Below are 71,756 nucleotides of genomic sequence, written 5' to 3'. Positions count from 1 at the left end.
AGCTCGCTCGCGCGGCACAAATACGAACACTCAGGTGAGTTTCATCAACTATTAACTAATTTACTACCTATTTTTCCTTTACGTAATAAAAATATCACAAGATTATTTCAAATAAATCGACCATTTGTAGGCGGAATTCAGAACTAAATCAGCTACCAATAAATGTTGAGATTTATTTTAAACTCATTGTATTCGATTTATTTCGTCTTCTTAGTTTTTCATTGTGCAACTGTCGCGACCCAAGATTATTAATAAAGACGAGAAATATTAGCTCTTCAGTATTTGTAACTAATAAATTGGTTTGGGTATTGAAAGGGAGCCTATTCCTGCCAACAAACTATTCTACAGTTTGGTGGAAAGTGTAATGTAAAAAAACTGTTTCATTTTTATTGAATAAATAATTTAAAATGTTATTTGTATTTTTTGTTGCGTAGGTCAGCGGCCGTACAAGTGCGTGGAGTGCCCAAAAGCGTTCAAGCACAAGCACCACCTGACGGAGCACAAGCGGCTGCACACGGGCGAGAAGCCGTTCCAGTGCTGCAAGTGCCTCAAGAAGTTCTCGCACTCCGGCTCCTACTCGCAGCACATGAACCACCGCTTCGCCATCTGCAAGCCCTACCGGGACTAACCCTCCCACCTCTCAACCACGCTGCCGCGTGATGTCATACTCGCATTCTACTGCATAATACTCATAATACTCAAGTATTCGTCGCCCGGTATTTTCGTTTCCAAGTTAATTAATATTGCTCAACGTCATATTTTTATACGGTAGAGTACGAATTCCCTATTTATATTGTATAGTGCCAAATATACCAAAGGAATGTGCCATGCTAATGCCAAAAATTTTATCGCGTTAACATTTTATCTCTTTAAAATTATACCTATAGTTTTATGTGCCAAATACCAAAGGCCGGTACCTGTAGCATAATACTCGATAAATGTAATGTTGTTCTCTTTATATTTATTATTGCCATATATAAATATGTAATAAGCTAGATGTTCTGTTTAAAGTTTATTTGTAGGATCGCGACGCGAACGCAGGCCCGCGGCCCACGCCGCGCTGCCCATGTGATGACAATATTCTAGAGTTATAACACTGATATTCATTATTTTCCTTCTATCTACCACTACCATGTATATAAATGAACAATATACGTACAACAGAGTACCTACGTGTCGCACAGACCGTCGGCCGACAGCCGACGACGAAGGCATCAAGGCCGGGGCGTCTAATAGGCCAAAAGCCCATCCTGTTACGAAAATAAATTTTATAAACAATAGTTTAAGGTTCTCGTAATACTTTAGATAGATTCAATCTTAAATAAGTCTTAAGCATTCCATAATACTCCTATGGGATCTCTGCTGTGTTTAAAAAACTTTTTCGATTAGTCCAAAGATTAGCTTGTAACGTGTAAATAATTCGTGTTGTAAATATTGTAAGAGTTATCTGTACATATGCTCGCTTGCTCTCTCAGTCCGTGTGGCTTCTCCTGCCGCATCCGACACAATGATATGGTGACAATAATAAACGATTTCGATTATTAAACCCAATAGGATTAAATATGATATAATTAAACTCTACCTATAGATCATAAAGTCCGATAAGATTTCACAACGATTTTACTCAGTAAACTAGTTGAATGTTCTGTCTTCACTACCTCCGTAGCACAGTTTACTTTCATTTAATACTGCGATAAAATGTATTTGGATAATAATTTAATGTAGCTATTAATGACATTTACATTTAAACCAAACCGCCATTTCGAAATGTACTTAATTAAGTTTTATTTCACTTATTAAGTGCTTTAAGACCAGAATTCTAAAAACGATCACCCAACAGCAGTATAATAGAACAGAAAGTTCCTAAGCAAAAAACATTAAATTAGAGATATTTAGATACCTAATAATTATTTCTATATGTTCTAATATAGTAAGTAGACTCAATTTTTCAGAAAGGTTTCAAAGCAACGAATTACAATCATAAATAACAAACAGTATATAGTTACTTTATCCTTTAGTATTTACCTACATTAGAAATTATCACAGTATTCGAACACCATCAAAATTCATGAAACATTGGAGCCACAACATTGTTATTAAAAACAGTATTTTCAGGAAATGTCATAAAAACATCTTTATCATTTTATCGGTAATCATGATAACATAATCAAATATCAGTAATGACAAGTATATTTTCGAATATCTTGAGCAAAATGTACCGGTTTTGATAGATTTTTATTGTTCTTCAAAATTAAAAGATAAAGCCTGTTTGACACATTTCATATTTTATCATGCCTAGTTATAATTTAGTTTTATGTAATTATAATTTGACGTTGGACGTGTGAGGTCCGGATCACCTGGTGGGCTAGGGAAACCAAAGATTAATTATGTGTTAGCTCGATGCGGACTTGTACCATATAGCATCCCATCACATTTAGTTTTACTTAGTTTTAGTTTTGTGCCAAAAATATTTAAGACTTAAACTAATTTTATACCTAAAGTTGTAAGTGAAATTTTTATTTTTACATGGAATGGCATATGTACTGTGGCAATGTTTAGTTACTTGAGCAATCATTATTGCGACAAAAGTATTTCTTCCTTTGTGAGTCCACGATAGGTTTAGTGGTAATGATAAGCCAATGTGAATTCCTATTGCCATATTGTGTTTGTTGTATTGTATGTATGGATGTGTGGGAGCGAGGCTGGTTGCTGATTTGTTAATGATAAGTACCTACTTTAGATTGTTAAACTTACCCATAGATTAACATGTGTTAAAATATTACCTATATAAATTATAGTAATTCATTTTACTTGATATTATAATGTATATTGAATTTATGAATATTAAAATTATATATATTGACAATTCAGTGCAAAAAATCTGTTTTATTGTTTATTTTAATCATCTTCCCCTACACAAACAAGTCTCATCGTCAATCATTTAAGAGTTGGACTCTTGTTGTTGGATCAACTTCCATGAGTGCCGACCTTCTGCCTTCCTGATATGACATGACATTCATTCTTTCCTTTATTTGGGTCATATACGCACTCTTTGGTCTCCCCCTTTGACAAACAAGTCTACTAGAAGTTATATGGTTAAGATAAACAATAGATTGTAGACATTCTGAACAGGGCAATTATCCAATACTTAAACCTATAGGAAAAACAAGGCCTACAGTAGATACTGGTGCTAAATTGGATATTTGCAAATAATTTTAACACAAAATGAAAGTACCTAGCAAAAATAAGGATTATGTAATCAATCCCTTACAGCAGTCACACTAATCCAGTAGGTAATATTATATGCATATTTTTTATGAATTTTATGTAAGTCAATGTTTTTAATTAGGTATGACAAAAGGTCTATAAACAAAAGCCTGATGGTAATTATAGTAAGCAATTAAGAACAAAAAAACTGAAGGAAGGTCCTTATCCTTATCCATTTCTCATGGGTACTTTTACAGTGGTAGAATAAAATAAAGACTTTTTTTCCCTATCCATGCCTGAAATATGATGAATTGATGAACTATGGTCAAACTATTTAATTTAATGGCAAATATCTACATGTTTCCATGACATAAGGGATTTTTTGGATGCCTAGCCACAATGTAACAAAACAATTATATTAGAAGTATTAGAACACCTACCAAAACTGGTATAAAACAAAAACAAGAGCGTGTCGGGCCACGCTCAGTGTAGGGTTCCGTAGTTTTTCGTATTTTTCTCAGAAACTACTGCAACTATCAAGTTCAAAACAATTTTCCTAGAAAGTCTTTATAAAGTTCCACTTTTGTGATTTTTTTCATATTTTTTAAACATATGGTTCAAAAGTTAAGAGGGGGGGGGGACGCAATTTTTTTTTCTTTAGGAGTGATTATTTCCGAAAATATTAACACGTTCGACGCCGGCAGCGTTTCACTAAGCCCTTTAGCTATGCCGGGCGTAATTATCGTAGTCACATATTTGTGTCACTGGCATAGGAATAACATGGTCACAAGGTATGTGTCAACTGGCATAGTTCAGAGGTAAATTACTAAAATGCGATTATTTTTATTTCGCGGCGTCAGTCATCTCTTTGACGTGCAGTGGGATGATGCTAATGCTCGAAAAATACGGAAAAATAGTTTAAAACTCACAAAATGGAAGAAAACCGTAAGTAATTACTTTATCACTCAGTGTTTCTCAAACTTTAGCACTAATGAACTCAACATAGATTATTATACACATAGATATCTTCACTAATAGCATTCAATGTGATCTCTATTGTTTCCCATAAAAAATGTTGCAATGTTTTTTTGTATGCATTTTCGTAAGTTGTAATTTGGCTTACTAACTTCCTCAGTATTTATTAAATTTTCATGGCACCTATTAAACCAATTGGTCTCGCCAATATTTTATATCCGCTTTTAAGGACAAAAGATAACTAGCAAAAGCAACTGGCAAAAGGGTAGGGTTATTTTTTGAAACAATTTTGTTCCGCCAATAAGTCGACGGAGCCCCGCTACGCGGGCCTCCTATTTCCGCTCTAAGGTACAAAAGGAAACTAACGAACCTACACGAGGAAAAGGGGTTATTTTTAAAACAATTTAGTTCCACCAATAAGTAGACGGAGCCCCGTTACTCGGGGCTCCTATTTCCGCTCTAAGGAATCAAAGGAAACTAACAACCTAGCTAAGGAATGGGGGTTACTTTTTGTTTGGAAGTCATAAATAATATTTTATGTGTCAAAATGTTTCTGTGTACTTATATGTTTGTCTGAAATATAATATACTTTAAGAGTTTTGGACATTAAATCTATATGCAGACCAATCAGTAGGGCTTCAAAATATATGCCTAATAATATTTCTGAATAATTATTGTTATACTTTTCAATTTTATACTCATCAACTTTATGACTTTTGAGATTATGATATCCAATATTATGGTTTGTTATTGTTAGAGCCATTAAACATTATTCGTAACAAAAATTATGACTAGTGATGTTTATGACCACAAAATATATGAATAACAACTTCTGACTAACGAAATTATGAACAATAAGTTTATGGGAAAGAAATATTATCGTCACGATTTAGTATAAAAGAGCCCATTAGGGTATAATACTGCCATTTAATCCAGAGGCAGCACTACTGAATCAGGTTTTCTCGTAGACATGACATGATGTGTGATGAAACTGATGAATAAATAAATGAGCATAACAAAACCAACCAAGCTTAATTATTATTCCATTTTTTAAACTGTGAATATCTGATGATTTTAGGGGACCGTAGTCAACTGGGAACCCTTATAGTTCCGTCATGTCTGTCAATTAATTAATAACATAACACCGCTGACAGACATCAAATCAAATTGACATAATTTTTAAGAAAAAAAAACCGCCTTCCTTTGGGGTTCTGGTGATAAATACTTTCAAATGTTGGATTATGTCATCTGTATATTGTATTGTATATCTGTATATTGTATTATGTCATATTCATCTGTATATTTTTTAATGTTTGTTATTCGATATCTCTGTCATTTCTGAACCAATTTTGAAATCTGGATGATTCTGAAGTACCTACTTACAGATGAGAATGATTATCAGAACGGAACTCTAACTAGGGGCGGCTCACTCTTCATCAGCAGTTCCACTGCACCAAATGTCACTGTTCTGGACGTAAGTGCATGCTGTTCTTATAAAAATACCAAAGTCACTATAAGTGTGCCGTTCAGATTTGAGGAGTTCCGTTCTGACCATCATCAGCAGTTCCACTGCACCAAATGTCACAGTTCTGAATGTAAGTGCATGCTGTTCTTATAAAAATACCAAAGTCACTATAAGTGTGCCGTTCAGATTTGAGGAGTTCCATTCTGACCATCATCAGGAGTTCCACTGCACCAAATGTCACTGTCACTGTTCCGTATGTAAATGCATGCTGTTCCTTTAAAAACACAAAAATCACCACATGTATGCCTTTCAGATTTGAGGAGTTCCCTCGATTTCTCCAGGATCCCATCATCAGAACTGGGTTCTGAGAAAAATGGGACCAATCTGTATGCATATACATTCAATAAAAAACAATTTTTCAAAATCGGTCCAGTAACGACGGAGATATCGAGGAACAAACATTTAAAAAAAAACAGACGAATTGAAAACCCCTTCCTTTGAGATTTGGAAGGCGGTTAAAAACGGCACGGAGTCAAAAAAATACTAAAGAAATATGCTACTTCCCGGGTTAGCTTACCGGGGTATAAAAATTAGTACTAAATTGTTAACTTATTTCATATTGGCTGTGAAATCTACATATTACTTAAGTTCCTATGAAAATTTTGAGAACCACTGAAATCTGTCTTAAAAATGACACATATTTGTGCCACCCGGCACTGTATAAAGGTAATCTTGTGCAATATCAAAAACTTACAAATTTTGAAACCAAATCGTATTTAGATTTAATTTTGAATAGGTAACATAACTTGTACGTTCAATCATTTTTTATTAAATTTGAAATTTGGCAACAAAAAGGCTTATAAATTAAAACACACATATGTGTCCCTGGCATAGGAGTAAGGATTTTTTGATCACAGACGCTGTGTCACCGGCGTCGAACGTGTTAATATTATCAAAAAACCATCTTAGTAAACCCTTATTCATTTTTAAATACCTATCGAACAATATATCACACGTTGGGGTTGGAATGAAAAAAAATATCAGCCCCCACTTTACATGTAGGGGGGGTACCCTAATAATAGTTATTTGTTATACAAGGGGGCAAAGTTGTATTTTAACGCCGAGTGTGGAATTGAAAAACGAGCAAGTGAAAGGATTCTATAGTTGAACCACGAGCGAAGCGAGTGTTTCGAGAATAGAATCCTGAACTTGCGAGTTTTTTAACACACGAGAAGTAAAATAAATTTGCACCCGAGTGTAACACAAAACTTTTCCCCTCACTATAGCGAGGACACTACAACGCAAAAAATACGTTTATCACTGCTTCCAGTAGTTCCACAGGTGGTAAATCATCTTTATTACTAGATTCACCTACTTTTATCTATTTTGAAGCAGTTAATTTGATTTTATTCAAGGTCAAATTACTTTACCCACTAGTGGATAAAATGCGTTTTTACCCTCTGGTATTAAAGGACAAAACACGTGTTTCCGAGCTAGTGAGGGGAAAAACATTTTTTTCCACTTTTTATTTTTGTACTTTGTTGGCGTGATTGATATACATATTGGTACCAAATTTCAGCTTTCTAGTGCTTACAGTTACTGAGATTATCCGCGGACGGACGACGGACAGACAGACATGGCGAAACTATAAGGGTTCCTAGTTGACTACGGAACCCTAACAAGTTTATTTATATTACCTGCTATAATTTTACTACACGATTACAAGCATAACATTTGATAGAGAGTACTTACATACAGACACAAAGTGATCGAATAAGGGTTCCGTTTTTCCTGTTGGAGGTCCGAAGTACATAGCTGATTTTGTCAAAACTCTAAAACAATTTTGCAATAAAAAGCTAGCGCGCTTCTTTTCGCAAACTGACATATTAATTTAAATTTGACAAGTAAAATAAGCGTTCCGTTTCTCAGGATTTATGTTTTCGTTATTCTCCTTGTGATAAATAATACTTCATAAAATAATTGAAAATTGTAACTAAAAAATTGTAGGTATACGAAAGATTAATTGCATTTATTTTTTGCTTAATCATGAAAAATTCTGATATCTGATAGACCAATAGGAAATGGCATACTGCGGGTGATTTTGGAACGCTACTTCCTAAGCCACGCTGTTTAAGTTACATTTAAAACCTTTAGTTATACTTCCGTGTTTAAGGCTCCCCACAGACAGTCTTAAAAATTCATAATTAACCGACTTCAAAAAAGGAGGAGGTTCTCAATTCGACTGAATGTTTTTTTTTTTTTTTTTTTGTATGTATGTTCCTCGATATCTCCGAGAATTGTGGACCGATTTTCAAATTTTTTTTTTTGATCGAACGGGTATAACCCCGAGATGGTCCCATTGGCACCAAGTCAGGGTCTGATGATGGGATCCTGGAGAAATCGAGGGAACTCTTCAAATGTTATAGGCACATGTAATGTTTTTAGTGTATTTTTCAAAGGTAAACCAGTATTTACGCCTGATGGTAATAATTTTATGTGGCTGAGCTGATGATGGAAGGTCAACTCCTCAATGGTTAGGAGTTAAAGGATAATTCTTTCACTAGTGTACATGTATTCGGACTGATACGTATAATATCAATAGGAACCACTAAAAATCAACAAATAAATAAACTTTTTAACAAAAAATAAAACCGCCTTCAAAAATAAGCGCGTTACAAAACACGGAGAAACTAAAAAGCAAAAAATAATAAACCTTTGAATTCAGATTTCTTATCGTATTGCAATAATCTAAACATCCAAATTATAAACAAATCAATTATTTTTGGAGTCGGTGCCAGCCTGCGTATGGTTGGGTGGGGCAAACAGGCAATAGCAAGGCGACGAACAGGTCTGGTACCGACTGCAAAAATAATTGATTTGTTTATAATTTGGATGTTTAGATTATTGCAATACGATAAGAAATCTGAATTCAAAGGTTTATTATTTTTTGCTTTTTAGTTTCTCCGTGTTTTGTAACGCGCTTATTTTTGAAGGCGGTTTTTCTTAAAAAAACTTGTATGCAATCTGACAGTTCAGATCTGTCAGTGTCTTGTCAGTGTCAGTTTGAACTGTCAGATTGCATACAAGTTTTTTTTAAGATTATGAATTTTTAAGACTGTCTGTGGGGAGCCTAAAACTGAGCATAATGTGACTTAGGAGTATTTTTCTACTTACGTAAAATGCAGTAAGTAAAATAATACGTACATTACGATATAAGTGCGAAAAATAGAAAATTGTCATGAGTTACGAATTACCAATTTCCATAAGTTTGACATAATTGCATAATGTGCTATTATAGTAATTAACGCACTAATGCGGTATGTAGCGGCATATTAGCATACTTTAGTACTAAAAGAATGTCGACATGAATCCAGAGGCATAAAAAAACGTCATTCGTTATATGTGTGCATATTTCATTCTTTAAGCTAGGAACATACTACGCGGACGTCCGTCGTAAAACGACCGCGACCGCGACCTATCAGTGTGCACGGAACAAAACATCCAGAGAGCCAGATTTCGATCGGACGTCCGTGCGCTCAAGGCCACGTCCGCGTCCGTCGACCGATAGTTTGCACGGTTATGTGTATTTCCATTGTCCAGATTCCCGTCCGCGGTCGATTTACGACGGACGTCCGCGTAGTGTGTTCCTAGCTTTATTCATCTTGAGTTTGAGTCTTGCCATGAGCGACGAGTAGCGATAGCCGAGACAGTGATTTTAACAGATCGCTGATACAAATGTTTTGTTAAAGCTAGGTCGATGTCGATACTACAATGTTGCCACTTTTTAATGTCTATTATTTTTGCATTTATCTCACTCACACTGGTGTTTAGTGTGATTTTATACATTTGTAGCCTATGTATGAATTCATACTAAATATTAATCAATAATTATATAAACATGTTCTTTACGCCATTTTGACGTTAATGGTTTTGGTTAGAATTTACCACAGATGGCGCTTCAAAATGGCATCAAATAATTCCACTAGAGGACTCTCTTTCTCATTTATAAAGCCAGACCAGTGTGCGTAGCCGAATGCACAAACGCTCCCGAAACTCACGATAGTATAATTATGTCTTTCGTAACTATCTGTCTCTATCGGTCTATGCCAATCAATCAATCAATCAAAAATATTTATTTGTATAAATAAGGTGTACATAATAGATGGGCAATACATTTTCATTTTCAATCCTTATTTTACCACAGTTTGGCGTTCAAATATTTAATAATAATAATAATAATCCCGCGGGGGCAGCTTGTGACGAGCTGACGGTGAGTGACGACACCGCGGACCCCTATTCCAGAGGGCACTTCCATCTAGCCCTCGCCTCTGCGCTTGCCTTAACCGGCCGGCCAGAGTGGATTCGCAAGAGCGGGACCTATGCTCCAGGTTGGAAGTGTAAAATGTCATAACGCCGGCGGCCTGCTGAATGGAACACCAGGAACCAAGCTACCGCAGACTCACCTCTCGACAACCTTTTAGCCACTCTCAAGTGTTGCTCTGTTGTCGCACCGTGCGTGCGGCCGTTTTGCAGGGCCCACTCAATGAGTTGGCGAGTCACCGCCTGCCTTTTACAATTGTGAGACTAATTGTCACGGCAGGTGTCCGATAGTCTCCTCCCATAGCCCTTTAACCAGTTCATCCAACTTTCAAAACAATAACCTATGACCTTAGCTCCCATCGCAGCACAAAAGTGCTGCACTGCAATAGTCTTTGCACCTGGCGGGGACCATCTCCGGTTGTATCATATTGTGCGCTCGGGGATGGTATCCGCCACGTGTATCCCTTGCCTTTAGATTAAAATGTCTAAAAGGGCCTCTGTGCTGTTGGCTTCGGCCCCACGCATGCCTCCCAAAGGTCCGGGACCCCATGGTCCCGAGATATGGAAAAGACAGACAAATAATAATAATAATAAAATACTTTATTGCACACAACAGAAGAAAAAAAGAAACATAATTCAGAACAGATACAACGTGGTAGGTAACAATACAACATTTAATTCTTATAACTAACTTAGCTTTTATACATTATATGTACAAGCATGCGCTCTTAGGTATAATTTAAATGGCACAAATCAATTAAATGTCTAGCACTAATATCTAAAAATTATCAAAATAAATTAAATATAAATGATTTTGCAATTATATTCAAATTAATTAATTTAATAATACATTTTAAATACACTATAATCAATGGCCAATTCCCTAATTATAAATCACACTTTTCTAAAAACTCATTAACAGAATAATACGTACATACATTCCATTAAATGTCTATACAATTTTCTTTTAAATAAATTAAATGGGAGTTCCTTAAAATGATCAGTGAGACAATTAAATATTTGTATTGCCATTCCATAAACATTCTTCTTAAATCAAAATCAAAATCAAAATAATTTATTCAGCAAATAGGCCACAGGGGCACTTTTACACGTCACATGTACATAGGTATTTAAAAAAATATTTAAAATTGAGTTGAAATTACAATTGATACTATTATATACTAATTCTAAGTTCTAACTAAAGTTAACTCTATACTTAGGAAGAGATATATTTGTCAGCGGCATAAAAAGTTTGTTAGGGTTCCGTAGTCAACTAGGAACCCTTATAGTTTCGCCATGTCTGTCTGTCCGTCCGTCCGTCCATCCGTCCGTCCGCGGATAATCTCAGTACCCGTTAGCACCAGAAAGCTGAAATTTGGTACCAATATGTATATCAATCACGCCAACAAAGTGCAAAAATAAAAAATGGAAAAAAATGTTTTATTAGGGTACCCCCTCTACATGTAAAGTGGGGGCTGATATTTTTTTTCATTCCAACCTCAACGTGTTATTGTTGGATAGGTATTTAAAAATTAATACGGGTTTACTGTGATCGTTTTTTGATAATATTAATATTTTCGGAAATAATCGCTCCTAAAGGAAAAAAAAGTGCGTCCCCCCCCTCTAACTTTTGAACCATATGTTTAAAAAATATGAAAAAAATCACAAAAGTAGAACTTTATAAAGACTTTCTAGGAAACTAGCCAAATATTGTTGACAGATATTTCCTTGTGGTATCACCAATTGTCTATGGTTAAAAAAAAGGCTAAAAGTCTGCTGTCAATTTATGTCACTTATTCAAATTGTTCGCGGGTCATTAAGGGTAAATCTTAAATATTATAACAATGACGATACCAAGCGAGGTCCGCAATTTGCTGTTTAAGCTAATAAATAATTACAACCAAGAGCGAAGTCGACGTGAAGCGGCATATAATGAAAAACTGCAATGTTTACAAGTCGTAAACTGTAAAGTTCTCACTGATGAACGTGGAAGCTGGCGTGCGTGAGAACTTGATTAACGACTATTGAAAAGAAAGCTGAAGCACATTTTATATAATATTTTATATTATTCTAGTATAATAAATATGTTAATGTTATTTTGAAGTATATTATGACAGGATAGTTTTTCTCTACTTAAATTATTACTATGGCAACGAGGCCATAGATGAATCCTAGAACATAATCAAGAAGGTATGTCAGGTATACCATACTTCACACCCTCGGAAGTTTAAAGAATTTCAGGATAAATTCTTAAGTCCCATTCTGTAACTCAATTCCTGAAGTCTGGGTCCAAACAAAGGCTTCGTAAATATGTCAGCGAGTTGGGTTTCGCCAGGAACTTGTTCAACGCTGAAGTCTTCATTGTTCACACATTCCCTAACAAAGAAGTGTTTTAATTTAATGTGCTTGGTGCGCTTGTGATATTCATATTTAGGATTATGCGCTAGGTAGACAGCTGATTTGTTATCCAATCTCAGAACTGGCTTTTCCGTTTTAGTCAGATCGCTGAACAATCGATTTAGCCATAATATTTCTTGGGCTGCTTCGCTTGCTGCTATTACTTCAGCCTCTGTCGATGAAATGGAAACAGTAGTTTGCTTTTGGCTTCGCCAGCTTATTGCGGCGCCAGAGAACAAGCAAACCATACCAGATGTTGATCGTCCAGTATTCTGGTCTCCTCCGTGATCTGCGTCGCTATAGCAGACCAAGTGCGGCGGTGTCTGTTTTGTAAAGATTAGGGCCTTTTCTTGGGTCCCTTTTAGATATCTCAATATGCGCTTAACAAGCATCATATCTTCCTTAGTAGGTGCTTCCAAATGTCTTGAGGCTACTCCAACAGCGTAGGAGATATCAGGCCTCGTACCTACAGATAAATAGGCTAAAGCGCCTACGGCTTGCCTATAAGGAAAGTTTGATTTAATGTTGTCGTCTGCTCCCGCAATATCTTTTATCATCGGTGATGGTGCTGACTTGCAGTTAGACATACCATATTTTTCTAGTACTTTCTTGATGTACGATTTTTGAGATAGAGATATGGAGTCTTTTTGCACGTTGATTTCCATTCCGAGGAAGTAAGACGCTGGTTTGGTGGTTATTTGGAATCTGGCTCTTAACTCATTCAAGAACTCGTCTCCTGCTTTTGTAGAGTTATGCGCTACAAGTCCATCGTCCACGTATAGAGCTATCACAACCTTGGACTGTCCTCTGGTTCGCATAAACAGGCATGGATCCGCCTCGCTCTGCTTGAATCCGGTTTGCAGTAAATAGTCTGCTATGCAGGTATTCCAGCAGCGTGGCGCTTGCTTTAATCCATACAAACTTCGTTTCAATTTACAAACTCTTTTGGTACCATCACGATATCCTTCGGGTTGTTTCATAAAGATTTCTTCCTTGACTTCTCCGTTTAGGAAGGCGGTCGTGACGTCAAACTGTGTCAGTTTCAGATTTTCATGAGTAGCGATGGCAAGCAGTGAACGTACAGTGCTCAGACGAACCACTGGGCTGAACGTTCTGTCGTAGTCCACTCCAGGTATCTGGGAATAGCCTTTGATGACCATTCTGGCCTTGTACCTTTCGACGGAACCATCAGGGTTCATTTTTACCTTGTACACCCATTTGCATGGTAGGGCTTTACGTCCTTTGGGTAGCTCGACCAGATCCCATGTTTGGTTGTCCTTCAATGAGCGAATTTCACTTTTCATTGCTTCTTGCCATTTCTTGCTGTCTGGGCATTCCATTGCCTCTTTGAAAGTTTCAGGTTCTTTCGGTTTATGAAGATTTTCAACTTCTTCAGCTGCAGCCAAAATGAAATCGTCATACCTTTTTGGAACTGCAATGGTAGACCTGTTTCTCAAAGTTCGAGTTGGAGTTGAAGTTGAAGCATGAACATCAATCGTCTCAGTTAGATCTTCTGCGTCAGCAGGATTAGAAGGTTCGTTATCATCGACAAAGTTGTGAGAACCGGAAAGAGACTCGTACTCACTTTCATAGTTTTGTGGTTCCTGTTGTTGAACACTATCAGTGCTGTTGACCGAGTTTGGTTGCAACGTATTGTCGAGATATTCATCTTCGGAGTCACTACTGGTGTTAAGCGGTGTCTCATCTCCATCTTCATCGTCGTCAAGTTGTATTGTCACTTGTTTATGTGGTAATTTTGACGGTTTTGAAGGTTCTGGAGGTTTAGTGGAGCAGTCATCGTTGAAAAGGTCGGTGATGTCGTTTTTGTTTGTTTTGTCGTAAAACATGGATTTCATCACGCGGACGTCCTTCGATACAACCACTTTATTTTTAGATGGCAGAAGAATCTTGAATGCTTTTGATGTTTCAGAGTAGCCAACAAACATGCCAGGAATTGCTTTTGGTGCGAATTTGTGACCATTTGTGCCTTTAATGAGAACAAAAGTTTTAGAGCCAAATACATACAGGTGGTGAATGATAGGTTTTCTACCAACCCATAGTTCGAATGGTGTTTTGTTTTCGATAGCACTGTTTAAGCTTCTGTTCGACAGATAGTTTGCTGTTATGATTGCTTCACCCCAGAAATTTAATGGTGCTTTTGCGTCAATCATCAGGGCTCTTGCTTTTTCGATCAAAGTGCGATTTTTTCTCTTTGCTAATCCGTTTTGGTGAGCTGTGTGAGGTGCACTTAGTCTTCTCTGTATCCCACTACGTTTGAGATAAGCGTCGAAGTCCCTGTTGATATATTCTGTGCCATTATCGGATTGTAGTACCTTGAGTTTGTTCCCAGTGTGCGTTTCCGCTAACTCTTTGAACTCTTTAAATTTGTCCAAGACTTCGCTTTTGGATTTCATTAAGTACACTCGACAGTATCGGGAATAGTCATCGATGAATGTGACAAAGTACTTGTTCCCGTTTATTGTGGGCGTTCGGATAGGTCCACAAACATCTGAGTGAACAATTTGTAAGCGTTCAGTCGTTCTCTGAGTTGTTTTCTCACGAGGAGCCGGTACTCTATGCATTTTCGCTTGAATGCATGCTTCACATTCCGGTAATGTTTCTTTAGGGTTAAAGTGCAAGCCAATGATATTTTGATTTTCAAGTGCTAATTTCAAGTCTTTGGTGTTCATATGTCCCAATTTCTTGTGCCAATCTTCGATGCTTGATGATTCAGTTTTTTGTTTAGTAGTTGGAGGTGTTTCATCGTCATCTGTGGTCAGGTTGTAGCACTCGTGCTTGCTTGGTTTTATGTAGTAGAGACCGTTTTCTTTGAAGGCAGTAAGTACAATTTTCTCTTTTGGATTGTTTACTGTGGCCTTGTTCTTAGTAAATAGAACTGAACATCCAGCGTCTGTTATTTTGCTCACAGACAGTAGGTTGGTGCAAAGACTGGGTACATACAGCGTGTCTTTCAGGTGCGTGAGTGCATCACCGCTTCCATTTTTAGTTGTGAAAGAGACTGTACCTTTCCCTTCGATCTCTGCGGTAAAGTCTTCAGTTGCGAAGTTCAGTTGTCTGGATGTTTTCTCAATATTTTTGAATAGGTCTCTTTGAAAAGTCATATGAGAGGTACAGCCGCTGTCCACAATCCATGTACTGTTTTCAGGCTTCTTGTTTCGTGTTAGAAGACACTGGGTAGCAATATGGTTACGATGAGAGTCAATGTTTTGTTTCTGCTTTGGCTTCTCATTATTTTTCTTCCAGCAGCTTGTACAAATCTTATGTGCTTTGCGTTTGAAGATATTGCCTCTTCGTTTGCAAATACGACATGATGCGTATAACGCTTCTTCTTGATATGATGTTTCAGGTTCATCGTCATTGGTCACGATTTTATTATGACGGGCTTCAAACTCTTCTAAGATTTTGGTTTTAAGCACTTCAGGCTTTGGAAGAGTATCGCGCGTTTCAATAGCGACTCTGAAGTTCTCGTATTCTGGAGAGAGACTGTACAACATCATGATCGTTAACAAATCATCGTTTATACTAACGTCCATGTCAGCCAGCTTGTCAACTGTATCCATAAATTTGTTCAAGTGTGTTCGTACATCTTGGTTTTCTAATTTAGTTAGGATTAATTGCTTGAGAAGGGTCGCTTTACGAGCAGGTCCCTTGCTGGCGTAAGTGTCCTTCAATTTGTCCCATAATGCCTTGGCAGTGCTGCAGTTTTTTATTTGCTTGAGTTCGGACGGAGCTATGATAAGGATAAGCTCGGATTTTGCAAGTCTGTCCTTTTCTTTCTCTTCAGCAGACGCATCGTCGGTCAGGGCGTTTTCTACATATTTAAATAGTTTGTGACGTACTAGAACGGCTTCGGCTTGTATAATCCAAGTGTCGTAGTTATCTTTTGTAAGTGGATCTATTTTCGTATTAGACATTTCGACTTACAGTTTCACCTCTGCTACCATGTAAAGTTCTCACTGATGAACGTGGAAGCTGGCGTGCGTGAGAACTTGATTAACGACTATTGAAAAGAAAGCTGAAGCACATTTTATATAATATTTTATATTATTCTAGTATAATAAATATGTTAATGTTATTTTGAAGTATATTATGACAGGATAGTTTTTCTCTACTTAAATTATTACTATGGCAACGAGGCCATAGATGAATCCTAGAACATAATCAAGAAGGTATGTCAGGTATACCATACTTCACATAAACAATATAGTAGGTTGGTGCTCTATTAATATTTTGATACTTTAATTACTAGTACATTACTACTACTTTAGTTACATTTGCCTATAACTTTGATTAAGTATGTGAATATAATAAAACTTAAATCTCATAAACAGGAAAAGAGTGTAAAGACAAGGAGAAACTCGAAGCTCTGGAAAGCATTAATAAAATAAAAATATTGGAACGTAACGACTTACTTACGAAAACCAAAATTTAGAAGAAATCAGTGAAGTGACTGGTCAGTAGTAATTTGATATAAAAATATAAAAAATAAAATAAATAATATAATTTAGCCTATATACGTTCCACTGCTGGGCACAGGCCTCCTCTCATGTCTGAGAGGGCTCGGGCTATATAGTCTCCACGCTAGCCCAATGCGGGTTGGAGACTTCACATAAATCTTTGAATTTCTTCGCTGATGTATGCAGGTTTCCTCACGATGTTTTCCTTCACCGTAAAGCTAGTGGTATATATTAAATGATATTTCGTACGTAAGTTCCGAAAAACTCATTGGTACGAGCCAGGATTTGAACCCGCGACCTACGGATTGAAAATCGGGCGTCATATCCACTAATATCATATCATTAATACGTCAAATGCTAACAGATTTTGTCAAATTTCTGTACATATATTAGCAATTTCTATTGATTTTCAATATAAGTGTGCACAGAAATCAAAAATATTTTCTAGTATCAAAACTATATCTCCTACTATACCAAGTGTGACCAGCCCTAGATTTTTTGAATTTCCCGCCAAAAGTTGGGGCAATATTTCATTAGCCACACTCTATTAGAACTTGATAGGTTCAGTAGTTTTTTAGAAAAATACGAAAAACTACGGAACCCTACACTGAGCGTGGCGCGACACGCTCTTGGCCGGTTTTCCTATAATCTTTTCGCTTTGATTTGATGTCATAGTAATTGTTCTAAAGCAAGACAGGTTTTTCCGAACAAAAATACAGATTTCGTATATGTACATAGCGGGTAATGTCAATATGTTTTTCTTTTTGAACAATCAATTAAGATAAGAAAAATACACCTCCTCGAGCCATGCCAGTATGAAAACAATAAACCCGAACAGCTCGTATGTGATGTTGTCAACGTCATTTTTTTGACGTAATTCCTAAAATTGACGTTTCTATTTGCAACTTGCACCACTCTTTCATTCAATATTTTGCACAATTTTGGGCTAAAATATAACTATTGGCCCTAAAATATGCTATTAGGAATAGTTCAGTTACAATAATCTCATTGTTTTAATCTAGAATGGGTGGCAAAACCAAGCAGACTCAGCGGACGAAGAATAATGTTCGGGTACGTAAATACTGAATATTATTTAGATTTATTTTCAGCAGCATAATAATTGTTCATTTTACATACAGGTTATTGTTTATATTAAATACCTTATTGATAAACCTAGAGCCACAAAGATGTAGATTTCAAAGGCTTCTATTAGTTGGCAAAAGTTACTACATATTTTTTATTGGCACCAATAAGATTTGTTATCAAGAAACATGGTCAATTTCGTCTGCACATTCTTTTTTTTATTGATATTAATTAAGCTCCTGTACTCCTGTGATAGTGAGTGCAATGGGTTACTTGTTGTATTTGCATTTATGATTTTAAAGTCTTTAAAAAGTCTCTTCAGTAAAGTTGTATATATAAGAATTGCATAATTGTTAGTAAAAATTAGAGATGGGCCGAATATGGACTTTGCCGAATACGAATATTCGGCCGAAGATTTGTTTCAGCTCTTACCGAACCGAACATTTGGCCGAATATTCGGTTACGCCATATTCAGAAAGCATATATTAAGATTAAAACTATTAAATGATTGATAATGGTTACATTATGTTACTAGAACTACATTTGCTCTTATGATTTAGTGGATAATTAAAACTTAATTAAAACAACTCTGAACTCTTCTCAACTCTTAAACTATGGGTTTTTCTATTTTTTAAATAAACAATTGTATTTATGTTTTGAGGCAAAGGTAATTATTTCTTTTTAGTAGTTCCTTAGAAAGCTACTACAATAGGAGCTTATTATCTAATGGAATTCGTAAGATCTTCATTAGTTATTTACTTTGTTTATTCGGTAAATATTCGGCAATGAAACCAAATTATTCGGCCGAATACGAACATTGAAAAACTTGCCGAATATGCCGAATACCGAATATTTACCGAATATTCGGCCCATCTCTAGTAAAAATAATACTTTCTTACCTAGACCATGTTTTATAACCACTGTTGATTTCAAGGGTGCATTCCTGAGCTTAAAGTGACTTTATAAAATGCAGCAGTAGATAAACAAATTCTATCATTATAATCTCCAATGTGCACATATGACAATATTCTACATCAATTTGTTGAAATATTGCTTTAAATGCCTCAACAGCCATCAAGTAGTGGCCGCAGCGCAGAGCTCCTAAACAATGCAGTCCGCATGGACCCCGGTCTCATGAGCAGCAGCTCCGGCAAGGTGCTCCCGGTGCTGTTCCCCACACTGGCTGCTCCACTGGACCCCGCACTCAACCCGGACTTTACCCTGTGTCTGAAGAAACTGAATAAGAAGGATCCTATTACTAAGACCAAGGTGAGCTTTTTATAATAAGAGTTTTTAATGATTCATGGTTATTTTCATTAGACTTCTATATTGATCGGGATAGAGACCGTGATCACCTGATTTTAGTTGAGCTCCTGATATTTTGATGCAGTTACAGGCATCATGATCACGGAATCGGAAATTATTAGGCTGCATGGTAAAAATTGTAGAAATGGATTATAAGTAGTAAATGATTTTAAATGCATCCAAAATCCCAACTAATAACTTAAAAAAAAAAGTAATAATAATTAGAATTTAATCTGTTTATTTCTAAGAAACGTACATGCATTTATTACATACTTAACTGCTAATCTTAAATTGAAAAGATGCACATAGAACGGGAGACACTATTTTTTGTTACATATGATTGCTCAACCGCTACTGCTTTCTCAGGCTCTACAGGAGCTGTGCGACCTGGTCAGGAAAGCTGACGTTGAAGACGTGGTAGCAGCCCTGGGAAGCTGGGCGCACTACTACAAGCAACTCACGACGGACACGGATCATAAAGTGCGAGAGTCCGCTCAGGTAATGTTGTTCTTGTTTTGTGAGCTATAGAACCCGCAAGTTCCTCCTTGAAACTGCATTTGCTTGAAGCTGAAATGAAATGTATGATTAAGCCATTTTGAAAAGTAACTTTATAAATTCCAATTGGTTAAGAAAACCATCCTAAGGGCCTCGACAAGTTAGCTACTCTCGCGAATAATATGGAATTATCATAGAGAGACGTATTTTCTTGTCTAAGGTGTAGCGATTGTGACCTTGGCTAAGCCCACAACCTGTAAAGTTTGAAGGGTGATAATTCCTCTCTATTCCATACAAAATCGGTTTTATTCCTATTTTAAAGTTGTGTCTTGTTTAACACGTGAACAGGTGGCCCATGGCGTGATTGCTGGCGCTTGTGGGCGGCGCCTGGCGCCACAGCTGAAGGCGCTGCTGCCGCCGTGGCTGCAGGCGCAGTACGACGAGTACGCCCCGGCCGCCGCGGCCGCCCGGGCGTCTCTCACAGTAAGCACTAGCCTAGAAAATACACCACAAATAATACGCGGGGAATAATGGCTTTTAGCGTCTTGCATGCATCATGATCACGGAAAACTGACGAAGGTGGCTGGATGTCGAAGTTGCATAGACAGCGCGCGATCTACCCTCCTTCGCGCGCGTCGGCTGCGTTCACTTTCAGCGTTACCACTGGTCGCATTCACACTCGATGGTCTGTCCAAACACACTCACAGTGTCACTACTGCATCGAAATATCGGGAGGTCGACAAAAATCAAAAAGGTAATCACGGGAAATTCTTAATCTTCATACTGACAAAAAGCAACTTGGATATATTCAACCCTATTGTTACCTTAGTTAGTTTAAAAAAATCTCTTAAGGCATGCTTTTAAAGAACAAAATAAGATTAACAGTTCAAGGTCGTACCTTGAACGGATTCGTCTAATGCGTCGTCTGATAATGCCTTAGTTTATAAATAAAACTTAAAAAGTACTCTTGTTTAGATGATTCAGGTATTTTGTATCATTTCACTGTCAGGTTTCGCTCTTTACCAACTTTTTCTACCAACTTAAAATACCAATATAATTTGTTCTGCAGTCAACCTTCCCAGAAAACAAGCTGCCAGATGTGATATCCTTCTGCATGTCTGAAGTGATCGCCCATCTCCTGGAGAACCTCGTCGGTAACGCTGAAGCTGCCCTCAGCAAGAAGTAAGTTTCATCTCTGGACAATATATTTATTCAGATTAATTCCATTTTGTTGGGTGGTTACCATTCCTTAACTTTCGTTTGAAAAGCATTTTTTTTTGCTATTTTTCCTCTCAGAATTTAAAAAAATTACTGGTTTGGGTAAGACTTGAAATCCCGGCCTCAGAATGAATAGCATCAATTGCAGACGTGTTGCCTGTTTTTTTTCTACTCTTCATAGTTTTAGACCACCACATACATAGCTTGATTATTTACATTGCTACCGTCATTAAATCTACCCCTGCAGCTGACGTTACGAAGCTTCATGTTACCTATATCAACTTTAATCATTTCTCTATTCGCCTGTTTTTATACTTTTAATTATATTTTAGGATCCTTACACCCGAAGAGAAGGAACTGCAATGGGCCAGACTGGTGACGGCCAGCCTGCAAGGCTTGGAGTTTTTCGTGCAGCATCTGCCTTCGCAGCACGATGAGTGGCTGTGGGGGGAACTGACGCCGCTCCTAGCTGCCAGCTCCTTCTGGAAGATGGCCTCCAACAAGTCGCAACAAGTCAGGTAAGCTCTCTGCTTTGCCTAAAGGTTGACTGATAGAGAATACCTTTGCGATAAAGGTGAAAAAAGGTCACGAGTAAAAAAATGACACCAAGGGCATCCATCTCGTCTTTTGCCGCTACACGGTTCTTGTTACCAAAAAATATGAATTCCTCGATATATTTTTTATGGCAATTGATTCCCTTACTGTTCATGATTAGCAGCTTCTTAAGAACCAGCTCAGGTCAGCGGTTTAAATATGCTACAAAAAGCAATATTTTAAAGCTGATTTTTTACTTAATTTTTTTGTAATGATTGATCCTGTATTTGTTTCTCAGAGCATCTTGGTTCGGCGCCCTCGGCCGCATAATCGCCCGCTATGGTGACACGTTCGGGGCCGCTCACGGCTCTAAAACAGCAAAACTATTGTTAGGAGCGCCGTCTACCCTGGCCCAACAGTGGTGCTGCCTTCTAGTTTTACTACGACATGTTAAGGTAATATTAATTTCTTACCATTGAATATGAATGCTTTGTCTCTAGTCTACAGAACCACTTTGTGTGGTCCTGCTGACTGCGCCAAGTACGACCAAATATTGGCATTTGATAATGTCTTCATTAATTTACATTAATATTAAATTTAAAAACACTCCCTCATTTTAGAGGTATTTTTCAAAATAATACAAAGTTAGCTTAGACGGAATAAAAAATATGACTATACATAGACTAAGAACAGATATCTTAGCGTTATTTTCATTAATATTATGAATACATAATTATGTATTATTTGTCTAGGGCGACACGTGGCTAGACAAAAAGGATCTTCTGATCAAGAGGATAATCGACGTCTTAGAAAACGGTATGTCATCAAACATTCATATTTTTTTATTTAACACTTTCGCTACCAAGAACCCGACTGTCGGGCACACCGCTCGTAGAAGCGTAGCCGATTACATGGGTTTCCCCGTATGTAGCGAAAATGTCGTAGCGCCGCGTAGAGCCCGGTTTCGAAAGTGTTAATATCTTCCGTAGTCTTATTGCAACTTTTGGAACTCAAATTGTCGTCTAATTTATTTGAATACTGAATGTATGTACCTATACACTTTTTAAAGGCAACAGTTCCAATTCCAGGCATCCATTGGCGACGGTGACTACTTGTCAGGCGGGCCGTATGCCTGTTTGCCACCGACCTGGTTTAATGAAGACCCGTTTGCGTTCGCAGGAGGCTGGGGCGACGCCAAACACCTGTCGAGCATGCTGCTGCCGCTGTTGGCGTTCTTGCCTCAACACATGCTCACTAAACACTTATATGAGACCTTCTTCAATGCTGTATTTAAAGGGTAACTAAATATTATTTACAATGCTTACAAAATCCTTGTGGTTTTTATAACAATTACAGTTTATTTGTGTCTTTCAGATGCTTTTCCAATAATTATATCCGAATTATCCGAAATTCTAACAAATTATTTGATAGAATGGTCCTTATTGCAAGTATTGCTTATGAAATGAACCATAAGAACCCTTCTGTATGGTAAGCCACATTTGTGGTGGCTGATAGTACTATCTAATTTAAAATACGGAATGAATATTTTGTTAAATTAGTGTAATTCTGGGCTAATATCTTACGAGATTGACTGCCCATTTTAAAACAATATTATTTAATATAAATAGACTGGTAGTCTCTCTCACTTAATTGTATTTTGCTAACATCTGTTCCTTCCCTCGCTTATACAAATTTTCCATTGTTTCCCCTAGACTAGAGAAGAAAAGTGTAATATCGTCAAAAAGCGAGCGACAGTCCTGGATCGCGAGCCTCTCCGAGTGCCTTCGCTACCTCTCCCTGCAGCAAGCTGATTTCATGGTGGAGGTCGCTACAGCAGTAAGATTCTATTTTTTTACAAGTTTTTATTCAACTTGTTAGTTTGGATCAAAACGTAGAAGTTAAATTTGACCGACTTCCCGGTTTCTGATTGAGCTGAAATTTTGCACACATATGCAAATCTCGTGACAATGCAATATTATGGTATCATGGAGCTGATCTGATGATGGAGCAGAAAGGTGGGCATAGGAACTCTGTTATGAAACGTCGTATCCCCATCGAGTAAGGGGTTTTTAGAAACGTATTGGAGAACAGTAGACTGTTGAAAGGAAGGCACAGTCGGCGATATTTTTTTTGCAAAAAAACCTATTTTATCGTAGACTCGTTTTTCTCCAGTCAACTCAGAATCATCAAGAGATTTAAAAAATCCAACACAGTTTTGTTTCGTTGTTTTATTATAGAGTTCCTGGCGATTTTCCTTCTCAGATCGATCATACATTTGAATTCGGGAAGTAGGTGAAATTCAACTTCAACAACTTTCTCTATTCCAGTTCGTTTAAAAAAACATCCTATTTCAATCTTCAGATATGCATTTCAACAGTGTATTGTGACTGTTGTTCTTTTATTCACAGGTACATAGGACGTGGTTGGAGAAAATCCTAGCAGGGCATGATGGACAGACTACAAACAATTTGGTCCGGTACTCGGGTGGTAACATGGCGTCGCTGGTCAAATACTGGCTGAGGCAGTCGCTTGAGGTACCGATACTTATTATTATTATTGTAGCCAATTTTTGAAGAGCTTAAACCACTTTAAAACTACGGAATTTAAGGCTACACACACTGATACTACACAGTTACTATATTTTAGATGTTTTTGTTAACTTTAAACGTCTTTTTACAGGCTAAAGAAGGCGCTGACAAATACGACCAGCTGGCCAGGAACTTCTGGCAAAACATCGCTTCAACTGTCGTCGCTCAGATCGACAAGCTCTCCACCGACCACAACGATATAACCTCCCTGCTCGACGCACACATATTATTACTACAAACACTCAAAACTGCTCAAGATACTAAGAAACCAAAAAGCATTAAATTCAACGATGAGAAGCAAGCAGAGAATGATGATATTGAAGAAATTAACCAGCAAAGTAACGCATCTGTGGAAGAACGATACAAACATAACTTAAACAATGTCGTTGAGAAAATTTGTGCTCAGTACTTCGAGTTTGCTAGCAGAAAGCAAGTAGCTAACACCGTCTTCAGTCCGCTACTTACTCTTCTTATTGAGTTTGATGATAAGAATCTCTTCTTAGCGTTGTCAAGACATTTTGATTCAGATTCCATCTACGGGCTATACGATAAAACTTTAAGAGGATGGTTAGCCGGGGATACGATGCGATCCAAAGCTGTAGCGGATATTGTTTTCCTTCTAATGAAACATTTGTCTGAACAAGAACAAGACGCTTTGCTGGATTCTTTCAAACAGGTCAGTTTTATCGGTCCTAAGCTTGTGCCTTGTGGTACTCCAAATATTTTTTCGCATTTTTGTATAAAGTTGTGTTAAAACAAGTAATGTATTGAATTAGTTAAGTATTTAAAATTATATTACGTCTGTTATAACACCAATTTAACCATATTTATTAAGAAAAGCTTAAACTTTGCGATGGTGTACAGTGTTGAAAGCCTTTCTTAAATCTGTGACATTTTAGTTCTGTTTTTTAATAGGTATATTATGTTTTGCCTTCATTTTCTCACTGTAAAGTAACTTATTCACTAAATTGCTAGTTAAAAATTAAACAACGTCCATTAAAACCATCAATTTGACTGTTTCAAATTAAAAAGCGCACCTTAAATGATGCTTCACGGTATCAAAAGCCTTTCTTAAATCTAGTTCTCTTCCAGTTCCCCCCGTCCGTAGTGGAGTGGTGCATCTCGCTGTCCCTCTCGCACCCGCACTGCCGCCTACCTGCCGTGAGGAGATGGCTGCGAGGAACTTTGGTCGAAGAAAGTCTGGTGGCTGTTTGTAAGCGGATGGTCAATGAAGATGATAGCAAGAGTAGAAGCTTGTTGCTGATGTGTTTGGCGACTGACGACGATGGCGGTGAGTCTGTCCTTTTCTTACATGTGGTAGATGTGTAGCTATCTATCTCTCTCTAACGTCGATTGAAGGCACCCTGGTGGCTGTGTGTAAGAGGATGCCAATGAAGTCGTTAGCAAGAGTAGGAGCTTGTTGTTCATGTGTTTGGCGACCGATGACGAATGCGGTGAGTAAATGGCAAAGAAAATCGCCTGACAAGGATTGGTTTAGAAAGTCTCAGACAGAATCATTTCCGTAAAAATTAAAATTTTGAAAAAACCCCCGACTGCGACATAGTTGACCGATTTTCATGAAACATGGCTAAGAACACTCCCGACTAACTCAGCTTTCAGACAAAAAAAACTAAATCTAAATCGGTTCATGCGTTCGGGAGCTACGGTGCCACAGACAGACACACACACACAGACAAACAGACAGACAGACAGACAGACAGACAGACAGACACGTCAAACTTATAACACCCCTCCGTTTTTGCGTCGGGGGTTAAAAATCTACGCTCTGCCAGACCTCCTCCTCTGAACTCTGATCATGTCTGCGATCGCTGTGGTAGAAGATGCCGCTTTGGTATAGGTCTATTTAGCCACCGAAGACGATGCTATCAACTTCCCCACAACACATGATTTACTAGACGCTGCAACAATCATCTGCAATATATGACGTAGCCAATGACGATCTGTACTGCTTCTGATCTGCTATAAAAAAGGTTCCAAGGACTTATGCCTTTTATTAAGATCTTGTCTTGTATTGATTTAGACTAACACGATTTGCACTCATAATTTTAGAACAAAACGGGACTTAATCGCGTAAACACTTACATTCATATTAGGCCCGACGTTTCGAACATCACATTATGTTCGTGGTCACGGGTAGACTGGCGAGGAATTGCATCAACATCTTCTAGCCGCGCGAGTTTCTCGAACTACCCGCACTTGTTCTTGATTATTCACTTTTGCGCTAGGGTTGTCACTTTGCCTACACACAACACTCACGACATCAGCCGGTGTGTCCCTCGGTGTTTTTTCACGCTTACATTTGCTAATCACTGGATTCCACGAAGAAGAAATTCCCTGTCCCTCATTTTGGTTGAAATTTCGATGCTTCCTAATTTCAATCGCTTCACGTACTTTTCTGCTGTAGAACAGACGTTCCGTTGATAGAATTTTGGGACTATGGAGCTCGATCCAGTGGTTTGGTCCCGACTGTAGCAGATGTTCAGCTACCGCAGACTTATTAATTTGGCGGTTTTGGCCGTTTTGTTCTAAAATTATCTTGTCTTGTGTATTTTTTGTGAAAATCTTTAATCCTCAATTTAGACATCCGTTTTGTTTTTCAGAAATAATGATATCCCAGTCATCCGTGTCAAAGACCATGGAGCTGGTGTGTGCGGCGCTGGGCCCCGCGGCGCCGGCGCTGGAGCGGCTGGCGGGCGCGGCGGCGGCGCTGGCGAGCGAGCTGAGCGGCCGCGACTGTACGCAGCTGGCGCTCGCGCTGTTCACTCTGCAGCTGACTGTACAGGTAACATGGAGCCGTGTGGAGCACAACGGCGCTGGAGCGGCTGGCGGGCGCGGCGGCGGCGCTGGCGAGCGAGCTGAGCGGCCGCGACTGTACGCAGCTGGCGCTCGCGCTGTTCACTCTGCAGCTGACTGTACAGGTAACATGGAGCCGTGTGGAGCACAACGGCGCTGGAGCGGCTGGCGGGCGCGGCGGCGGCGCTGGCGAGCGAGCTGAGCGGCCGCGACTGTACGCAGCTGGCGCTCGCGCTGTTCACTCTGCAGCTGACTGTACAGGTAACATGGAGCCGTGTGGAGCACAACGGCGCTGGAGCGGCTGGCGGGCGCGGCGGCGGCGCTGGCGAGCGAGCTGAGCGGCCGCGACTGTACGCAGCTGGCGCTCGCGCTGTTCACTCTGCAGCTGACTGTACAGGTAACATGGAGCCGTGTGGAGCACAACGGCGCTGGAGCGGCTGGCGGGCGCGGCGGCGGCGCTGGCGAGCGAGCTGAGCGGCCGCGACTGTACGCAGCTGGCGCTCGCGCTGTTCACTCTGCAGCTGACTGTACAGGTAACATGGAGCCGTGTGGAGCACAACGGCGCTGGAGCGGCTGGCGGGCGCGGCGGCGGCGCTGGCGAGCGAGCTGAGCGGCCGCGACTGTACGCAGCTGGCGCTCGCGCTGTTCACTCTGCAGCTGACTGTACAGGTAACATGGAGCCGTGTGGAGCACAACGGCGCTGGAGCGGCTGGCGGGCGCGGCGGCGGCGCTGGCGAGCGAGCTGAGCGGCCGCGACTGTACGCAGCTGGCGCTCGCGCTGTTCACTCTGCAGCTGACTGTACAGGTAACATGGAGCCGTGTGGAGCACAACGGCGCTGGAGCGGCTGGCGGGCGCGGCGGCGGCGCTGGCGAGCGAGCTGAGCGGCCGCGACTGTACGCAGCTGGCGCTCGCGCTGTTCACTCTGCAGCTGACTGTACAGGTAACATGGAGCCGTGTGGAGCACAACGGCGCTGGAGCGGCTGGCGGGCGCGGCGGCGGCGCTGGCGAGCGAGCTGAGCGGCCGCGACTGTACGCAGCTGGCGCTCGCGCTGTTCACTCTGCAGCTGACTGTACAGGTAACATGGAGCCGTGTGGAGCACAACGGCGCTGGAGCGGCTGGCGGGCGCGGCGGCGGCGCTGGCGAGCGAGCTGAGCGGCCGCGACTGTACGCAGCTGGCGCTCGCGCTGTTCACTCTGCAGCTGACTGTACAGGTAACATGGAGCCGTGTGGAGCACAACGGCGCTGGAGCGGCTGGCGGGCGCGGCGGCGGCGCTGGCGAGCGAGCTGAGCGGCCGCGACTGTACGCAGCTGGCGCTCGCGCTGTTCACTCTGCAGCTGACTGTACAGGTAACATGGAGCCGTGTGGAGCACAACGGCGCTGGAGCGGCTGGCGGGCGCGGCGGCGGCGCTGGCGAGCGAGCTGAGCGGCCGCGACTGTACGCAGCTGGCGCTCGCGCTGTTCACTCTGCAGCTGACTGTACAGGTAACATGGAGCCGTGTGGAGCACAACGGCGCTGGAGCGGCTGGCGGGCGCGGCGGCGGCGCTGGCGAGCGAGCTGAGCGGCCGCGACTGTACGCAGCTGGCGCTCGCGCTGTTCACTCTGCAGCTGACTGTACAGGTAACATGGAGCCGTGTGGAGCACAACGGCGCTGGAGCGGCTGGCGGGCGCGGCGGCGGCGCTGGCGAGCGAGCTGAGCGGCCGCGACTGTACGCAGCTGGCGCTCGCGCTGTTCACTCTGCAGCTGACTGTACAGGTAACATGGAGCCGTGTGGAGCACAACGGCGCTGGAGCGGCTGGCGGGCGCGGCGGCGGCGCTGGCGAGCGAGCTGAGCGGCCGCGACTGTACGCAGCTGGCGCTCGCGCTGTTCACTCTGCAGCTGACTGTACAGGTAACATGGAGCCGTGTGGAGCACAACGGCGCTGGAGCGGCTGGCGGGCGCGGCGGCGGCGCTGGCGAGCGAGCTGAGCGGCCGCGACTGTACGCAGCTGGCGCTCGCGCTGTTCACTCTGCAGCTGACTGTACAGGTAACATGGAGCCGTGTGGAGCACAACGGCGCTGGAGCGGCTGGCGGGCGCGGCGGCGGCGCTGGCGAGCGAGCTGAGCGGCCGCGACTGTACGCAGCTGGCGCTCGCGCTGTTCACTCTGCAGCTGACTGTACAGGTAACATGGAGCCGTGTGGAGCACAACGGCGCTGGAGCGGCTGGCGGGCGCGGCGGCGGCGCTGGCGAGCGAGCTGAGCGGCCGCGACTGTACGCAGCTGGCGCTCGCGCTGTTCACTCTGCAGCTGACTGTACAGGTAACATGGAGCCGTGTGGAGCACAACGGCGCTGGAGCGGCTGGCGGGCGCGGCGGCGGCGCTGGCGAGCGAGCTGAGCGGCCGCGACTGTACGCAGCTGGCGCTCGCGCTGTTCACTCTGCAGCTGACTGTACAGGTAACATGGAGCCGTGTGGAGCACAACGGCGCTGGAGCGGCTGGCGGGCGCGGCGGCGGCGCTGGCGAGCGAGCTGAGCGGCCGCGACTGTACGCAGCTGGCGCTCGCGCTGTTCACTCTGCAGCTGACTGTACAGGTAACATGGAGCCGTGTGGAGCACAACGGCGCTGGAGCGGCTGGCGGGCGCGGCGGCGGCGCTGGCGAGCGAGCTGAGCGGCCGCGACTGTACGCAGCTGGCGCTCGCGCTGTTCACTCTGCAGCTGACTGTACAGGTAACATGGAGCCGTGTGGAGCACAACGGCGCTGGAGCGGCTGGCGGGCGCGGCGGCGGCGCTGGCGAGCGAGCTGAGCGGCCGCGACTGTACGCAGCTGGCGCTCGCGCTGTTCACTCTGCAGCTGACTGTACAGGTAACATGGAGCCGTGTGGAGCACAACGGCGCTGGAGCGGCTGGCGGGCGCGGCGGCGGCGCTGGCGAGCGAGCTGAGCGGCCGCGACTGTACGCAGCTGGCGCTCGCGCTGTTCACTCTGCAGCTGACTGTACAGGTAACATGGAGCCGTGTGGAGCACAACGGCGCTGGAGCGGCTGGCGGGCGCGGCGGCGGCGCTGGCGAGCGAGCTGAGCGGCCGCGACTGTACGCAGCTGGCGCTCGCGCTGTTCACTCTGCAGCTGACTGTACAGGTAACATGGAGCCGTGTGGAGCACAACGGCGCTGGAGCGGCTGGCGGGCGCGGCGGCGGCGCTGGCGAGCGAGCTGAACGGCCGCGACTGTACGCAGCTGGCGCTCGCGCTGTTCACTCTGCAGCTGACTGTACAGGTAACATGGAGCCGTGTGGAGCACAACGGCGCTGGAGCGGCTGGCGGGCGCGGCGGCGGCGCTGGCGAGCGAGCTGAGCGGCCGCGACTGTACGCAGCTGGCGCTCGCGCTGTTCACTCTGCAGCTGACTGTACAGGTAACATGGAGCCGTGTGGAGCACAACGGCGCTGGAGCGGCTGGCGGGCGCGGCGGCGGCGCTGGCGAGCGAGCTGAGCGGCCGCGACTGTACGCAGCTGGCGCTCGCGCTGTTCACTCTGCAGCTGACTGTACAGGTAACATGGAGCCGTGTGGAGCACAACGGCGCTGGAGCGGCTGGCGGGCGCGGCGGCGGCGCTGGCGAGCGAGCTGAGCGGCCGCGACTGTACGCAGCTGGCGCTCGCGCTGTTCACTCTGCAGCTGACTGTACAGGTAACATGGAGCCGTGTGGAGCACAACGGCGCTGGAGCGGCTGGCGGGCGCGGCGGCGGCGCTGGCGAGCGAGCTGAGCGGCCGCGACTGTACGCAGCTGGCGCTCGCGCTGTTCACTCTGCAGCTGACTGTACAGGTAACATGGAGCCGTGTGGAGCACAACGGCGCTGGAGCGGCTGGCGGGCGCGGCGGCGGCGCTGGCGAGCGAGCTGAGCGGCCGCGACTGTACGCAGCTGGCGCTCGCGCTGTTCACTCTGCAGCTGACTGTACAGGTAACATGGAGCCGTGTGGAGCACAACGGCGCTGGAGCGGCTGGCGGGCGCGGCGGCGGCGCTGGCGAGCGAGCTGAGCGGCCGCGACTGTACGCAGCTGGCGCTCGCGCTGTTCACTCTGCAGCTGACTGTACAGGTAACATGGAGCCGTGTGGAGCACAACGGCGCTGGAGCGGCTGGCGGGCGCGGCGGCGGCGCTGGCGAGCGAGCTGAGCGGCCGCGACTGTACGCAGCTGGCGCTCGCGCTGTTCACTCTGCAGCTGACTGTACAGGTAACATGGAGCCGTGTGGAGCACAACGGCGCTGGAGCGGCTGGCGGGCGCGGCGGCGGCGCTGGCGAGCGAGCTGAGCGGCCGCGACTGTACGCAGCTGGCGCTCGCGCTGTTCACTCTGCAGCTGACTGTACAGGTAACATGGAGCCGTGTGGAGCACAACGGCGCTGGAGCGGCTGGCGGGCGCGGCGGCGGCGCTGGCGAGCGAGCTGAGCGGCCGCGACTGTACGCAGCTGGCGCTCGCGCTGTTCACTCTGCAGCTGACTGTACAGGTAACATGGAGCCGTGAAGACCAGAATGAAGTGTTTTAAGACTGCAGCTAAATATAGTAAGTAGTATTTAACTCTTTAAAACACATTAACTATAGTTCGCACTTTCATACTTGAGCCATTTTCTTCAGAGTTGTCCATCCCACTTTTTTCCCAAGGTTTTTTCTCATTCCGTTACTATTTTTGAAGGTTTGAAAAATGTATCAGAATTTTGGGACATTTTTTCCTCGCGGTAGGATCGAAAGACCTCGCGATTCTGAGTATGAACCGCTTAAAAAACACCCATGTTACAAAAAAAGTGGGGTGGACAACTTTAAAAAAAATGGCCCGCTTGTTAAAACGTAACAGGTGACGAATAACAAACCACCGCCTATCTTAGCCCGGCCTACTGTCTGCCTACCCATCGAGTTAATAAATAAGAAGTTTGAAGTAGAAATTGTAAGAAATTACAAAATCATCGAGCACAAAGTTGACTGAAACTATTTATATTTCAGCGCGGATCCGGGCTTCTAAACGTGGAGACTTGGTGCGAGGTCCGCAGCGCGTGGCAAGACGCGGGCGCCAGCGACCAACAGTTCAGGGCTCGAGCCACGCGGGCCGCGAGAACGGAACTCACGAACGAGTGAGTATTCACGTAGAATCCTTCAATAGGTAAATCCTTCTATAGTTTCCTACTAGTCAAATCAGCTTCTTTTTAAGAACTGTCAAAAGTCGAAACGATTTGCTTATATGGAATTACTATGAAATACTGAGTCTGAGTCACGGACACTTAATTTACTTTATATCTCCCTCTTTGACTTATTAAATAGAAATCTAAATATATAAAAGAAGAAGCTGACTGACTGACTGACATATCAACGCACAGCCGAAACCGCTGGTCCTAGAGATTTCAAATTTGGCACGTAGGTTCCTTATATAGTGTAGAGGAGCACTAAGAAAGGATTTTCCAAAATTCACCTCCTAAGGGGGTCAAATGGGGGTTCAAAGTTTGTATGGGGAAACAAGATTAGTTTGACTATTTTATTCGAAACTTCACAGGAAGATTCCTTAAAACATATGACTGAATACGTGTTTCAGGTTTTTTGAAAATTTAATCCCCAAAAGGGTGAAAAGGGGGTGATAAAGTCAAAAAATCAATATGGTTATCGTTTTTATGGTTTATCGGGTGGCTGATCACGATAAATACAACTTTTTAAAATCTAACGAGGCGGAAGTTAAATACCTTCTCCCCTGTTGTTGTGCAATGGGGTTTAAATATCAAAAAAATATATAAAAGAAGATATTGACTGACTGACTGACATATCAACACACAGCCGAAACCGCTGGTCCTAGAGATTTCAAATTTGGCAAGTAGGTTCCTTATATAGTGTAGAGAAGCACTAAGAAATGATTTTCCAAAATTCACTTCCTAAGGGGGTCAAATGGGGGTTCAAAGTTTGTATGGGGAAGCAAGATTAGTTTGACTATTTTATTCGAAACTTCACAGGAAGATTCCTTAACACTTTCGCTACCAAGAACCCGACTGTCGGGTACATCGCTCGTAGAAGCGTAGCCGATTACATGGGTTTCCCCGTATGTAGCGAAAATGTCGTAGCGCCGCGTAGAGCCCGGTTTCGAAAGTGTTAAGACATATGAGTCATATGACTGAATACGTGTTTCAGGTTTTTTGAAAATTAAACCCCTGAAAGGGTGTAAAGGGGGTGATAAAGTCAAAAAATCAATATGGGTATCGTTTTTATGGTTTATCGGGTCGCTGATCACGATAAATACAACGTTTTTAAAATCTAACGAGGCGGAAGTGAAATACCTTCTCCTCTGTTGTGGTGCAATGGAGTTTGAATATATAAAAGAAGATATTGACTGACTGATTGACATATCAACACACAGTCGAAACCGCTGGTCCTAGAGAATTTAAATTTGGCACACAGGTTCCTTATATGGCGTAGAGGAGCACTAAGAAAGGATTTTTCAAAATTCTCCTCTTAAAAGGGTGAAATGGGGGTTCAAAGTTTGTATGGGGAATAGGGTGGAGCGAAAAAACACTTTTCTGGAATTAGCAAACCTAATAGTTATCAATCAGTGCCCCTTAGTCTATGAAGCCTTTCTGCAAATTTTCAGCTTTTTAAATCAACATCTTCTGCCTCCGCATTAGGGTTGAAATTTTGAAAATCTCATACAAACCTAAAAATTCAACTTTCAGATAAAAAAAAAATTTCGCCAGTATTATGTTTAGTATATGTTATTGATACATATTATGAGAAACTACAAAAAGTTGCGAAAATAGCGTCAAGAATCGCCAAAGTTTGTTTAGTTTCAGTACATTCGCCAAAATAGCCGCTAAAATACTGAAAATTGGCGATTTTTAACGCTGTTTTCGCAATTTTTGGTAGTTTCTTGTAATAATATGTATCAATAATGTATACTGAACATAATACTGCCGAAAAACATTTTTTATCTAAAAGTTAAATTTTCAGGTTTGTATGAGATTTTCAAAATTTCAAACCTGATGCGGAGACAGAAGATGTTGATTTAAAAAGCTGAAAATTTGCACAAAGGCTTCATAGACTAAGGGGCATTGATTGATAACTATTAGGTTTGCTAATTCCAGAAAAGTGTTTTTTCGCTCCACCCTAATGGGGAAACAAGATTAGTTTGACTATTTTATTCGAAACTTCACAGGAGGATTCCTAAAGACATATGACTAAATACATGTTTCTGGTTTTTTGAAAATTTGACCCCTAAAGGGGTAAAGTCAAAAACACAATATGGGTATCGTTTTTATGGTTTATCGGGTCGCTGATCACGATAAATACAACTATTTTAAAATCTAATGAGGTGGAAAAGAAATTTTCTCCCCTGTTTTGTGCAATGGGGTTAAAATATCCAAAATAGCCATAAGTATAGCTTTAGTTTTTATATTTACTTCTGGTTCAAGAGATTTCAAATTGACACGGAAGTTCCATAGAGGAGCACTAAGAAAGGATTTTTCAAAGTTCACCTCCTAGCATGATAATTTGACAGGGGCAAGGACAGGGGCAAGGACAGGGACAGGTCCAGGGACAGGGACAGGGACAGGGACAGGCACAGGAATGGGATAGGGTTAGGGTTAGGGATAGGGATAGGGATAGGGATAGGGTTAGGGATAGGGATAGGGATAAAAATATGGAACGGGGCGGGGATAGGGATAGGGGAGGAACGGCGACAGGGACGGGACGGGGACGGGGACAAAGATAGAGATAGGGACGGGGATAAGAATAGGGATTGGGGTCGGAATAATCGGTCTGCAATCGATATCTAGGCAGTGTAAAATGCAGGTGGCTCAGTGGGAAGGGATTAGTAAGTAGGCATCGGCGAGTATCCTGCATCCGTAATAACTATTACATTCAATGTGCTGTAAGAAGATCGTTGTTTTGCTTGCCTTTTATATGTTTACGTTTGCCATAAGTATAAGTAAAATGGAAAAAATTTTAAGCGATAATGCAAGGAAGTACTTTTTACCCTACCGACCATAGCGTCGAGATACTGGCTATGTGGGTTGTATGAAGTTTCCCCAGTATAAATATTTATATATGTAAAATACAATATTCGTACCTACTACCTACGCTGTGGTCGCTGTGTAAAAATTCTACAATTATTGCAAGAATTTATTTTAAACAATAGTAATATGTGTAAGGTACAGTCAGCCAAAACCAGACCGTACAGCAAATAGATCAGTTACAATGGCCCCCCAGTCGAGAATTGCCCCGCTTTACCTTAATCGAAATAATTGCGGACAGATGTATTTGGATGTGTGGTGCGACAAGACTAGATAGGATTCGGAATGAGTATATAAAAGGAAGCCTGAAAGTAGCACCAGTGACAGAAATTGAGAGGAAGTAAGTTAGCATGGTATGGGCATGTAATGCGGAGGGATGAAAGCAATGTTATAAAACGAGTGGTAAATATGAAAGTGGATGGATACAATGGTAGTGGAAGGCCTAAGAAAATATGGATGGAATGTGTGAACAATGATATGAGAGTGAAAGGTATTAGTATGGAAATGACGGTTGATAGAGAGAAATGGAACAAGATGATCTGCTGCGCCGACCCCAAATAATGGGAAATGGGCAAGGGAATGATGATGATGTATTTTACAAAGAAACCTACGGATCCAAATGAAAATCTTATTTTTTGTAAACGTTTCAATAAGAATACTTTTATTACGCGGGCGAAGCCGCGGGTAAAAGCTAGTTTTGTATAAACTATTGTCCATATTTTTCTTCTAATTATGTGGTGTTTTATTTCGTGCACTGCATAAAATATTTTATTTTAAGTATAGGAAACTAGCTTATTGGCAACGGTAACCAGGAGGTACATTGTCAATGACCCGCCTTTTGTATCATTCTCTGAATCGGTTTTTGGGTCGCCCGACATATCCGATCTCCTTCCGTCTTATATCTGTGATTAAATGTACCTATTCTAGCAAATGTAATAAAAATAATGAATCAATATTTGACTTCTTTCAGCTCGGAATCTTTAGACATCCAAAGGGTAGAGCACATAGCGTCACTGTGCCCGTATCTACTGCCCCAGTTCGGCGACTCACAGATGCCGGATGAGACTGATGATGTGGCGGAACTCTTGAAACAGCTGTTCGACTTTGAGAAACATGAGGATTCTGTGGAGGTAGGCATCGATTTTAAATTATAGTTTGTCGTCATATTCACTAAACGTTTTAATATCGTGGTACAGTTTAAAAACTTTGATGCCCAACTAGCATGAGTTGTGCTGCAATGTTTGTTAGAATTGTGATTATAACTAGCTCTTGCGCGGGGCTTCGATCGCGTTAAATTCGAAAATTGCAGTAGGGGTTAGAAAGAGACAAAAGTAGCTTATGTCACTCTCCGATCTCTCCATCCCTTCAACTATCTCCACTTAAAAAATCACGACAATTCGTCGCTCCTTTTTGCCGTGAAGGACGGACAAACAAACAGACACAGACGCTTTACCATTTATAATATTTGTATAAATACAGTAAATACATAAATAAAATAAATAAATATTATAGGACATTCTTACACAGATTGACTGAGGCCCACGGTAAGCTCAAAAAGGCTTGTGTTATACATATAAAACATCCATGACTCAGGAACAAATACGGTAAGGGCATTTATTTGTGTGCTCATCACACAAATAAATGCCCTTACCGGGATTCGAACCCGGGACCGCGGCGCAGCAGGCAGGGCCACTACCGACTGCGCCAGACCGGTCGTCAAATGGTAATGGTCGTGGTATGGATAATTTCAACAAAAATAAGAGAATTTCGTTGTACAAATAAGAGGATTTTGTTGTCTTTGTTTTGGTCGAGCCCCGTTATTTCAAGGTTTATATCCCGTCTATAGAAGTCTAGTGAAACTATCCACAAATCATTCGAAACGTATGAACACGAAGGCACGAATTGCAGGTTCTTTTCTTTGTTTTTTTCTTTCACATCTGCTAAAGTTAAACCTTTTTGTATTTTAGGTGTTTGCGCTGCGCCACGACTGTGTCCACTCCAACCTGAACTGTCCCCTCGACGACACGGCGGCCATTAAGACCGTCATCGGGCAGTCAGGAGATTCTTCGCCGGAGCTCGATCAACACGACACGGTTGCCTACATGAACAAGGTCGTCTTCCGAGCGGCGCTGCTCCGCACACTGATTCTACACAGGTACATTAAATAGCAACTATAATATTCTGTTATTTCTAAGAACTAAACAAATAAATATATCATTATGCCGAGAAAGAGAGCTGAAAAAAGGTGACGCTGTACGGCACCATATTTTGTGATAACCTTTTGTCACAAGTTAACTCCAATAGGCTTAGCAAATCTAAACTGCCATCTTTTTCTAGCTGTTAATCGGTGCTTTTACCCGTTTAGACATGTTCACCGAACGTGCTCGCATTTTCCGTAGATTAGTCTTATATCCAGGGCCCGTAACTTTCATGCCGATGACATAAATTTGACGTCACGCTGCATATAGGATGATTCAGAGTTTTATTTAATAATTAATCATTATTCATAAATCATTTTAATCATGACTTCAAAAGTAATCTATTCATACGTAAAATAATTCATACCTACTTGATACTTGAAAAGTAAATTAAATTATTTGTTAATTTTTTATACATACATTTTATTAAATAGTTTCGTATCATATTTCAATAAATTATAAAAACAAACAAATTGTTTCCTTTTCGTTTCACGTATCGAGTAGGTATTAATTATTCCACGTATGAATAGCTTACTTTTGAAGACATTTGTAAACGATTAAATTGATTATTAAATAATGATTAATTATTACAATAGAACTATTTGAATCATCCTATATGTAGATTGACGTCAAATTGATGTCATCGGTATGAAAGTTACAGGCCCTGTTTACATCATTTTATGTCTTATCTTATACATATATCCGTATGTGACGATTATAGGGTTATGTTTTCGTAAATTTTACAAAATGTAGCTCGCACTTAATAGGCTAGTTTCCTATACTTAACATAAAATATTTTATGCAGTGCACGAAATAAAGCACCCCATAATTAGAAGAAAAATATGGACAGTAGTTATGATTAAACATAATTTATATTTAATAAGTCAAATAGAAAGATATAAAGTAAATGAATTGACCGTGACGTCACTCCTCAGTATTTCATAGTAATTCCATATTAGCAAATCGTTTTGACAGTTCTTAAAAAGAAGCTGATTTGACTAGTAGGAAACTAGCCTATTATTTTTCTGATCGTAACTCTTAATATTCTCACAGGAACGAGGAAGAAGAGGCGTGGGGCGAGGAGCTGTTCAAAAACCAGTACTTCGTGGAAGAGTTCGCTCGCGTGCTGCATGACTACGCGGTCGTCTGCTCGCTCTTCGCCGGGTACGCTTTTGTAAGTACCACTTTCATAATCAGATCATTTTAGCAACATAAGTAACATAACAGTTAAGCTTACTAAATTAACTGAAGTTGCTGAGCAACCAGGTGCCAAAAATAATCAGGACATAAGTTTACTAAGATCATTTTAATATCATGTCCGCAGTGAAATATTTCATTTGGCAACTGTATAACATAAAAATCTAAAATTTAAAATCTAAAATTTGGTCCAGTTAGGACAGTTACCAGATCCCATAATGCTACTCGAAAACTGTGTTAAAAGAACTTCCTCTATTACAAATTAATAAATATTCGCGTTTCCAGATAATGTCAAAATCATACAGAGTGCATGAAAAGGTCATTTTGTGTCAAATTAAATTCGAGACATTTAGAAAAAAGGTCAAATCTAGGATCAATTACATACCTAGTAACTATAAAATGTAACTCAACATTGTTTCTCCAGTGGCCCCACTTCGAGACCATCAGCGTGGCCAAGCAGCACCTCGCCAACATCGTGGACGCCGTCACCGCCGACGTGACGTCACCCTTCCCTCTCCTCCACCATCTCACGCAGCGGGCCGCCACCGACGGATACTATTGGAGCATCGCCAAAGTGATACTAGAGGGGAAACTAACAGAGAAAGGGAGGGAACATAGGGGGAGTGGGATGGCGAGTCATGGGGTGAACTTGGAAGAAATCGTCACAGGAAATGGATATTTCCATACGCTTCAGGTGAGTTTCTAGTATTGAACGACTCAGTCTCTCTGCTAAACCATTTGACGCGGGAGGCTGCTATAGAAGGATACTATTGGAGCACCGCTAAAGTTATAGTAGAAGGGAAAGGGAGGGAAAATAGGGGGAGTGGAATGGCGAGTCATGCACGGTGTCAAGCTAGAAGAAATTGTCACATGGAATGGATATTTCCATACGCTTCAGGTGATCTTTTTTATTGAACGACGCAATCTTTCTCCTGAACCATTCAGCACTCGCAGACTGCTAGAAGCTGCTATTGGAGCATTGCCAAAGTGATATTAGAATGGAAACTAAGAGAAAAACGGATGAAAAATAGGGAGAGTAGGATGGCAAGTAATTAAGTTGGAAGAAATCGTCACTGGAAATGTATATTTCCATACACTTCCGGTGAGTTTTTTGTATTGAAGGACGCTCTGCTAAACCATTTGACTCAAGGGCCGCTACTGATGTATACTATTGGAGCATCGCCAAAGTGATACTAGAGGGGAACTAAGAGAGAAAGGGAGGGAGAAACGAGGGAGTGGGATGGTGAGTCACGGAGTAAAGTTAGAAGAAATCGTCACAGGAAAGGGATATTTCCATACACTTCAGGTAAGTTTCTTATATTGAACGATTCACTCTCTCTACCAAACCATTTGACTCCGAAGGCTCCCATCCCATAGTAGGGTACTATTGGAGCATCGCTAAAGTGATACTAGAAGGGAAACAGAGAGAAAGGGAAGGAGAATCGAGGGAGTGAGATGGCGAGTCATAGAGTTAAGTTGGAGGAACTTGTCACTGGGAATGGATATTGCCATACACTACAGGTGAGTTTTTAGTATCGAACGATTCAGTCTGTCTGCTGAACCATTTGACTCAGAAGGCTGCCATAGCAATCTTTCTGCTCAACCATTTAATTCGGAGAGACCGCCACTGGAAGTGTGCCATTGGTGCATCGCTAACGGTATATTCCAGAAGCTAAGGCAGCAAAGAAAAACCGGTTGGAGTGGGGTGTTTGTATGATAGATAAACCTTCATACCACTTCATATTTTGAACGCATTGGTAGATTGGTACATATCTTTGACAGTTCCCCTCATGGCTCTAAAACATGTTTTACAAAAATTATCGGTTCCAATTGAATCCAACCTTTTTTTTCCCAGGCGGAATCGAAGTCGTCACCGGACTCGCTAGCGCCGCTGCGCGCCAAGTACCTCGTGATGTTGCGCAGCTTTTACCTTGCGCACGCGCACGAGCCGCAAGTCATCGACGCCACGTTCATCAGCGAGGCGGCCGCAGGGGTCGCCACCGACCCGGCTGTCATAGTCAACGCTTATTATAGGCACCAGCACACCATGCTATATGAGAGGTAAAAAAAAATGTAATAACCTAATAACCAAACGCTAGCCTTGACTCTTTAAACGGCCTCGCTTTTCTCGGCCGTTAACTACACTTTATTATCATCGCTACTTCAAATCTCTTCCAAGGCAGTAGTTTTCTAATTTATTCTAAGCATCGATTGCAGATGTCTTTGCTTGTCAAAAAATTAAATTCTACGTCATTCAGTAAATTGACACAATATTTTGTAAATTGTACAACCTAATAAAGTAATGTATTTCAGTGACATATCGAAAGCGTCGTGGCGTCAAGTGGTCAGCAACACAGCCATCGTGGAATACCTGGTGGAGATGGTCGAGACTGTCGGGTGGGACGCCGCGGCTGCCAGCTGGGACTTCACTACGATATCACTGTGCTCTCTAGCTGGGAGGATCCGCGACGACTGCCCTAAGGTAACACGCACACACCCACACACACACACCCACACACACACACACAGGTGGGAGGTAACACATATAGGTTATAATATTGTTATACTTTTTGCTAAAATTAAAATTGATTAAAACGCCTCTCCTCATTCATAATTTGTCTTATTCTTATTGGTTAATCGCCGGAATCAACATTTTCAAAACCGACCTCTATATCTGGACCACCCTTTATCATTACTACTGGGCTTCCGTCGAGTGTCGGTAAAAAATACGTAGCGTCTATTGATAAAGAAGGGAACTATTCCGCGTAGAGAGGTCTGCGGCACGCCCTGCACCAGGTCCCCCGGCAGCCCGAGCCGCCGCGCCGTCGCCTGGTACGAGCGCGCGTCCCGGTACGGCAGACGCACGTATTTATGAGTTAAATTTACATCCTCCGTTTGCAGTTCGCGCACTGATATCTCCGGTGCCGAGTAAGCGAAATCTATGTATGTTCGCTCGTATTCTTTATATAAATAAGAAAGCTGTGTCTTCGTAAACGGAACAAATTCTTTGCTGTGCAATCTGTTGTCATCGACGGGTCTCCCGCGCTCGTCCACTATGTAAGTCCTCGACATCTCGGGCCTGATACAAACACGATCGTCGATTATACTCCGGTTCCGCCTGTCGCAAAGATCTTCTATCATTACTTGAATCTGCTCCCACGTTTCGTACAATATCATCCAGCCATGTCTTGGGAATACATCGGTTCTGTGCAAAACAGAAGTGGCACCTGTCTCCACCGCACCTTCTATACAATGATCATTCCACGCGGAGACACACCAGATGCTCGCATCGTGCTTTAGGAGTTTATAAGCTGCGAGAAAATACTCGAAAAAGTCTGGAGAAAACTTCAAATTGTCTTCTAAAACTACAACGGCTTGATAGTTTAGTGTGTCGAAGACATAATTTAATGCATACTTGTAGGGTCGATCGGCTTCGAGCTTCGGTACATCCACGTAGATAACAGTGGTGTCCCTTTCGTAAAAGGTAACGTCGTCGTAGGTGAGGTTGCGGCAGCGCTGCGCCGCTACGATAGGGAAGGAGTCCGCGTCCGGGCTCAGAACTGTTATTTTCTTTATAGATCGTTTTAAAGACTGTTCATCGCACGCCATTATTAATACAGGTATCACTAATTTATTGCTTTGACGTTTGATTGTTTTTCTCTTGTTACTTCTGATCTTCATAATGAAACATAACAAAATAAACAGGAGTACCAGCACGAGAGTTGGCCATTTTTCTCGGTACTGTCGCAAATTTAGCCGCATTGCGAGTCAGATCCCGAACAAGCGGAGTACCATCCCGCTTGGAGTTCAATTCGCATAGTACTGGTCATAAATGTTAACATGCAATTATATAAAGTAACTTCATAGTTTTTATGTTTTTAATCACGCCTGACGAGGCACCATCGATGGAAACATTCTTGATAAAGGCCTAAACGCAATCACCAACCACCGTTCGATATTACTTTACGAGTAACAAGAAAAAATATTTGTTTTAAATGAAATTTTGTCCTTAATTTTTTGGACGAGCACGTTTACCAAATATATTCCCATTTGTCCCTGTTGAGCCCTGATGGGAATAAGTGCTTTCATAGAAATAATTCCCATTGGTCTCCGCAACGCTCACTCTGCGCGCGGTCAACGAGGGGACATAACTTACACTATACTTACACTTAGTCAGGCTCACAAAGAGGACGCCATCTGGAAGTGGATTAAACCTGGAGGGCATAGCTATTATTAAAATTAGACAAATCGTGTAAAAACATTCAAAATTATCAATATCCACGGAAAATAAGTAAGGACTAAGTGCCTTTTCACACCAAACACATGCAATCACACACGTACGCACACAATAAACAAGTGCCAAAAAACTTCACAGGGTTCAATTGCAATACGAGATGCAGCATAAACACAGCAGTTCAGTTTAAAAATTAAATACCGCAAACTGGGGTTGCATTGATCAATTTTAAAGTTTAAACTTCTCTAACTAACTTCTCTAACATCAACTTTTTTAGTTTTTTGCTGTTAATAATCTATAAAGCTAACAAAATAACGTACGGAGAAAAAAAATAGGACGATGTGATCAAACTTAAACTGCAATTTGGGTTTACTTTGATACCCTATGTTTTTAATGGTAATCGGATGTAATCCCTTACAGAAGTATTTTATTTCAAGGAAAGATAAAAATCGGTTCGCAGGTTCAAAAATTACAACTGTTTAATGCTATTTTGGGGTTACTTTGATCAAAAATAAAAATTACCATCTTCAAAAAATCAACTTAATTGAGATTGTCTCAATATTCATCACAAAAAGAGATGAAGTTATCAGCCTCTACAGGTACCGTGACATCATTATACAATAATCGATTTCGGCATTATCAATTAACGAAATTAAAGTTGCTCTACAGAGCGGCTCGTCCCACTGTTTTTGGGATTTCATTTCGCATGCGAATGAGGTGAACACAGTGCGCCCAGGCATTTTTGGCTTCGTTGAGTATCGTGTTACAGTCATTTCCCGCAGAAGGGTAAAAATTTATTCGCTAGGTCTTGAGTGCTGTGGAACGAAGACAAAAATGCCGGTAGGGCAACACTGACCACTTGCCCGATGCCTAGTCCCCCATGACGGATTAGCAAGGAGGCCTGGGACCAGGCGCGGTTGTCAATGTTGATGTTCAGAATATATGCAAGTATGGTCAATGTTGCCCCATGCAGGTGATCAAAGACACCCCACAAAGTAAATCTTTAGTAATAAATGCCTAGTTTGAATATATGACACAAAACTCAATACAATGGTATAGCTAAACACATTTCTGGCAAGCTAATATTCACTGTGAACCTTTTACTTTAATATCCACTACGTTAGTAAGTTATTTAAGCATGAAAAATAGCAACAAACTGTACTTATATTTTGACACGTTATCCGTACTGCTCACGACCATACTTGTTCACTGCGTTAGGGCAATAATGAGAGTAACTATCGATATTGCCGAATTTAAAATAAAAAATTGGACATATGCGTTGGGAAGTGTGGATTTTTACGTTTAAAAATAAAACGAAGTTGTTATTAATGTAACCCCAGTTTACGTTACTCGTACGGCTCATATTCTTGCTGCTATAAGAGGTAATTATTAATACGAGCGAATGGTACTGGAAAGTCTCAGAACCATTACCAGCATTGTTTTTATATTTGAGCCCATTACGTGTGACTGCAATCTCTCAATTACTGCGGAACGTTACTATACAGGCTTCAATCGAGTGTCGGTAAAGAATACGTAACGTCCATTAATGAAGAAGGGCACGACTCCGCGTAGAGAGGTCTGCGGCGCGCCCTGCGCCAGGTCACCCGGCAGCCCGAGCCGCCGCGCCGTCGCCTGGAACGAGCGCGCGTCCCGGTACGCCAGGCGCACGTACTTATGCGTACTGTTCACATTCTCCGCTTCCAGCTCTTGCACTGATGTCTCCGGCGCCGAGTACGCGAAATCTATGTACGCCTGCTCGTATTCCTTATATAAATAAGAAAGCTCTATCCTCGTAAAGGGGACGAATTCTTTGTTGTACAATCTGTTCTCATCGACGGGTCTCCCGCGCTCGTCCACTATGTAAGTCCTCGACATCTCGGGCCAGATACAAACACGATCGTCGATTATACTCCGGTTCCGCCTATCGCAAAGATCTTCTATCATTCCTTGAATCTGCTCCCACGTTTCGTACAATATCATCCAGCCGTATCTTGGGAATACGTCGGTTCTTCGCAAAACGGAAGTGGCACCTGTCTCCACCATTCCTTCCATACAATGATCATTCCACGCGGAGACACACCAGATGCTCGCATCGTGCTTTAGAAGCATATTAGTTGCGAGAAAATACTCGAAAAAGTCGGGAGAAATGTTCAAATTGTCTTCTAAAACTATGACGGCTTGATATTTTAGTGTATCGAAGACATATTGTAGTGCATACTTGTAGGGTCGATCGGCTTCGAGCTTCGGTACATCCACATAGATAACAGTGGTGTCCCTTTCGTAAAAGTTAGCGTCGTCGTAGGTGAGGTTGCGGCAGCGCTGCGCCGCTACGATAGGGAAGGAGTCCGCGTCCGGGCTCAGTACTGTTATTTTCTTTATAGATCGTTTTAAAGACTGCTCATCGCACGCCATTATTAAAACAGGTATCACCAATTTATCACTTGGTACGTGAGGTTTGATTCGTTTTCTCTGGTTATATCTGATCTTCATAATAAAACATAACAGAATAAATATGAGTACCAGCACGAGAATTGACCATTTTTCTCGGTATTGTCGTAAATTTAGCCGCATTACGATTCAGTCCCCGAACAAGCGGAACAGCATCCCGCTTTGAGTGTAAGTTCGCACAGTAGGTACCTAATGAAATAGAGTCATAAATATTAACATGATATCAGTAACTTCTTGGTTTTTATGTTTTTAATCACGCCTGAGTAGGCACCGTCGATGGAAACATTCTAGATAAAGGCGTAAAAGCAATCACCAACCACCGTCGATATTAACAAGAAAAATGTGTTTTAAATGAAGTTTTGTCCTTAATTTTATGGACGAGCACGTTTACCAAATGTACTCCCATTTGTCCCTGTTGGGCCCTGATGGGAATAAGTGCTTTCATAGAAAATATAGAAATAATTCCCATTGGTCTCCGCAGCGTTCACACTGCGCGCGGTCAACAAGGGGACATAGCTCACAAAACACGGTCAGGCTTACAAAGAGGACGCCATCTGGAAATAGATTAAACCTGGAGAGCATAGCTATTATTAAAATTAGTCAAACTGTTTAAAAACATATTCAAAATTATCAACATCCACGGAAAATAAAGACTGCCTTTTCACCCTACCCCCGCCCCACCCGTATCCTATTTATATATTAAAGCCGGCATATTTGACATTTGCCTTTGACATCCTTCCTACATACACAAACACATGTACACTCACACACACGCTTACGCACACAAGCACACAATAAACAAGTGCTAAAAACTTCACAAGATTCAATTGCAATGCAGGATGCAAAATGTTTTAGGTTTGGTAAATAAACAAAGCGATTACAACATTATATTTATTTAAGGTCAGTAGTCAAAATATTCTTTATTCAAATAGACTTACAATAAGCACTTTTAAATCTACACATTACTTAAAGGTACATAATACATAAACACAGCAGTTGGATTTAAAAATTAAATACTCGAGTGGAGTGAATGGTACTGGAAAGTCTCAGAAAGTCAGAACCATTACCAGCATTGTTTTTGTATTTAAGCCCATTACGTGTTACTGAAATCTATCAATTACTGCGGAACGTCATTATATACAGGCTTCAGTCGAGTGTCGGTAAAGAATACGTAACGTCCATTAATGAAGAAGGACACGACTCCGCGTAGAGAGGTCTGCGGCGCGCCCTGCGCCAGGTCCCCCGGCAGCCCGAGCCGCCGCGCCGTCGCCTGGAACGAGCGCGCGTCCCGGTACGGCAGGCGCACGTACTTATGCGTACTGTTCACATTCTCCGCCTCCAGCTCTTGCACTGAGGTCTCCGGCGCCGAGTACGCGAAATCTATGTACGCCTGCTCGTACTGTTTATATAAATAAGAAAGCTCTATCGTCGTAAAGGGAACAAATTCTTTGTTGTACAATCTGTTCTCATCGACGGGTCTCCCGCACCTGTCAATTAAGTAAGTCCTCGACATCTCCGGCCAGATACAAACACGACCGTCGATTATACTCCGGTTCCGCCTGTCGCAAAGATCTTCTATCATTTCTTCAATCTTCTCCCACGTTTCGTACAATATCATCCAGCCATATCTTGGGAATATGTCGGTTCTGCGCAAAATAGAAGTGGCAACTATCTCCACCATTCCTTTCATACAGTGATCATTCCACGCGGAGACACACCAGATGCTCGCATCGTGCTTTAGAAGTTCATAAGTTGCGAGAAAATATTCGAAAAAGTCGGGAGAAATGTTCAAATTGTCTTCTAAAACTATGACGGCTTGATACTTTAGTGTACGGAAGACATAATTTAGAGCATATTTATATGGTCGATCGGCTTCAAGCTTCGGTACATCCACATAGGTGACATAGGTGACGGTGGAGTCGCTTTCATAAAAGTAGGTGAGGTTGCGGCAGCGCTGCGCCGCTACGATAGGGAAGGAGTCCGCGTCCGGGCTCAGAACTGTTATTTTCTTTATAGATCGTTTTAAAGACTGCTCATCGCACGCCATTATTAAAACAGGTATCACCAATTTATTGCTTGGTACGTGACGTTTGATTCTCTTGTTACTTCTGATCTTCATAATGAAACATAACAGAATAAACAGGAGTACCAGCACCAGACTTGGCCATTTTTCTCGGTATTGACGTAAATTCAGCCGCATTACGATTCAGTCCTACGCTTGGAGTTTCAGTTCGCACGGTACCTAATGAAATAGTCATAAATGTTAACCTGATATCAGTAACTTAGTAGTTTTTATTATGTTTTTAATCACGACTGAGTAGGCACCGTCGATGGAAACATTCTAGATAAGAGTTTTAAATGATTCACGGTTAGTTTCATTAGACTTATATCTAGGCGAGAATTAAGACACCAGCGCGCTAACCAAGCTTTGTCACTGGACACGGCCACATTCTCCTGCCAGCTTTGCGGTCGCGGCTGCCGCTCTCGCATTGGGCTCACGAGCCATTTGCGGAAGTGCCGCAATCTAATGAACGCTGCTTAACCCATCATATTATTGATGTTAGAGGCCATTGATGATATTCGCCGGGATATAGACCGTGATTACCTTTTTAACCGCCGCTCCAAATCTCAAAGAAAGCTGGTTCTCAATTCGTCTGTATGTTTTTTTTGTTTGTTCCACGATATCTCCGTTGTTACTGGACCGATTTTTATTTTTTTTTATTTAATGTATATGCATACAGATTGGTCCCATTTTCATCAGAACCCAGTTCTGATGATGGGATTCTGGAGAAATCGAGTGAACTCCTCAAATCTGAAAGGCATACATATGGTGATTTTTGTGTTTTTATAAAAACAGCGTGCATTTACGTACGGCACAGTTACATTTGGTGCAGTTGAACTGCTGATGATAGTCAGAACGGAACTCCTCAAATCTGAACGGCACACTTATAGTGACTTTGGTATTTTTATAAGAGCAGCATGCACTTACAGAACAGTAAAATTTGGTGCAGTGGAACTGCTGATGAAGATCAGAACGAGTTCCGTTCTTAAATCTGAACGGCACGCTTATAATGACTTTGGTATTTTTATAAGAACAGCTTGCGTTTGCATTGAGAACAGTGACATTTGGTGCAGTGGAACTTCTGATGATAATCAGAACGGAACTCCTCAAATCTGAACGGCACACTTATACTGACTTTCGTATCTTTATAAGAACAGCATAAATTTAAGTTCAGAACAGTGACATTTATTTGTTCTCTTTGTTTTGCTTACATATTGAGTTTTCAAGTCAAATTTTGTCAAGTTCGATTTCTTATAATCGGATTTCGGATTCATGAGGAATTGAGGAAACTCCTCAAACCTTAACGGTATACGTATATTCACTTATTTGATTCAATCAAATAATCAAAGATTTACATTAAAAACAGTTTTAAAAAATACCTACACATTTCTACATAATCCAACATTCGCAAGTACCTTTCACCAGAAACCCAAAAGTGGCGGTTATTTTTTCTTAAAAATTATTGATTTTTATTTACGTCCCTATATAAAAAAACCTCAATAAAAATCAAAAAGGTAGTCACGGTCTATATCCCGGTCAATATAAGTCTAACATTCTAGATAAAGGCCTAAAAGCAATCACCAACTGCCGTCGATATTAACAAGAAAAAGGTTGTGTTTTAAATGAAGTTTGTCCTTAATTTTTTGGATGAGCATGTTAACCAAATATATTTCCATTTGCCCCTGTTGGGCCCCCTGATTGGAATAAGTGCTATCATAGAAATAATTCCCATTGTTCTCCGCAGCGCTCACACTGCGCGCGTTCAACAAGGGGACATAACTCACACAACACAGTCACGCTTACAAAGAGGACGCCACCTGGAAATAGATTAAACCTGGTGGCGTCCTACAACATTAATAATAATAATAGCTATGCCCTCCAGGGCATAGCTATTATTATAATAAGACAACGAATAAGTGCCAAAAAACTTCACAGGATTCAGTTGCAATAAGAGGTGCAAAATGTTGTAGGTTTGGTAAATAAAGTGATTAGGTACAACATTACATTCATTTTAGGTGAATGTTACACAATATTTAAGGCCCATAAAAACATATACACAGCAGTTGGGTTTAAAACTTAAATACTGCGAAAGGCTCATACTGTACAGGCTTCAATCGAGTATCGGTAAAAAATACGTAGCGTCTTTTGACATAGAAGGGCACTATTCCGCGTAGAGAGGTCTGCGGCACGCCCTGCACCAAGTCGCCCGGCAGCCCGAGCCGGCGCGCGGCCTCCTGGTAGGAGCGCTCGTCCCAGTACGGCAGACGCACAAATCTATGAGTACGAGTGTCATTTACATCCTCCGTTTCCAGTTCGTGCACTGATGTCTCCGGCGCCGAGTAAGCGAATTCTATGTACGTGCGCTCGTATTGTTTATATAAATAATTAAGCTCTAGTTTCCTAAATGGAACAAATTTCTTGTTGTATAATCTGTAGTCATCGACGGGTCTCCCGTACTCATCTACTATGTAAGTCCTCGACATCTCGGGCCTGATACAAACACGGTCGTCGATTATACTCTGGTTCCGCCTATCGCAAAGATCTTCTATCATTCCTTGAATCTGCACCCACGTTTCGTTCAATATCATCCAGCCATGTCTTGGGAATACATCGGTTCTGTGCAAAACAGGAGAGGCACTTGTCTCCACCGCACCTTCTATACAATGCTCATTCCACGCGGAGACACACCAGATGGTCCAATCGTGCTTTAGAAGTTCATAAGTTGCGAGAAAATACTCGAAAAAGTCGGGAGAAAGGTTCAAATTGTCTTCTAAAACTATGACGGCTTGATATTTTAGTGTACGGAAGACATAATTTAGAGCATAATTGTAAGGTCGATCAGCTTCAAGCTTCGGTACATGCACATAGGTGACGGTAGAGTCGCTTTCATAAAAGTAGGTGAGGTTGCGGCAGCGCTGTGCCGCTACGATAGGGAAGGAGTCCGCATCCGGGCTTAACGCTGTTATTTTCTTTATAGATCGTTTTAAAGACTGTTCATCGCATGCCATCACTAAAACCGGTATCACTGTTTTATTACTCGGTACGTGAGGTTTGATTAGTTTTCTTGTATTAATACTGATCTTCATAATGAAACATAAGAGCATAAATACGAGTACCAGCATTGGGGTTAACCATTTTTCTCGGTATTGTCGTAAGTTGAGCCGCATTGTCAGTTGACGACATTCGTTAGTTCACGAACAGGCGGCATTTCATCCCGCTTTCAGTATTAGTTAGCCTACTACTGAAATAAAGTCGTAAATATTAACATGCTATCAATAACTTTCTGGTTTTTATGTTTTTTATCACGCCCGAGTAGGCACAGTCATAAAAGCAATCACCATCCACCGTCGATATTAACAAGAAAGAAACATACTTTGTTTTTTTGCAATGATTTTTTATCGTTAGTGCTTTAATACTCATTATAAATCATTCCCATATGTCTCCACAGCGATTATATGGGACGAGGTCAAAATGGGGGATTAACTAGATCACACCGATACAGTGTAGTTTTGGCAATTGTTGATATCGCAATTTTAAAAATGCATGTCGGGTAGCATGAGTTCGAATGTCATTTTGGCCCTTTACCCGATATCGCTGGGACAACGAGATTGGTAACTGTCCTAGGACTCCTAGGTTTGAATTCAATAGATGCCGCCATCATATTAGCTTGTCCTGACTCAAGTGTTATTTCACTAGTATGAGGCAAATCGCTTAAAGGGCTGGAACTCAAGAGAAAAAATCGGGGAAAAAAACAAGAATTTGACACAATTCTAGGGATCAAGTCAAGCTATGATAGCGCCTCCTGAAAAAAAGTCTTAACGAATCATATCTATTATTATTAAAATACATCAAATGGTGTTAAAATCTAGCCAGCCAGGGTGGATTAGCCATTATCTTTCTCTAATTCTATTAATGTGATGCCTAAAAGACGTATATTCTATGTTGAGGCGACATAATCTCGCGCCAATCATGTGCTATTCCTGCAGCGAAAATAAGTGCGTTTTCACATTATACGATCCGGTATGGGATGTCGGAATCAAAGGCAAAAATCAAAGATGGCTGCTTAGATGTATGGGATATCGGTCCTACACCCGATATCGGATCGGATAGTGTGAAAACGCACTAAGGATTAAACCTGACGAGAAATATATGACTACGCGCCATGTTGCGGAATTTTATTAGAACTATTTTCTTCATACTAAACTGAACTGTCACCGCATACATCAGAATAACAGCGCCCTCCTGACAATAATCATTATATTTCTGGGCACAAGCTTCACGTTCGTACTTAATACATTAACTTTATAGGTTTCATAATAAAAAATTGTTTCCAGGCAACGATGCTAGCGCGATCAGTCCTGCGTCTCTTCCTGGCGGTGCAGCGCTTCGTCGGCTCCGTCCGCGCCGAGTGCCTCAAACGGGAGCCTTTACCCCACGTCGCTGAACTGCCTACCGAGTGGAAGGACATCTTCTCGCCCGATCTGCAGTGCAATCTCTTCTCAGTCGTGGTCAAAGTGCTGGGTAAGTGTCACAAACGGGAGCTCTTACCCTGTGAGAACTGCCTACTCAGTGGAAGAACATATTCTCGTCAGATCTACCATCGTGGTTAAAGAGCTGTCTCAGAAACGGGAAAATTTTCTCAGCATGACATGAACCTCGAACGAAGCAATTGAAATGAATTAGGTAGTAAATGCGATAGTAGTCAAAACGTGCATGTTTCGTCTGAAATGTGTTCAGTTTAAATCATTTTTGTATATTTTTTTTATTTTATTTATTTATTTATATAAAATTCAGGCAGGCAGTTAAAAAAAAACTTATATGCCCTGTATATCTTTTTCTAGGTTTATCTAATTTATTCTTTAAAAGTTTTTCGTAAGGACCACTTGCATTCTGGCACAGCATACGTCAGCATCAGTATTGTAATATGTATTAAACATTTAGCTACTACACTGTACAATAGTATATCTACTGGCTAACCGAGCTACAATGGCGATTCATGCCTTGCACCCCGCATATTGACCAATTCTATAGAGTTTTTAACCCCCGACGCAAAAACGACGGGGTGTTATAAGTTTGACGTGTCTGTCTGTTTGTCTGTTTACGTGTGTCTGTCTGTGGCATCGTAGCCCCCGAACGGGTGAACCGATTTAGATTTAGTTCTTTTTGTCTGAAAGCTGAGTTAGTCGGGAGTGTTCTTAGCCATGTTTCATGAAAATCGGTATACTATGTCGCAGTCGGGGGTTTTTCAAAATTTTAATTTTGTGGTTAGGTTATTCACAAGGGTCTTTGGTTTTCGGGTAAAATCGTAGGTAACGTTAGAATGGATGGACTGTAGATTAAGCTCACGCACTGTATGACCTTAATGATGTATGATTGTTGTAGGTAACGCGTCCGCGTCCCTGACGGCGCCGCAAGCCGCCTTCATCGACGCCTTGCTGCCCGTCGCACGGACGCTGGATTGGCACGCTCTGCCGCAACAGTATCAGGTATCTTATCTAATATTGTTTAAACTAACTAATATGGCTCTGCGATCCAAAGAGGATCTTGGCCTCCAAAACGAGAACACGCCGCTTACCCCGATCCTGCGCAGCTTCCTGCCAATTATCGGCTTGTAGCTGACACATTTCTTAAACATATCGCATTATCTCTAAATTACAGAACCAGACTTTTCAGAACACTGATAGCTTAGCGGAGAAGATGTGTAACTCAGTCCAAACGTTGCGGGTTCATACCGGGCGATAATCAGTCGCTTGTCGGTTTAGAAAAATATCGTGAAGAAGCTGGATAATCCCAAAAAAACCTGGGAAACTAGGGTTAGATGGTTAGAAAATCAGGTGAGCATTTCTTTTTTTTTTTGCAAATAAAAAACTTTGATTGTTTTAGGGAATTTAAGGTCAATTGTACTCAGAATCACGAGTACTTTCAATCTCACTGGGAGACAAAAAGTGTCCCAGAAAATTTCCATACATTTTTGTTACTTTCCTCTTTTGTTACATGTACGGTAACAAAATAAGAAAAAATCGTATGGGACAATTTTTTTAACTACTAGGCTTGAAAAAGCTAGTAATTCTGAGTAGATTTCTACCTTTTTTTTTTTTTAAATATCTAACTTCATAAAAGTGGCAAAAAAAAAAGTAATGCTCAGGTATGGTCTCATGATAACTAGTGTGTTGCCGCTTTTCCTTTCTGCCAGGATTAGGCTAGGAACATCTGTGATGATGATGGTATAATATTTTTTCTAGTCACTATATTTTGTATTTCCAGAACGGTGGCCTCTCCGTTGCGAAACTTCTGGAAGCAGGAGTAAACGCCCTCACTGCGCCAGCGCACCCGGCGTACAAGTATCTCGCGCACGGATTATTGAGTGCTTTGGCTAAGCCCCTCGTGCTTCATGACGGTACGTAGTCTTTAAAATTCTGGAATTCAAAAGAAATCCATGAATTGAATGCCCGTTTTTTTTAAACGTTTATTTATTTATTTATCTGAAGCATTTTCTTGGCGATGGAGCTGGAGTCAGTCTCAGCCGCTTATTTAGTAGAGCAAACGGACTATGACGGTTTATTTTCATTGTGCGGTTTACCTGACCATATTTGAAATACCTACTTGCTTGAAAAGATAATCTTGACGATTTAGAATCGAAATGATTTCTGTTATCAGCGGAGAAACTAGCTGCATGGAGCAACGATGACTCCAACGACGATTCGGAATCGCCCCGTTCGCAGCTCGCGATATGCGGCCTGCAACCAGCGCTCACTAAGTTACAAGAACTTGTGGACGCAGCGCTGCATACGCTCAAGTAACTTTGATTTTTTTATATTATCTTGACATGAAACCTTCTTCCCTTCATAATACCTTTCCCTTCCCTTCAAAATAATCATTATTTAACACCATACCTACCTACCTTTGAACACCATAAATTTATACTGACGCTCGCTTCTACAGATCAATACCTATTGACCTTCGTGAATTCCAATGACGATACTGTAACGCATCTTACACGATAAGTATAGCGGTCCAACAGCATTCACGAATAAGGTACAGCGGGGCAAATCCCGACTGGGGGACAATTGTAACTGATCCATTTTTTCCATTGTTACACTATTCATTTGAGTTCCATATGTATCCACTAAATACCCGTGCCATATATAACCAGTGAACACTCTATTTAATAATGCACACATCGTAAAACGTGGAAAAAATGGGTCAGTTGCAATTGTCCCGCTGAACCTTACTTGAGTTTCGAACTGCGTCTGCCTTTAGCATGACTACTCTCTTTTTTTTTAACGTTCTTTTTAAATTTTCCCCCAGGGTTGGGGAAGAGACGTGCGAGATGGTGCCGGGCACAGACAGCCACAGCGTGGCGTTAGGCTACCTGTTGCTAGGCGACGCGGCCTGCACCATCTGTCAACTATCGCGAGGCGATCTCGTGCACCACTATATTGAGATCTTCAGGTAAATATACTGTCGTCAGTTTGTTTAACATTTCGAACACTTAGCGGTTGCCTTTAGAGACAGTTTTTGTTACGCAGCCACTAGGTGTTGGAACAACATTCCACCACCCATCAGTGTTTTCATGTTTGTATAATGTTTTTTAAAGGATCGATATCTGGTTGATGCGGGTCAAATCATGGGATATGTTTTAAGTGCAAATTCTTGCGATTAACGTATTCATTGCCTGGAACTCGCCTGGTGGGCGCTCGTGAACTTAGCACAGATGCTGGACAACCCGCTAGGCGTGTGGTCGCTATACAAGATAACAGTTAGAGCTAACGATCGGTTTCTATTTTATATTTGTTTAATGGCGCTAATTCCGATCACGATAATACGCCTCACTTGATAGGCATTTCTGGAGTAGTGCGTCATATTTGTCTGGCAGTGATGCGTTAAAAGTTTTATTTCACATGATTTTTTTCCTTGATTGAATTTCGGCGTGGTATTTTTACGTATTTGACATTATAATGACGAATTTGCAGTCATTGTAAGTTATTTTGTTCCAGGGAGCCTCGGCACGCGGAGATCTTAGTGACGTGCGCGTTACGCCTGCTCCCCGCGGCAGTAGCGGCGTACGCGCAAGATAGCGGCAACAGCGCGGCGCCGGCGCAATACGCTAGCATGTTCCTCAACCCGCCGGAGTTCTCCGTCAAAGGTAACGTTGATCACTTGAGGCAATTTAAAATAAACCTGTTGTGACTGTAACCGATGTTTTGTTAGTGGGCACGTTCGCTACTGTCACGCAATCGTTTCATTATTTTTAATCTCTTTTACCTAATAAGATAAGAGTCGTCCGCTTTCGTTTCAAATTCAAAATATATTTAAGGTACAGCAGGGCAAATGTAACTGGTTTTTCCATGTTTTACAATGTTTGCATTATTAAATAGTGTGTCGACCGGTTATATGTAGAGGCGTGTTCAGTGGATATATGTAAAACTCAACATCTTGACAATTACATTAAGCGAATTTGACCTTGATGAAACTGTCATGGTTTCTGAGATATCGGCTGTTTAATTTACATATTTTTTTTTTATTTATTAAAGAACAAACAGTCATACAATATACATATGTAAACTTAGCTATATTGCCAAAATTTAATTAATTATAGACCTATAGTTCTCCAATTTACAAAAATCGAGTTACAATAAGAGTATTAAAGTATATTTATTACCTACTATATGATAGTTAAATACATTAAGAAGTGTAAGAGAAATTAATTCAAAATGGAAGTACAGTCTGAATACTTATAATATAGGTACTAATTATTTTTATTTTAATAGAGAATATACGGTACTTTTAAAGAGTCCTAGTGAACTGCCAAACAAATCTGCGTCCATACAAGTTTCGTTATACTGCTTACATGCGCGCCCTATATATGAATGCTGTGCATATTTTGTTCTACTGTTAGGAATGCTAAATAATGCCTTACTGCGACAAGTACGTTCATTTCGTCTGGGGACACGAAAACCTATTTTATGTAATAATGCGGGAGCATCTACAACGTTATTTATCAATTTATATAAAAATACCATATCTGTACAAGACCGTCTAAGTAAAAGCTGTTGGATGTTATGATGTTTAACCGAGGAAGAATAATTAACATAGCTACGACCGACTCGAAATTCCAGTGCTTTGATGAACTTTTTCTGCACTCTTTCAATGCGGGTCTTATGGACATTAAATAAAGGATTCCAAACCACAGAAGCAAATTCTAGTCTACTACGAACGTAACTATTATAAAGCAGTTTATACGTAAGTGGTCTGCGAAAAGGTTTTGCCACGCGAAGAACAAAGCCCAATTGTTTGTACGCCTTACTTAATACATGATCTATATGGGGATTAAACGTTAGTTTTGCATCCATTATTACCCCTAGGTCACGTATATTATACTGTCTTGTAAGAGTATTGCCACACAGCCGGTAATTGAAAACGATGGGATCCCTTTTCCTGGTGAAACTAATAACTGAACATTTGTCACTATTTAAAAATAAATTATTATCCACACAATATGTTTCAAATCTAGTTAAATCATCCTGCAATAGAACACAATCTGCGTCAGTTTTAATGACTCTAAATATTTTAGTATCATCGGCGTATAAAAGTGCTTTAGAATTTCTCAGACAGTCTGTGATATCATTTATATATAAAATAAACAACAAGGGGTCCAAATGGGACCCTTGAGGGACACCTGAAGTGGTTATTTTAAAAACTGATGAAAAATCCTCGAGCACAACACTTTGGGACCTATTTTCTATATACGATTTTACCCATCTAAATAGGTCACCATGAATGTCAAGGTTCCAAAGTTTCAACAAAAGTGTATTGTAAGATATTTTGTCGAACGCTTTAGCGAAGTCTGTGTAAACTGCGTCTACTTGGTACTTATTATCCATTAATAAAGCATGACTGTAAAATATCATAAGTATTACCGACTGCTCATGATTTCTTTTGCTTACATAGGTAAGCTATTAGCTTACATATTTTGTTATCATGTTAACAATGCCTTATATTTAGTAATGAACCTCTAGGGGCCTATCGCATAACAAGTTACAACTCATATTACAAGCGGTAGTCCCCCTCCAATTCATTTTATAAGAAAGAGAGTTCCACTTGTAATACAAGTTGTAAATTGTTATGCAATAGGCCCCAGGTCTTTTTTATCCTAATTATTAGTACTTACATTGTAGTATACCAACTCATTTGTTTATGTGACCGTGTTCTAAATAAATAATAATAAAAAAAAACAAAGAAGAAAAGTAAAAAGTGACAATATTTCGAAACTCATGACATTTTCATTAAGGTGAAATTCGCTTAACGTGATAGGTAATGAGATACCCTTTAACTCGTTTTCGTTTCGGCGTCGGTTTTAGGGACACCCCCGGTATCGTTTGAAGAATGGCACTTAACCATTAGTTTGTCCCTCAGAGCCCCCGTCGGGCCTGGACGTGGGGCGGCTGTCGTGCCGCCTCGTGTGGCACGGCGCGCGCTGGGCGGGCGGCGCGCTGCGCGGCTGGTGGGGCGCCGCGCCGCCCAAACCCGCCCGAGCGCTGGAGCGCCTGCTCAGGGCCTACGTCTCGCCGCAGCTCATCAAGGAACAACTGTCCGCCGTCACTGCCGGGGCGGAGGGCTTAGAAGATGCTGAGGTGAGTCGCGTCGCTCTATTTACTTGAGAAGCCGAGTATAAATAAGATAGGCCGCGCGCTATCCGAGCCTGCACGAGCTCTGGAACGGCTCCCGAAGGCCTATGTACGTCTCACCACATCTCATTAGAAAACAGCTGTCTGCCGTTCGTGCACGAGCTGAGAGCTCGGAAGGTGCCGAGGTGAGTCTCATTGCTCTATTTGCGTGAGAAACTGAGCGTAAGATGGGGCGCAGCGCCGCTAAAACTCTGGAGCGACCTCTGAAGGCCCACGTCTCACCGTATCTCATTAACACTTTCGCTACCAAAAACCCGACTGTCGGGCACACCGCTCGTAGAAGCGTAGCCGATTACATGGGTTTCCCCGTATGTAGCGAAAATGTCGTAGCGCCGCGTAGAGCCCGGTTTCGAAAGTGTTAAAGAACAGCTTCAGTCTGCTGTTAATGCTAGAGCAGCGGGCTTGGAAGATGCTGAGGTAAGTCGCGTTGCTCTATTTACTTGAGAAACTGAATATATGATGTGGTGAATGTCGTGTCGCCTAAATCTGCAAAAGATTTAGAGAGACTACGGAAAGATTTATGTCTCGCCACATCTCATGAATGTGCAACTTTCTAGATATAGTTATTGCATACATTTCATAAAAGTATTTACCCTTAGGTGACCGTCCACCCTTCGACCAACGAAGTGGTGGTGACGTACCTCGTCGAGGACCGGCCGCTCGAGCTGTCCATATCGCTGGGCGCGGCGCACCCGCTCCCGCTGCCGCGCGTGACCGCGCTCCGTGCCCCGCAACACAGCACGCACTGGCTCGCCGTCTACCTGGCTTACCAGGTAACTAATTACAGTCATTACTCCGAAACTTGGCGGAGACCACGTCCAATATTGTTAATATGATCACAGTCCGTATTTCAGCGTGCCCCGTTTCGCGTTAGCGAGCCCTTTAAGTCCAGTTTTTTTACAGAACTCTGCTTTTGGCCTCGATCTTTCAGTACATTTTATCAATCGCATTTTAAAACTGGTTTTTGAGAGTCTGTGTTTTTCAGAGTCCTTGCCTTGACAGCTCTTTCAATTCAACAAAAGTTGGCGTCAAGCTTTAAAATACTTGATCGAGAACTGATTTACGGGATGCATTTTCTGCGATGTTTTCAACGTTCATTGATGCCCCTGTTCTATTATTCATTTGCCTGTGTTTTTTTTTTTAATACAGAACGGCACCGTCCTGAACGCTATTCGTATGTGGATGGACACCGTGGCCAAGCGCGTGGAGGCCTCCCCGCAGTGCTACATCTGCTACTGCCGCCTGCACCCCGCCACCGGCCGCCTGCCCAAGGTGGTCTGCCACCAGTGCCGCAACAAGTTCCACGTCGAGTGTCTGGTGAGTTTGTTTAACCCTTTCATCGCTGAGAACGTTTCAATCCAATATTAGCCTTCGCGCATCAAGGTCCACTATGATATTGCCTTTAAATGTAGGTATATTTGACTAAGTCTCTTGCGTTTCCGTTTCAACTATTGGGTTGAAATGGGAAATTATGGGCTTAACATAAAACCTAGCTGTTCTCTTCTACATAAGCTTTCTTCTTAAAATTTTGATTTAAATTATTATTTATCTGTTCACAGCGCAAATGGTTCCAAACGTCGAGCAAGTCCAACTGCCCGCTGTGCCGCGCCAACTTCTAGGCCCCATGTGCCCTTCACAAGACTTCACGAGGTCAACAGGCCTTCACGGGACTTCACGAGGTCTACAAGACTTCACGAAATCTACAGGCCTTCACGAGACTTCACGAGGTTTACAGGCCTTCACGGGACTTCACAAGGTCTACAGGCATTCACGGGACTTCACGAGGTCTACAGGCCTTCACAAGACTTCACGAAATCTACAGGCCTTCACGAGACTTCACGAGGTTTACAGGCCTTCACGGGACTTCACAACGTCTACAGGCATTCACGGGACTTCACGAGGTCTACAGGCCTTCACGAGACTTCGCGAGGTCTACAGGGCTTCACGAGACTTCGCGAGGTCTACAGGCCTTCGCGAGGCCTACTCACTGCGTCTTGGAGCTTCCTCATCAGTCCAAAACAACACAGCATCTTGAGCTTAGCTTAGGACACACTTCATACCGGGTTTTAAAAGTCAAAGTCGTTGGTAACAGTCATGTTTCACAAACTACGTTCGTGTTAAACCTTTTTCAGGGGGGTTACCATGAAGTACTAAAAACGTTCAGTTTAGGTCGAGAAAAAGGTACACAGCAACAGCAGTTATAGCTTCGACCCTGTCTCTCAACGTCAACTAAACGGCTTTAGCACTTCATGGTCCCACCCCCCCCCCACTCCCTCCCCCAGGCCGAGCTAATATAGATGTTTTACAAATTGCATTTCGTGAAAGTGCAATCTAATTTGATCAGGCTACGTGTTCCAGTACAAATTGAACTGCTAGATAGTCAATCTCTTCCATAGTGATCTAAATACCGTAACGTAGGTAAACAAAAACCACGCGACCATTTCAAGCAATGGCACTTTCCATACGTACAAATTGTTGTAGGTTTCTTTTTAAATTATATGTTGATCCATAATACGAGCTTTATTTTAAAAACCGGGCCTCGTATGAAATGAAATTACTTGGTAATCCCTGAAGTAGACAAATAAGTAAGAGTAATATTTAAGCCATGTAAGGTGGGAAATCTATAAGAGAGCAATAATTCAATGTTCAAATCTTCCTTAGAATCATTCATCAATTAATTTTCATCATAATAATTTAATAGATTGTGCGAAATTAAATATTTAAGAATATATTGTAAATAAGTCTGTTTCAATAAAATATGGATGCAAACATAATATAGCTATTTAATTTATCAGAAAATGTACACCCTTATCAAAATGTACCTTATTGTGTCTTACACCATTTTATTTTATTTTATGTCACAGTTTCGTATTCTTTCAACCCCTTATTTGCCAAGAGTGGCACTGAAGCTTTAGTAGTTTCGTGTGTTCTGCCTACCCCTTTATGGGATACAGGCGTGATTGTATGTATGTTGTATGTATGTACACCATTTTAAAGTAATTTTTAGTCCAATTTTTTGGGGTTAAGTAGAAAAAGTAAAATACATAGATGAATGCCTTGCTTTATTAACACCATATGAAATTCGTCCACATCAAATAGAATCTGCGTAGAAAACAGTTAACAGCCTAACTACAATTTTATACATTACGTTATAGTTACAGATATGATATCAATTCCTTGACTATAATTATTTAAGAAGGGCGCACCTTTCTTTCTGGCGTATTATTTCTGAATGACATGGATAAGTGAAGTCAGTTATTTTCAATGTAAAATTTTTGATGCAAATCATATTTTGCATATCATAAGTATTATCATTATCAAAATTTTTTTCTAAATTACGCTGTCTAAGTATTAAAATAAGAACAAACATTATTCACAACATTTGTGCATATAATATCTTAGAGCAGTTATAAATTCTGCTTCTAAATATTGTGCTAAGACTTGCAAATAAAAACAAAATAATGACACAGCTTAAACATTGCCTTTAACATGTTTAAACTATTTCAAAGAATATACAGAGTAAGTAGACCAAGTAAATGCAGAAAGCATGTAATTGTGCCGATATAAGGGTCTCCACAAACATATCGACACTGAATCGGCTTTCGCCAAAAAATCGCTCGCTAGTATGAACATGAGTACGGCTATGTTTAGCGACGACGCGTTAGCGTTTTCATACTAACGAACGATATTTGGTCGGCTAGGTTTGGGGAAACCCTAACACACACAACAATACTCTTTAAACTGTTCAAGAAGGATTAGCCTACAACGGTCATTAGTAGGTGTTAGTTTAGGGCGGGTCGCGCGCCGGCGGGCGCGGGCGCGGCAGCCAGTCCACGTCCTCGTACAGCCGCGGGTCGCTCACGCGCAGCGCTGCGCGCTTGTACAGGAAGTAGTACCATGGAGACACTGCCAAACAAACATACAAACACACATTCAGCTTCTGCGGGAGTGCAGACTATTTTATTGCAATAGTAAAAGAAACAGCGAAAAATACAATGGTTTGGTTTTTATTCTGCTGAATATCAGCAGATGCATCCCAGTCACAGGTGAAATTTAATTTTTGGGATAGCTGCAATGCAATTTTTTACATCAAGTCTACCCTTAAGAAGATAAATTCTTGTTAAGTTGTTGTTTAATGGTGCAGTTACACAAGCAATAAAATTGCCAGCAATTCACATATCATTGCCGCATTTGTTCAATACGCACCAACTAAATATGGAGCAAACGCGGCAATGCTATGAAGAGCTGGCAATTGTGTTGCCTGTGTAAAAGCACCTTAAGACTACTAAATTACTAATAAAGTTGTCAAGACCAGTTTGAGGGTAAATACATTTGTGAAACAGGGTCTTAAATAATGTAGACCTAAACAGGGGTGGATATATATGACTTGGAGTTGCCACTTATGTAGGCTTACTTTATTTAACAGCCGCAAGGGTAGGCGCATGGAATAATCACTAATACTCTTTGTAAAATCACTTAGCGAAGTATCAGTAAAACAATACTCACGACACCGCTGCAGCGTGAACAGCAGCATCAGTGTTGGTGAGGAGCTCGGGCCGGGCGCGGAGGAGGCGTGCAGCAGACACGCCGCGTGCAGCGCGGCGCACGCACCCGCGTATATCGCGCACGCGCACCCGGCGGCGCGGAAACGACGCGCCAGCACTTCCACTAGACCCGCCTGTATTCATACATTACAATCAGTTTACTATAAAATAATAAAGTCAAGTCAGTTTAATAGAAAACATATTTTTCTCAAACATGCAATGAAATATTGTCTTTACGTTCCTTAAAATGGGCTGGAAAGTATCGCTTTTTGGGCGCAACAACTCGAGAGGACTGTAAAGGGATTTCATATTATTTTTTAGGCCTAGGCCTGCAAAGTAACTTTTTTTTATAAAATATTGTCCTTTAGAGCATTTTTTTTTATTTCATTGTATGTTTGAGAAAAGCACTATACATGCCTCGGCGTGAAAACGGATTCCCGGCCTCGTATCCATAGGGATACGGATAGCCGTATATACCCACTTGGCCGGAAATCCTCATTTTCCCGGCCTCTGATGTAATGTACTATTACACCTACATTTCAATCATATAGATTTTAAGTGAAAATTCATAATGGAAATATGGAAATAAAACTATGTTCATATGGAAATCATTACCTACCTGAAATAAATAGGTGGAAAAGAATGTCATCAGCAGCAAGGTGATGGACAGCACGAGGAACAGGTCCTGGAAACTGAATAGATACAAATTATTGTTTCTCGTCAGTACTATTATCTAAAATAAATATATTTGCTTGACTTCTTACATAAATAATACGAGGAGGCCATCGCGACTTCTAGGGAAAAGGCTGGCGCAGTTAAAAATTAAGTCACAGAGTAAAAACGTTAATTGAAAGAAAAGGCAAACTGTATATCTCGGGGTAGATATCTTCATCTTAGCATTGTTTAATCAGAATCTAAAATATTAACACTGAGAGGCGATCAAATCAACCGCACATATCAACAAACGTGACGTCATTCGTGACGTACGTACATCTAAAATATTGATTGAAACTTTAACTGTGAAACAAAACGCAGAAAAAATATTTGTGAATATTTTTTTGTTGATTTTTACTCGATTAGTTTAAAAATTTTACTCAAAAGCTTTTCTGCGAAGTATTTAGGTTTTGAAATTGATGAACAACGTACAAATTATATATTAAAACATATTTAATTAATAAGAGCAATGAGAAACAAAACGCACAACGAAACTTCTATCTTCAAGTCATTACACGCATGAGACAATGAGTTCTTAATTTGATAACTCGCTAATTTTTAAGATTATTTTTCTGAACAAAATCTATAAAATTTGTTTAGTTTATATAACGGTTTTTTATAAAGCATCAGATTTTACCACGAGGTGCCTACATTATCATTTCAAAACCATATGTAACTCGTTATGCGGCGTGGAACGAAATGTTATGTACACTTGTCACTATTGTCAATTGTCACATCACATTCATTCACAACTTGGCGTAAATCCTTCGTAAATCGTAATATTTTGTGGTTAAAATTAAGAACATCGCCAAAAACGTCTGAATTGGTCATTTGCAATATTCTATCACTTAACGATTCATTCTAACATCATAAACTTCCGACTTTCGAGAAATAGTGATTGTAATCTTTGTTAAAAATTGCAATACAATCATTTGACTTCAGTTTGTTTATTTGGGATTTGTGAATCAAACAGCACACATGGGGCGAGATCGAGATCGCAGCAGTTCGAGGCACCGCAGTCGCAGCCGCGAGCGCCGCAGAAGCCGCGACAGAGGACGGGACCGGAGTAAGGAGCGGCATCGATCGCGGGACCGGAGTAAAGATCGACACAGAGACAAAAGTGTAGACCGGAGAGAGCGCACGAGAGACCGTAGCAGAGACAGACAGAGTAAAGAGCGCCAGAGAGATAGGAAGCCCAGAGAGCGCAGTCACAGCCGGGAGAGGTCTCACATGCCTCAGAAGGACAGGGACAATGATCGCCGCGGTAATGATAGGGCGCGTAGCTCTTACAAAGACTTTGGTGGCGGAGGTGGCCTGGGCTCAGGAGGGGGTTTTGGTTCAGGTGGAGGAGGATTTGGAGGAGGTAAGAGACTTCAGAACCTTGAAATAAGCCAATATTACCTTACTGCATATATTTTAGTGTATGAGACAGGTTAGGCTTAGTTTCTGCGAACAGTTGTTTGTTTGAAGTTCACTAAACATTTTGCTTGTTAGACGAAATTATTTAAGCTAAGGTTGTTCCAGGCCTGGGTAGCAGTGCAACCGGCACTGGCGGTGGTGGAGGAGGCCGCGGACGCTACAAGCCTCAAGAGGATGATTTCCTAGATGCTCGCCGCGAGCAACGGGAGCGCATCGGCGAGCTTGGAGTACCTGCTGTTTGGGGCAAGTCACCACAGAGGCCTGAGTGAGTACCATTAGTGCCATTTAAAAAGAAGGTTAGTCTCTTCTCCACCACAGAATGAAATGTCTGTCTAAAGCAGTTTGGTTAAGCTTTAATGTATTGGGTGTTTCTTTCTACACAACATGGAGTTGATTTATGTGCTTCTTCTCTGAGAGGCACCCTATTTTGTGTGAACCTGTGTGCTTGCCTAGTATGAAATGTACATTTTTATAAAACTGTTTGTAAAAATATCACTGTCAACAGCAACAACAACAAAATGTGTAATAATAAGGTTCATTAACTGGTAATCATTCATTTCAGTTCTGATGAAGAATCTGAGCCGGAGGACAACAGAAAAAGCAAAGACAAGAAAAAGAAGAAGTCCAAAGACAAAGAGGACACGAAGCAGAAGCTGAAGAAGTTGAAGAAGAAGCTGAAGAAGGTGAAGAAGGCGCGCAAGAAAGCCAAGAAGAAGTCCCGGAGCTCCTCGAGTAACTCTAGTTCCAGTGAAGAGGTGTGGGTGGAGAAAGGAAGTAAGTGGCATCTTGGTTTGGTTACAGATACCTTTTGGTAGGTGTTTTATTTTTGGTCTGGTACAGAATAATTTGAGCTTCAAAATAAGAGCTATAAAATATAAATTTGACCTTCACTCGCGTTAAAAAGAGACAAAAAGTAGCCTATGTCACTCTCCATCCTTTCAACTATTTCCACTTAAAAAATCACGACAATTCGTCGCTCCGTTTTGCCATGAAGGATGGACAAACAAACAGACACACACACTTTCCCATTTATAATATTAGTATGGATTAAACCTATCTTGAACGCGTATAGTTCTTTTGGTGTTTCTACAACTAATTTTGTTAAGAGCGCTATGACAAAAAAAGGCGATATATTGTAAAATGCACAATATTTATCGACAAAATTGTACACTTTACTCATACTAAAAGACAGTGAAAGTACTTGTTTCAGTTAGAACATCTTATTAACTGTCGGTTAAATAAAAAACATATGAAAAAAAAAGCTTTTTCAATTAGTAATGATTGTTTTTCTGATGCTCCTTTAGGAAAAACCGCGTGAAGCACAGAATTCGGAGCTCTTATTATGTACAATTTGATAAGATCACTCTCATAAATGAGGTAAATTTAAGTTCCAAATATCTTGTACTTAAGGCCCATTAAACAATATTTATCATTTAATCCTTTGAAATTGAGAAATTGAAAGTAAAACGAACTCAATTTTGTCTTGAAAATACATCGAAACAAGTGATCATTTCTCCAAAAATCTACATGTTATCGAAGTTATTTTAGTATATAAATAATCTGCACAATGTGCTTAAACTGCTGTTATCCATTTGTCGTTATAATATTTTATCATGATTTTTTGCCAATTTTTTGAAAACTAGCCTTCCTGTCGCTATTTTACCGGCGACGGACGCCTGCGATTTCAGTGCCGCGCCGGAGCTCGAGGAGGTAAGACGTATGTTGCTTTGGTCTCCGAGTTTTCATCGCAAACGTCGAGAATATTTATTGTTGTGTGGGTCGGACGCCTTGTTTCTACACGGGCTATCCTCGCATTGTGTGTGTGTAAACAGCGACCAACGAATTTGATCCTAGATCCGTAAATATTTGCTTTTGTAATACTTTGTTATGTTTAAATGTTAAAGTATTACAACGTTGTGATGATAAAAATGTGAAAATTACAATACGGTCAAGATGATAAGACACATCAAGATGGTACTCGGGATCTGATGATGGAGCCAGAAGGTGGTCACCAGTACCAGTGAACCATGTAAGTAAACGACTTCGTGTTTAGGCTCGTTGGGTTCGTCTCAACAAGACCTTTGACAAGAGGTGGTACTCAGGGTCTGATGATGGAGCCAGATGGTGGTCACCAGTACCAATGAACCATATAACTAAACCCAGAGATGGGGAAATCGTAATCGATTCCGGATTACACGATTACTTGATTTTACTTTGTAATCTGACACTACTGGGTGTTAGATTACTTGTAATGTAATCAAGTGAAACGGTAAATTACCATTACATGTAAAGGAATCACTAATCATCTATACAATCATTACTATTACCAATAATTCGGAATCATAGTCGATTCAAAATAACTGAAATTATTGACTTGATTACTTTCAGATTACGAATATGTAGTACCTCAGATTGCTGACTGTCACTTTGACACAAAAGTCGTCATGGGTGTCGTAAAATAGGTTTTAGGAGGTGCTGATTCCAAAATTAATGACTAATGTTCAATCTGACATTGCTGACTGTCACTCTGACACAAAAGTCGTCATGGGTGTCGTAAAATAGGTTTTAGGGGGTGCTGATTCCAAAATTATTGACCAATTTGGAATCTGACATTGCTGACTGTCACTTTGACACAAAAGTCGTCATGGGTGTCGTAAAATAGGTTTTGGGGGGTGCTGACTGCTGATTCCAAAATTAATGACCAATGTGGAATCTGACATTGCTGACTGTCACTTTGACACAAAAGTCGTCATGGGTGTCGTAAAATAGGTTTTAGGGGGTGCTGATTCCAAAATTAATGACCAATGTTCAATCTGACATTGCTGACTGTCACTCTGACACAAAAGTCGTCATGGGTGTCGTAAAATAGGTTTTAGGGGGTGCTGATTCCAAACTTAATGACCAATGTTCAATCTGACATTGCTGACTGTCACTTTGACACAAAAGTCGTCATGGGTGTCGTAAAATAGGTTTTAGGGGGTGCTGATTCCAAAATTAGTGACCAATTTGGAATCTGACATTGCTGACTGTCACTTTGACACAAAAGTCGTCATGGGTGTCGTCAAATAGGTATCCGGAGGTGTTTGAAAACTAATGACCAATTTGGAATCTGACACTGTTGACTGTCACTTTGACACAAAAGTGATCATGGGTGTCTTCAAATAGGTTTTCATGGGTACTGATCTCAATATTAATGATCAATTTGGAATCTGACATTGCTGACTGTCACTTTGACATAAAAGTCGTTATGGGTGTCGTCAAATAGGTTTCCTTTCCAGGGGTACTGTGCAATGTCAGGTTCCAAATCGGTCATTACTTTTTAAATCATTTCATTAATTTTGGAATCAGTGCCCCTAAAAACTATTTGACTACACCCATGATTCCTTTTGTGTCAAAATTACAATTAGCACTGTGAGATTCCAAAATAGTCGTTAATTTTGGAATCAGCACCCCCGGAAACCTTTTTGAAGACACCCATGACGACTTTTGTGTCAAAGTGACAGTCAGCAATGTCAAGATTCCAAATCGGTCATTAATTTTCAAATCAGCACCTCCGGAAACCTATTTGACGACACCCATGACGACTTTTGTGTCAAAGTGACAGTCAGCAATGTTAGATTCCACATTAGTCATTATTTTTGGAATCAGCACCCCCTAAAACCTATTTTACGACACCCATGATGACTTTTGTGTCAAAGTGGCAGTCAGCAATGTTAGATTCCACATTGGTCATTAATTTTGGAATTAGCACCCCCTAAAACCAATTTTACGACACCCATGACGACTTTTGTGTCAAAGTGACAGTCAGCAATGTCAGATTCCACATTGTTCATTAATTTTGGAATCAGCACCCCCGCAAACCTATTTGACGACACCCATGACGACTTTTGTGTCAAAGTGACAGTCAGCAATGTCAGATTCCACATTGGTCATTAATTTTGGAATCAGCACCCCTAAAACCTATTTTACGACACCCATGACGACTTTTGTGTCAAAGTGACAGTCAGCAATGTCAGATTCCACATTGTTCATTAATTTTGGAATCAGCACCCCCGCAAACCTATTTGACGACACCCATGACGACTTTTGTGTCAAAGTGACAGTCAGCAATGTCAGATTCCACATTGGCCATTAATTTTGGAATCAGCACCCCTAAAACCTATTTTACGACACCCATGACGACTTTTGTGTCAAAGTGACAGTCAGCAATGTCAGATTCCAAATCGGTCATTAATTTTTAAATCAGCACACCCGAAAACCTATACTCGTGGTATATGCACTTGAAATGTGAAAGTGAAAATGCTAGAATGACATGTAAACCACGAAGTTGTATAGTCATATTGTTCATTGGTATTGGTGACCACCATCTGGCTCCATCATCAGACCCTGAGCACCACCTTGAAGTAATTAGAATTGTATTTGTCTTATTTTATCATCATATTAATATAATTATACTTTACTCTAATACTTATCATATAACAAAAGCAAATATTTGGGATGGGATCTACTTTTATAATTATTACTTTAATTTTTTAAATAAATTTTAACATAATTGATATTATTTCGCGCTATATTCTCGTATTTTCGTACAAAATAATGTTTATTAGAAACCAAAAGTTTATATCGAGATAGTAGATTGTGGTTGTTACCAAAATTCCATAGAAAGGATCAAGATTGTTTTGTCCATTATTGTAGTGCGAGCGAGTGATAAGACGTGCTAGAAAGGGTCGGCATATTGGGCTCGCGCGGCGGGTAAAATACCTAATTTCGCCCGACGCCGAAATGTTATAACGCTCTTAATAGTAAAAGCGAGCGGTTTTTTACTAACAAAGGGTGTCAGAAAATAATTATATCCCATCTAAAGTGCTGAGAAATAACGAGTAGGGTAAAAATAATAGGCACAAAATGCTGTTGCTAATTTCTAACAGTTTGTTGTCCATTGTCAAATAGGTTTTGAAAGTGATTTTTAACACGATACATTTGTCTTTCTAATTTTAGAAGAGCACGAGCTGATCGCTCGAACGTCAGTGGAAGTAGACGACGCGATCCCCGGCCCCTCGCCCGCCGTGGACGCGTCCAGCGCCGGCGCCGGCGCCGGCCCGCTGCGCGAGTTCGGGCGCGCGCTGCTGCCCGGCGAGGGCGCCGCCATGGTCGCCTTCGTGCAGGACGGCAAGCGGATACCCCGGAGGGGAGAGATCGGCCTCACCAGCGATGAGATCGCTTCGTATGAGAGTGTTGGATACGTCATGAGTGGGAGCAGGTTAGTAGCTCAGTTCTTTGCGTTATTTAGTAGGTACCGTGGATGTCACGCAGCACTATCTTGTGAGCTTTTCGGGATCACCTGTGAGCCCACAAAAGTTTTAAATAAATAAAAAAAATAGGACTTTTAGTAAAGTGCACGATCGCTCACGCTCTTTGACGACCGACACGCGATTCTATCGCCGCCGTTCCGTATTAGGACGGTTAGATTCTTGTCAGGGTCGTATCAGTTGCGTATCGCTCGCTACGAAAGCTTTGCGATTGAGCTCTTGAACTTTGTGCGTCATAATGTTTTGACGCATCTCTAGTTAGAAATAAAAAATGAAATGTCACTTTTGCCCACAGACATCGTCGCATGGAAGCCGTGCGTATCCGCAAGGAGAACCAGATCTACTCGGCGGACGAGAAGCGCGCGCTCGCCGCCTTCAGCAAGGAGGAGCGCGCCAAGCGCGAGGGCGCCATCCTCGCGCAGTTCCGCACCGTGCTCCGCGCGAGGACGGCTAGGAGAGACGACACGTAGCGGTGTAGACTAGTGGCGTAAAGTGATCAATGACTAGGAAAGCCGGTGGGGATCGAGTCTACCCTTTAGTGTTAGTCCGTTGTGGCAAAATACTTGCCATCATACTCTTAAAACTAAAACGCGTCTCTAAAGTCTTCGAGAATTATGGTTCGAAATTCCCCGCCCCTTGGATATAATATCTATAAAACACTCAAAGAACTTTACGAAGTTTCATTTGTATTGTTTACGGACATAGCAGTTTCTTAGTTGCTCTTTATTTTCTGATGGTCTAATAAATGCCTAAATGTGTTGAATGTGAAATGTGTAGAGTGCACTCTCGATTGTCTACGCCTGAACTAATGGACAGTTACTTCAAATCGAATATTTGCTAGAATATGGTAACAAATGAATTGTTAGATCTAATCCAAGGAAATTGTGAATGATAGACTGATCTGTTGAATATCGGTTAGTATCAGAATAAGTTAATGTGTAATATAATATTTAAAAATAAATTAAACAACATTTTAAAAATATTTTTTTATTTTCTTACGAACAACATAAAAAACATAACATTAGGTTTATCTTCTTATAATATAAAAATTTTACCTTCCAATAAAATTTGTATTATTTTGCCTGGTATATCCGAGGTCTTTATAGAGAGAGTACGTCGTAGACGTCGCATCGGACCGATAGATGGCGCCATCGTTCGTTGTAAGTCGCTCCGGCGTCTCACCGCCGCGATGTTGGTAGTCCCGTTTTTCCCCACCTGCAACACAAGGCCCCCCGCGCCCCGACTCGCCACCAGCCACCCTCATTGTTGAGGAGAAGTGCCGACGGTATATTAAGCCTACCAGGAAGGCATCACTCAGACCTCGGATATACCAGGCAAAATAATACAAATTTTATTGGAAGGTAAAATTTTTATATTATTTGTGCCGTTTGTATATCCGAGGTCTTTATAGAGACCTGTTTATTATCTCCTGGTGGCGAGTCAGCTGGCGCGCAAGCCTTTGGTAGCCCTATTGGCATAGCATAGAAGAATAAGTGAATCAGTTGAACCGATTTGACAGATGTATCAGTCGAAATAGCCTTCGATCCGCGAATATCTCGGTGCCAGAAACGCATAAAGAGATTTTCGTGATGACGTTTAGCTTTAGTCAGCGAATAGTTAGAGAAATGACATTATTATACATCGCAGATCAAAACCAAAAAAAAAAGATGTAGGCGAGGCTGACTTGAACAAGATACAAAAACCTTAGATACACTATTATTATTAACAGACACGTTATTTTATCAGGTTATAAACCCAATTTCAGACACAAAGTGTGGAAATTAACTGTAAAAGTAGTGTAACTATCTGTACTGTAGCAGGGTAACGTAATTGATACTGCTTTTGTCAACCCTTCGTAAAAATTATCTAAATCAATATTAGCTTTGATATGACTATTTAAAGTCCAACGTCTTACGTCCGTATCAAACACAGAAAAAGGTCATCACTCACGTGCCCAAGGGCTATTTGTTACAATACTGGTATTTTCGATCAGACTATTTCGCGTCAAGCGAGCGCGGTTGCAAGCGAGACTCCTGAACTCTGAACTCTTTTTAG

General features: G+C 41.4%; 4 protein-coding genes across 9 annotated transcripts in view; 3 read left to right on the top strand and 1 right to left on the bottom strand.

Annotated features, from left to right (window-relative positions):
- Positions 1-2,899, top strand: part of LOC125242708 (zinc finger protein 1) — a 12,664-nt gene extending 9,765 nt beyond the window's left edge. For all 5 annotated transcript variants that reach the window (XM_048151611.1, XM_048151609.1, XM_048151607.1 and 2 more), the window contains exons 3-4: positions 1-34; positions 435-2,899. The exon at positions 1-34 is cut by the window's left edge and continues 1,995 nt beyond it. In XM_048151611.1, coding sequence (XP_048007568.1) covers positions 1-34; positions 435-628 — 228 coding nt within the window. In that variant the 3' untranslated portion in view covers positions 629-2,899. The remainder of the gene's footprint in view (positions 35-434) is intronic.
- Positions 2,900-17,747: 14,848 nt separating this feature from the next.
- LOC125242763 lies at positions 17,748-59,426 on the top strand. The gene is made up of 47 exons (XM_048151697.1): positions 17,748-17,913; positions 18,997-19,194; positions 19,597-19,728; positions 20,074-20,208; positions 20,795-20,907; positions 21,276-21,461; positions 21,776-21,932; positions 22,230-22,293; positions 22,657-22,774; positions 23,190-23,313; positions 23,886-24,011; positions 24,157-24,741; positions 25,158-25,356; positions 26,687-27,072; positions 27,178-27,365; positions 27,434-27,637; positions 27,706-27,909; positions 27,978-28,181; positions 28,250-28,453; positions 28,522-28,725; positions 28,794-28,997; positions 29,066-29,269; positions 29,338-29,541; positions 29,610-29,813; positions 29,882-30,085; positions 30,154-30,357; positions 30,426-30,629; positions 30,698-30,901; positions 30,970-31,173; positions 31,242-31,356; positions 31,848-31,975; positions 35,859-36,018; positions 36,856-37,043; positions 38,140-38,260; positions 38,708-38,977; positions 40,139-40,344; positions 40,597-40,765; positions 51,362-51,548; positions 52,410-52,513; positions 53,292-53,424; positions 53,685-53,823; positions 54,336-54,479; positions 55,025-55,173; positions 57,444-57,661; positions 58,315-58,488; positions 58,865-59,032; positions 59,275-59,426. The coding sequence occupies exons 1-47, from the start codon at positions 17,866-17,868 to the stop codon at positions 59,332-59,334; spliced, it is 8,448 nt and encodes a 2,815-aa protein (XP_048007654.1). The 5' UTR covers positions 17,748-17,865; the 3' UTR covers positions 59,335-59,426.
- Positions 59,427-60,760: 1,334 nt separating this feature from the next.
- LOC125224776 (transmembrane protein 138-like) lies at positions 60,761-63,219 on the bottom strand. Its single transcript, XM_048128228.1, has 4 exons — positions 63,024-63,219; positions 62,879-62,951; positions 62,222-62,393; positions 60,761-61,621 (listed from the first exon to the last, which is right to left on the bottom strand). Exons 1-4 carry the CDS (start codon positions 63,149-63,151, stop codon positions 61,503-61,505), a joined length of 492 nt encoding a protein of 163 aa, XP_047984185.1. The 5' UTR covers positions 63,152-63,219; the 3' UTR covers positions 60,761-61,502.
- Positions 63,220-63,704: 485 nt separating this feature from the next.
- LOC125242702 (NKAP family protein CG6066) lies at positions 63,705-70,675 on the top strand. 2 transcript variants are annotated; one of them, XM_048151598.1, is made up of 5 exons: positions 63,705-64,324; positions 64,498-64,657; positions 64,955-65,166; positions 69,391-69,652; positions 69,997-70,675. In XM_048151598.1, exons 1-5 carry the CDS (start codon positions 63,952-63,954, stop codon positions 70,169-70,171), a joined length of 1,182 nt encoding a protein of 393 aa, XP_048007555.1. In that variant the 5' UTR covers positions 63,705-63,951; the 3' UTR covers positions 70,172-70,675. The 2 variants fall into 2 exon arrangements, with proteins under 2 accessions (XP_048007555.1, XP_048007554.1); XM_048151597.1 differs by having other exon boundaries at positions 63,705-64,336.
- Positions 70,676-71,756: the final 1,081 nt, after the last annotated feature.

Source organism: Leguminivora glycinivorella, chromosome 3 (genome assembly GCF_023078275.1).
Source record: "Leguminivora glycinivorella isolate SPB_JAAS2020 chromosome 3, LegGlyc_1.1, whole genome shotgun sequence".
Classification (NCBI taxonomy): domain Eukaryota; kingdom Metazoa; phylum Arthropoda; class Insecta; order Lepidoptera; family Tortricidae; genus Leguminivora; species Leguminivora glycinivorella.
This window is presented reverse-complemented; position numbering and strand designations above follow the sequence as displayed.

Bases quoted from the DNA above. Each gene is read 5' to 3' on its own strand.
- LOC125224776 (XM_048128228.1), bottom strand. From the start codon at position 63,151: ATGAAGATATCTACCCCGAGATATACAGTTTGCCTTTTCTTTCAATTA. The intron at 62,952-63,023 runs GTAAGAAGTCAA...GTATCTATTCAG, and splicing joins GGCCTCCTCGTATTATTTAT to TTTCCAGGACCTGTTCCTCG. The intron at 61,622-62,221 runs GTGAGTATTGTT...TTTGTTTGGCAG, and splicing joins GTTCACGCTGCAGCGGTGTC to TGTCTCCATGGTACTACTTC.
- LOC125242763 (XM_048151697.1), top strand. From the start codon at position 17,866: ATGGGTGGCAAAACCAAGCAGACTCAGCGGACGAAGAATAATGTTCGG. The intron at 24,742-25,157 runs GTCAGTTTTATC...GTTCTCTTCCAG, and splicing joins TGCTGGATTCTTTCAAACAG to TTCCCCCCGTCCGTAGTGGA. The intron at 25,357-26,686 runs GTGAGTCTGTCC...TTTGTTTTTCAG, and splicing joins GGCGACTGACGACGATGGCG to AAATAATGATATCCCAGTCA.
- LOC125242702 (XM_048151597.1), top strand. From the start codon at position 63,952: ATGGGGCGAGATCGAGATCGCAGCAGTTCGAGGCACCGCAGTCGCAGC. The intron at 64,658-64,954 runs GTGAGTACCATT...CATTCATTTCAG, and splicing joins AAGTCACCACAGAGGCCTGA to TTCTGATGAAGAATCTGAGC. The intron at 65,167-69,390 runs GTAAGTGGCATC...TTCTAATTTTAG, and splicing joins GGTGTGGGTGGAGAAAGGAA to AAGAGCACGAGCTGATCGCT.